Below are 62,048 nucleotides of genomic sequence, written 5' to 3'. Positions count from 1 at the left end.
CCGGCAGCGGCGGCCATCCCTGCAGCTTTCTCTGCACGTAAAGTCCACCTTGCTCCTGGCTGATGAGTTGTTGGGAGCTAACTTGCTTTATTGTCTCTTCCTGTCTCGTTTTTAAATAATCCCAGCAACGTTTTCACCTGTACTTAAAAGCACAGCAGTCAGCCAGGTCTTCCTATTTCATGTGCAGTTACAATATATCTTTCTGCTGCTAATGAGCTTCCAGTGTCAGCTAGGTGGGTTCCTATCTGCTGGCGTGTGTTGACTTCTCGCAATGACTAATAACTCAGTAATTAAGAGAACACAATGCATTAAAATCACTTAAAGAATGCAGATCTTGTGCAAGCAGTGCCTCTTGTCATGCTGGAAGGTTGCTGGCCACATTGCACGCTCCTGGCATCACTTTACTCCCTTTTCTAAACTGATTTGCATCACACCTTTTTCTTCCAGGCATTCCAAAACAGAGTGCTGGAAGCACAGGGGAGAAGGACAGTGAATAGCCTAATTCAGACAGGGGTAGGATGGGGGCAGGTAGTGTCCCGGAATTTGGGTCATAAACTCCCAGTGCCAAAAAAAAATCATGGGAGTGCTGAAGGGTTCCAGCACCGAGTGAAGGGTTTGAATCACTAAGATCTGGGCCCAGATTTTATTTTTGATGAGTAACCTCTGGCCAAAGCTAAAGTTAAGGATAACTAATTGAGGGAGATGGCTTTTATTGTCTCATGACCAGGACTTTGTGATTGTAGAGGTGGAAGTTTTTTTAAAGGAGACACTTAGAATCATAGAATCATTAAGGCTGGAAAAAAACAAGACCCATTCCCACCATGCTCACTGAACCATGTCCCTAATTGCCACATCTACCCTTTTTCTGAGCGCCTTCAGGGATGATGACTCCACCATCTCCCTGGGCAGCTTGTTCCAGTACCTTGCCACTCTTCCTGAGAAGATTTTTTTTATCTCAAACCTGAACCTCCCCTGGTGCAACCTGAGGCCATTACCTCTCATTCTATCACTATTATCTGGGAGAAAGGCTGACTCCCACCTCACCACGGCCTTCTTTCAAGTACTGGTGGAGAGCCGTATAGTCTCCCCTCATCCTCCTCTTCTCCAGACTAAACTATCCCAGGTCTCTCTGCCATTCCTCATAAGGCATGTGCTCCAGACTCTTCATAACTTCACTGCCCTTCTCTGGACGTGCTCCGTGGCCTTGAAGTCTTGTTGCAACTGACCCAAATTTGAACACAGTACTCAATTACCACCTGCGAAGTGAAGAAGGCAGTGTAGTCAACTGCTCCCAGATTCATCCTTTTGACCTTCCAAAGAAATGTGTTTGGTCCTCAGATGTTAAAAGTTGCACAGTTTTGTATGATTCAAAATCCTTTGGAAGACTTTTTAAGTTTGGGTCACACAGGGTGAAATCCTGACCCTTCCAAAGTCAGAGGCAATTCTCCAGTGTTACCCTTCACCCCAAGCTAGAGTGTTAAACTGTTTTCCCTGTCTGGCTTTGTGTGGTTTCTAAAAGCTGATGCTATTTACAGCTCTGGGCATATCCAAAGGAATCTTAACTCCTACAGAAGCTTACAGCTTGCTCAGTGAGATACACTGGGGTGCAGCTCTTCAGCACAGGCAGTCGCGCCATCAGGCTGTTATAGCTAAGGACACTTCTGTTAAGGCCTCTTGATTTAGAGTGTCTGCTACAAGGGCAGATACATCAATCAAAATCTGTGAAGTTGGAGAAACCTGAGCCAAGTTTCTATTTAAAAATGTTTAATTGAAGGATCAATTAAAATTATTATTATTATTTATTTATTTAGCTGTACTGAGATCCTGTCTCTGGCAAGTTTCACCTTTTTTTTTTTTTTTTTTTTTTTTTTTTTTTTTTTGTTCAGTTAAAAACATGGAAATTAAATGCTCAATTATTGTTAGATGTCAAAACAAGAATTAGAAAAATGCAGCTTTGAATTTTATTCTGCATTTATGAATTATTGGTCACTCACATTTAAGCAGAAAATCACTTTACGACTGCTATTTAGGCTGAGAAATATACAGCATGTTTAGGTAGTAACTGATAAAACTTCATGCGTACAGGATGCACAAATTGAAGAGACTGAGTTTTCTGAGGCAGAGAAAAGACCAGGAAGCATGTCCACTGTGATACAGCTGAAAATATAACAGCAGCTCTCAGCATCTCACTTTCAAAACTTCAATATTTTGAAGTAAAGAGAGAGATGGAAAATATTCAATTGTCCATGGAACTCTTTGTTGTTCCATCAGTCTCTTTCAATCAAACCCTAATGAACCAGGTCATTTCATCCACTTGAACCACTATCAGCAGAAGATTGGAGCAATGGGGACACTAGAAAACTCCGTGGGATCTTCCCCCCTCTGTGTCCCTCTCCACATTCCTTTCCTTCTGCTCAATGTATCTGGTGAGGGCAGCTCTCATCAGTGGGTCCTCTCTCCCAGTATTCCCCCCCATCTTGATTTGATGTAGGCATGCAGAATGGCAAGAGTCTCTGCAGTGCCTTTATCCTCTCCCATAGCTGGCTTTCTTCCTACTACTATACTACTGTGATGGCACAAAGCCATAAGGATAGTCCAGAGGATCTGGCTTGCTCTTTATTCTTTTTTCCCTCCCTGATAATTATTTCTCCCATTTGCTTATTCTCGCATTGCATCTGATTACTTTTTTTTTTATGATTCCACTTTGCTTTTGTCTTCAATTTGCTAAATCCTACTCTGCATGTTGACAAATGTAAACTGAAACTCACAGCTATCTCAGTCTCTGAAGTCTCAGCTGTGCCTGAAGACATAGTGATTCAGACATCAGGATTCTTCCTGTTCATTTTGTTTTCCAGCTATTGGCATGTAGAATGAAGTGGAGGAGCAAGGATGGGTTTCTGGAAGGTATCTGCAAGCTGAAGTTTTATTAGATTTTTTTTTTTTTTTTTTTCAGTTAATTGTGTATGTCTTCATCCCTGAAAAAAAGACACCCTGTGTCAAGGAAAACATGATTGAATCCTGAACACCAGGTAAGCTTATTATTTAAATATTGCCTTGACAGAAATCTGTTTAAAGTATTTTCATGGCATTCTAAAGTGAAGTGATTGTGTGGGCACAGAGACAAGTTATTACTAGCTTTATTTGCTCTACAATAACGTAAACCCTCAAATCATTAGAATTTATTCACCTTAATCTTTTCAAGCCATTAGATATAAAAAAAATTTAAGTTGTGAAGCAAACAATTTGATATCTCTTTCACTCTATGCTTATCTAAAAAAGAAAAAAAATCAAAACAAAGCAAAACAAAACAAAAAAAAAACCAAACCAAGAAGAATTTTCAGCTCCTCCTCCTCCCCTTTGCTCAGCAGCAGAACAGATCCTGCTATCATTCAGCTGGAACCAGAAGAAACAAATCAGACAATGACTGTGGCATCAGAGATCCTCTCAGCTCTCAGGCACGGCACTATCCAGGATTGTAAAGAATAAAGATGAAACAGATTAAAGATGGGTGGAGGGAGGTACTAACTTCCTTCCATGTCCTTCATGAAAGCCTGGCTTTTTCTGCAAGATGGGGAATAAATCACTGCTTAGTGCACAGAGGAGAGGTTTATGTGGTTGTGTAGAGCCCAGCTTGATGTAATTGCACAGGTTACATTCTCTGATACTTTCTAGATAGAATCTGTTAACAAGTGAATCCTAGACTAAGTTACTGCTTTAAAAATCTCATCTTGTATGTACTGAAGGGAAAAATCTTTATTTCTGAAGCTATTTTACTGGAGTGAACTGTAACTGAGAGGATTCCCTGGATTGCCTGTAAAAAATCATCACCATATGTAGGAGAAATGTTGATAGATTAGAAAAGTGATGATAGATTAGAAAGTCAGTGTTTTTAGGTGTTTGTTTTAGTTTTTCCCCACAGCCTGTACAATGCCTCCATGTTCCTATTAATTTCTTTTGGTTTAGTAACATCTTAATTCAGAGTATTAGAAGTTGATTTTTCTGATTAAAAAAGGGTAAAAATTCTGAGGATCTCTTGTGGTTCCATAGGGAAAGTTACATCTTTACACAGATAGAACAAACCTTTGGCACTCCTGTTCCATTTCAGTAAAGTTAAGGTTCCAGAAGAATGTGGGCTAATGTCCTACATGATTAATGCATGCTTAAGGAGTAGCCTAGTGCAGCCACCACAGCAAACCAAACCCCATACAGCAGCCTTGTTCAGTCCTTTCAATATGAATGGCCAAATGTATTTCAGAAACCCAAAGGATCACAATCAGTCTGAAGCAGATTGTCTGCTTTGTAGAGAGCAGAGATTGCCCACATGTTCCCCACAGGGGATTCCCCTGGTGAAGTGGAAGTCCCCTGCAGCATTAAGTCTGAGTAGACATATCCTGCACTTTTTTTCCTGAAGATGCTGGCCAGACTGCCTGCTTTAGTCTATACTTGAAAGGAATAAGGGGGAATGTCTGCAGTTTGATAAGCTTAAGTCATCCCTTCTGGTTTATGGCACCTTCTAATGCCAATAAGGCAGCTATTGGTGGCTAAGTTCCAAGGAAAAACAGTAAACTTTTGTCTTGTCCTGAATGGTAACTGCTGTGGGGAATAAAAGGCGGTTATTGTCTTTAGGCCAAGGCAGACTCTGATCAAATCCTGTCTGCTCTTCCCTAAGCAACTCTTGCAGTGAAAAGAAAAAAGAACAGTGAGTGCCCATCTTTTGCTTCAACCTGCAGTAAAGCAGGCAATCAACAAAAGCAGCAGCTTCAGGCAGGGACAGGCACTCGATGATACCATGATGGTTTTGAGGCAGCAGATGAACTCATAGGGAGGCAGGGGGTAGGACCCTATTGAAGCATACACTTGATTTTAAAAAGCTTCAGCACAAGTCTCAGTTCAAAAGAGACAGGGATCTTCTAAGAAAGAGTGCAGCGGAGGGCCACAAAGATGACAGTGGGCCTGGAGCATCTCCCATATAAGAAAAGGCTGAGAGACCTGGGACAGTTCAGCCTGGAGAAGTCTGACAGGAGATCTCATAACTGTTTATTGATACCTGGGGTGTGGGAGTCATGTTGATGAGGGTGGACACACTTCAGTGGCTAGGAGTAGAAGAAGGAGCAATGGACAGAACCTGGAACACAGAAAGCTCCATACTAACGCAAGGAAGAACTTATTTACTGTCAGTGTGATGGAGCACTGGAACAGGCTATGTGGAGAGGCTGTAGTCTCCTTTTCTGGAGACATTCAAGAACCATCTGGACAACTACCTGTGTGACCTGAGTGACTTGCTGTAGAGAACTTGCTTTAGCAAGGGGGTTTAACTTTTCTTCCCGAATATCCTTTCCACAGTTCAGGGCCCTAATCAGTACTAGAGGACTTTTGGTCATTCTTGGGCTCAAATAATCTCTGCCATGCAAAAATAACTCAGACTTTTTCTGTCAGTTGAGACCTGAGCAGATATGAGGTGAGAATGCATCTAAATCTTAGCTTGGCTAATGAAATTCTCAGACGGGATCATATGTTTCAAGTGAAATTGATCTGTACAGCTAGGTATTATTTATACAGTGGAGGTACACAAATATTTGGCTGAGAAGTGTCTATCTTAACCTAGTAATTAGGAAGTTTCAAGGAACCAGCAAGAACAAGATCTTCCACAAATATAGGTACCTATCTCCACTTGGGACTTTTAGGTAGTGGTTTCCTAGATTCGTCTCTTGTAAATAAATGAGCAGAAGACCCTTACACATTTAATCTTCTAGTGGTGAAGGCATCACTGAGAATGTAAGGAATTGAGATTTAATTCTCTCTGCTGACTGAAAGGACAAAACCACTTGTTTATACTCCCTGCAGTGTGTCTTAACCACTATGGCATTTTGTTGCCTTGTTTATTTGTTCTCTCTCATTGCATCTCTTCTTCTACCTAAAAAGTATCTGTGTCTACACTGGATTGGAGCTGCAAATGTGAGAGGCCTAACAAACAGCCTAAAAGTCATTCTGCATCTTTTGATCTTTCACTCTTTTAATATTTAATGATCCCATTCAAATTGAACAGCATTAGCAAAAGAAATTAAGAAGTCTCACATCCCCTTCCCATGTCATGGTCTGCTTTCAAGGCAGCAACCTGAAATTATGTATCCCTTCAGGAAAACAAGTGCTTTGTGCCCATGTCTCTGCCATTCCTGGTGAGAAATTTAACTGCTTCCCAGTGTTGTTTTATTTGTTCTACCAGACCAGTATCTGCAAGTGCTATAGAAAAATCATAATCAGACTTAGAAATAGGAGTCAAATTGCTCTATGTGATAGAGAGTTTGGGCTTCTACTCTCAAAATCAAAGATATCACTTACCTAGAAATAGAAAATACAACAAGGCATCATTATCTGGAAAAACATACTGTAATAACAAAATTCATGTTACTGACTCATACAACTTTAGTTGTCATGTAGTTATGTATAAAGAAATCCTGTTTTTCAGATAAGAACAATTATCTTGAAAAAAAATGCTGTTTGGGAAAAGCAGAAATCAGTCACTCCCAAGAATGCCCACTAATTCAGCTAGCTGATTATATTCCACAATCAGACTGCCAGTGTTTATTACTCCTTTGAAACAATGAAAGATATAATTTGATTTTGGAAGAATTTCAATAATAGCTTTTCATTGCAGCTTGGATCATGCAGTTGTACTGGACCAGAGATCCCTGTTGTGGGGAATACCAGCTAAATGGCTTGTATTGCTACATCTCCCACAAGGTGAAATGCCAGAGAAGATCTGAGCATCATGGCTGCCTCAACATCTGCTCACAATACCCACAAATCTGGATCAGAAATTGGTTGACAATTTAGATTTAATAGTCTAGCCATTACAGGCTTTTAAAATGCATTGATAAGAGCACAAAAGTTAAAGAAGGCAAGTGAAAAGCACACAGGCTTCCCCTCACTATGGTAGGCTAGGATAGGCCTAGAAGCAGATGTACATTTTCTTCATGAAAGTTTACTTCAAACTCCTCTGAAATCAGTGCAAACATTTCTGTTGACATTAATGTAGTTTGGATCAAATCCTAATTGCCACTACAGAAACTTTTTGTCAATGCTATACATTATTTGCCATGTATGTATTTTAATAAAGCATCTCTGAATGTACCATAGGGAGTGTGCTCCTTAAAATGAATGTCTTTTGAAACTGTAAAGGAGTAAGTCCTCTGATAGAAGAATTTAGCTTAGCTTTAGTTCTGAAGAAAGGTTTATTCATGATTTGATTTTGTAGGGAAAATAGAGAACTGTGCAGAAGTCTGTGGTTTTTTGGGGGGACAACTTCACATGAGCATTTTCTTCATTCTGATTCATTAACAGTTAATTCCCTCAAGCACGAGTTTGGTCTGAAAGTCTAAAATGCAAACCAAAATTGACTAAGAAGCATCAAAACCTGAGTGATTTGGTTACATGTACTTTATGTATTTTGGTTGTCAAAGGAGATATACAGGCACATTTGCTCAAAATTGTATCTAGATTTATTCAAAATCTTGTACATGTAATAGTATGCCTTTCTATAAAAATGGACTAAGTTTTAAATTGATACTGAAACCCTAAACCAGTTTTGTTTCATGTGGTTTCAGATTTTGTTGTTTGAGTGTCTTGGAGGAAGAATGTTTGTTTCTGGTAAATCTTGGGAAGTAAAGTCAGGAAATCTAAGATGGCCTGTGCAACTGAGCACATCCTCGGTTTACCATTCACAAAATATTTATAGTAGTCTCCTGGATTTAAAAAAACATTAGCCTTCCTGATATTTGTACAGAATTACAAGTGTTTCAAATCAAGATGCAAATTATTAATGTAGTTCTTGAAAGTATCAGTGAATACTTTCATTTTTCATTGCATAGCTGAAAAGGTGGACTGTGATGTCTTTTTTCTCTCCTAGAATAGAAGGAAACATACATTCGAGATTGCAGATGGCAACTGTATTCTTGGTAACAACAGTAACATGTGGTTTTAAAATTATATGGGAAGACAGAGACACTAAGTAAGCTACATATGATTATTATCACAGTTTCAGACTGAGCTGTAACTTTCTGCTTGGTTGTTATTTTTTGTGGTCTTCTCCACAGGGAGCTCCTTGTAAGCAGATTGACACACATGTAATGGTAGTTCAAAATTCAGTGACTGAAACAATTAATGCCCTCAGCCCTGCTGTCTTCCAGCATCTGCCCTGTGGCAGGGATGGCTGAACAGCTCGTGAATCAGCTCCTGAGCCTTACAGTCTAGCATAAACCAAAATCAATGTTGGTTTACCTTAATAGGCCAATCTGTAAGCCCTGGTGGTTCAGAACTGATTCATGGACTGCTCAGCCCTAATGTTAGGAGGTGGCAACCTCTGGGAGCAGTCTGGTAACCTCTCTGAGGAGTCCTCAGAGAAGAGCAGTCACCACTTCAACCCTTTGGATTTAATTTGCCTCTATTTGCCACAGGCTGTAGATCTTGAATTATCATTTTCCTTCAGTCACCTAAGATCAAGATTAGGACTTGTGTTTCCCACTGCTCATAGCAGTGATAGATTTATAGTTGTGTACCCCAATGTGTTATCCCAAAGGTTACAGCATCTGGTCTTGAATATTGTGGGCAAAGGCAAAATTAATCTACTGACCAAATTTACTATTAACTGATGACAGAAATATTATGGAGGAGATGTATTCCAAAACAACAACCAATATGAAAATATGTTTTTCTTGCCGGACACTTCTCTTCTGCGTAAATGCCTGGCAAGCACCATGTGCATACCTGTCAGCTTTGCCCATAGTACCAAGTACCTCAGTGTTTCTAATGAAGCCTTTTGTGATTTTCTTGTAAATGTTTTGTACCAATCCAATATTTTTTGAGAGATCCTTTTATGTCCAAACCTTGCCTCTGTCACAGCTTGTGTTCTAAATCCTACTGCTCTAGGATCTCATGGTAAGTAGAGCACTCTGTGAGGGCACATGCCTCAATAGGAACTTTCTCTTCTTTTGCTCACAGTCTCTCTGAGATTTTACAGGTACATAAAACACCAGATTGCCTGTTGTCTTCTTCACATGGCTGCCCCAGTAACAAAGCCACAGCCTTGTATCATTCCCCTGTGCTTCCCTGCAAGGCTTTTCACATCATCTTTTGAAGGCAGGGATTGCTTTCATAGCTTTTGCAGTCAATATGGCTGTTACAGGAACTCTACAAAAATCTTGTTTTGCTCATAAAGGGTTGATAGCCCAGGCAAAAAGTGCCTCTCCACAAATAAAATTCTTTATCCCTTCAATGAGCAGATGCTGCAATGTTATACGAGCACTTTTGCTTTCAAACAGTGTTTCTGTTCCCTTTGTATGTGATGCGGTTTCCACAGAAATAAACAGGAGGCATTACTTTCAGAGCAAAAAAAGGTTACTGCATTATTTATTTATTTAGCTAGTAGTAAATAGAATTCAGTGCCTGGAATGAAGTTGTCTTTCACTAATTATCTTGAGAAAATTGATGCAGCTGAGAATTTATATGATTCTATGATTTCAAGATTTAAAATCCTATAAAACAAACAAAACAAAAGAACAACAACAAAAAATCCTCAAGGCCTTTACAGCAATTTTTTTTTCCCATGTGCTAGGGAGAAATCAAGCTATGGTGAGAAATAAGAGCATCTCAAACTCTCATTCTGTTTGACTAACCTTTCCACTTGCCTTTTACACATCCCTCTACATTTGCCATTACTTGTATTTCACCTTTTTTGTCTTGTTTCTACCTTTTACTTTTTCCCTTTTTCTTTGAATATGGCCTTTTTACCTGAACTGCTTGCTATTTTTCCTCCTCCTGGCATCCCTTCCTGTCTCCAGTCCCTCTGTGTTTTTCCCTGTTTTCTCTCTGCACATGTTCTTTTCCTTGACTCTCCCTGGATGATCTTCCCTCCTCCAGTCCAATCTGTTGTATATTTTTTTCCTTCCAGATGTGGTACTGTAAGTGTCTTAGTTCCTCCCTTTACAAACTGTACGTTACAGACCACTTATTGATGATGAACAGGGAGACTGCTAATCAGAGAGAACAGTTCTCATCCAGATACTGTGTTTCTAAAGTACCTTCAAAGACAAGCACATCAAATACCAATCTAGCATTATTTCCCATATAACTGTAGGTGTTGTTATAAGATCACAAGGTGACAGGTATATGCAGTTGTGAGTAAAAGCAGATATTTATTTCTCTTCTGTGAGCTCTGCTCAAATGCCATCACTTTGTTAGAGTTCCTGGAAATCCAAGGCAGTAGTTGAAATTGCAGCCTTCTCTCTTTTCTAATACAATGATGTAAGGCCTCCAAACTCTCAACACATGGCATTTATAACTAGATAGTATTTCTTTTTAGACTGAATGCTTTTAACATATCTGGAAATTTATAGATGAGATTCTAATGTACAGCAGTAGGTATAAGCAGTTTCATCAATGACGAAGTTTAGAAGAGTAAATATTTCTATCTTAACAGCAACATCCAAATATATTAGAAGTACTGTAAGGTGGAGAGTCAGGTTAAAATAAGAATAGTACTGTTAAAAGAGGATCTTTCTTACCTATTGGTGTACCCATGACATTATATCATCGGGTTATTTGGGTAGTGGGCTTGATGTTCACTGATTGGAGCTGTATTGTTCTGAAGGACCAAACTGTCTTACTGTTTCATTACCTTATTGGGCATTGCTCAAGGTAAGAAGAGTCTCTTTTCTTAGGACTGTATCTATTCCCTTCAATACTGGTCAGCAAACTGAACAGGACAGCAATATTAGAGCAATGAAAATAAGGAGAATACTTGTCTCTCGGAGTCTTTTCCACTACCACTCTTTGAGCAATATTTCCGTGTTCTGCCATAACCTGAGCTGTAATTTCACAGCTGTGCACAAATGCTTTGGCAAGTCAGTCAGTCTGAAGAGGACAATGGAAAATACTGAGAAGTTTCATTTGAGTCATTTAAGTGATTTCTCAAAGTCATCTCACATGCAGAACAAAACCTGTTTGCTTAAAGACAGAACATTCACCCTGTTTTCAGAATCAGTGTTTTAAAATGTTTTTAATTAAATTTCAGCAAGACTCAAAGTAAGTTTGGGCCAAGAAGAGAATTGTTTGAATAAGTTAGCCCTAGGTATCTTACTGCTAGATGATTTATTACATTTCCTTCAGCGCACTTTCATGGGGGGGGGAAGACTTTTTTCTGTTCTGTGAAAGGAACATTCCAAGGTTTAGAAATAAGATATACAAACAGAGGGTACATAATTAATTTCAGGCTGAAATAGACCAGTTTTGGAAATGTGATGTTATGGCAAGCCTTCACCATACTTGATTCAGCTGAGTGGTGTGCCATTCCTCAGGGAATACTTCGAAGAATGATGCTGAGCTGCAGCAACTGGGAGGATACAGACAATTCACACAGGCTGCATGCTTTCACACCCTTGTCTCAGATCAGCAATCCCAGATGGTGATCACCCAGAAGAATCTCAGTCTTTTTATAGTCAATATTCTGCAGTCACAAAGTGATTTAACACATCAACTCAGTAAACTCAGATGGTACTGACATTGCCGTCAGTGGGCTGAGTACTCTCCTACATCCATTTTCTGAAGGAAATTAATGTGATCGCTCAGGGACAGTTCATACCTCTGTAATTAGCAGTAGTACAGAGTAGGTGCAAGGAAATCACTCTTAAACACCGTTGTTGGAGAGATCCGAGCCTAGAAAAGTAGTGTAGAACTCATCATTAGTAAGATTAGCAGAATATAACAATGGATAACACCAGTGTAAATCCAGATTAATTTATCTGGCTCAGTGACATGCATGCCATCATAGTTAATACCAGGATAGTATCCTTAGTAAAATAATACCAGAGCAAATTTGGCATCTCCTCAGCCAGAAAAAAACATTTGTCTTCACTCTAAAGGGTGTTGGTTACCAATATTTATTTTTTCATGCAGGCTAAGTCTTAGCTTTTTTGTCCCTTTCTCATCTCAAGTCTCCTGAGAACACAGAGATAGCTGAAATTACTGCAAACTGGTGTCTAGTGTGATCTTTTGTGAGATCCGTTGTGGAAGTGATAAGAAGAGAAACGGTATTAATACATAAAGGTATTTCTTCTTATTTTCCACTGCTTCTCTACAAAGAAACGGTTCAACAGTTTTTTCACTCTTAGCCACTAACCTGCTTGACCTGACCACTGTGGATTTGACCATCTGTATTACTGTGCGTCCTGATTCCAAATTACATCCTATTTTAGTAGAAACCAATGCCTTATTGTTGGTAATGCTTATGTGGCCTGAGGGAACCCTGTTGTGTAGACACTGTAGCTCGAACGCTTCTAGGCAGAAGCCACCGTGCCCAGCACCATACTGAAATGAATCTGCTCCTTCTGGATGTGGAACAAGTGTGGCTACATTACCTCAGTCTACAGCATCTTTGCACTGTTCTCTGCTTTGTCTTTTCTTTTACTGAGAGGTCTCTGAAGCACCATCGTTTCAGATAATTCAGTACACATGTTAAACAGAATATTAATTGGAAACAAACATTGATATCAAAGAGATCTGTTTCTAAAACACTGTTTGTTTGTTTCATCTGAAAGCAAGAGAATTTTTCAACAGGACTTTAGTCCTTCTAGGATATCTCTCCTGTGTTCTGTCATTCAAAAAAATTCTACATTAAACATACATTTTCTGTAATAACTCATAACCTTTTTATAAACCAATTCAATTTAAAATTCTATTTTAAACACTTTTTCACAACAAAGAGAAGATATTAAACCATGTAATCCGTATTCATAGCAGCAGCCATCATTGCATCCAGGCAATGCTGGGAAAATATTGTGAGGTAGTGATAGACAAATCAATTATAATGAAACTTTGGTTTACTGAATTCTTCTGGATTTTAAATGTTGGGATGTATATTTAAACTATTTTGGTATGATGTAAAATTAATTGTGAAACTCATCAAAAAATAGCTTAATCTGAAATTGGAATTTTTGGGACCTTCCAGTACTTGAAGGGAGCATATAAAGGAGGATGAACAACTGTATACATGGCTTGATAGTGACAGGACAAGGGGGAATGCTTTTAAACTAAGACAGGGGAGGCTTAGGTTAGTGATTAGGAGGATGTTTTTCACACAGAGGGTGGCGACACACTGGAACCGGTTGCCCAGGGAGGTTGTGGATGCCCCATCCCTGGAGGCATTCAAGGCCAGGCTGGATGTGGCTCTGGGCAGCCTGGTCTAGTGGTTGGCAATCCTGCCCACAGCAGGAGGGCTGAAACTAGATGATCGCTGTGGTCCTTTTCAGCCCAGGCCATTCTAAGATTCTATGATGGAGCTGCCTACTCTGTCTCTTTGTGAAGTGATAAAAGGGAGATACTAGGTGGAAGTGAAAGAAATTTCAACAAATGTCACAAGTATTTCTTTGTTCCAGTGCCAAGATTCTTTGGAGCTGGAAAACTGTAGACATTAAAAAAATAGCAGTAATGTAAGTAAAATAGAAGTCCTTTCCATTTCTCCACAAGGTAATTATTATTGTGGCTACTAGATACTACATTAGTTAGACCTCTGTTTTCCTCTTGGATGCTGACATTGGGTTTACTTTGTCCCACCCACACACGTAATGCTGTGACTATCAGTGCTCCTATGTGTATATTGTAGCAGATAGTTGCACTGTTAAAACAAGCATGTCTAATCAGCCAGGCCATGTATAGCTACAGTAAGGAATCCTGAACCAATAACTTGAACTCATCTTTTCTTTTTATGTTATAGGGACCTGTATCCACTTGCATGTTCTGTGAGGGAAGGAAGTTAAAGACACAGATGTAGAAGATACTGGGCCAAATCAGATATCCTTACTAACTCAATAGTTGGACAAACATGCTTTGCCAGTAGTTGAGATTTGAAGATCTGGCCCATAACAACACTCACAAAAATAGACAGTATTTTGGGTTTGGCGGAGCACCAAATCTAATTTACTCTGAATTTACAGGAAAAACAAAAACAAGAAAAACACACAGAGAAGTGTTCCACCACCCATTTGTTACAGCAGGGTATTGAGCAGGGAACTGCCAGTCTCAATGGCAGCAAAAACAGCTGAAGAGGAACGCAGTGCTCTGCCAGCGCTGGGGCTGGGGAGGGCAGTGGGTCAGCCTCCCAAGGACAGGCAGCCAGCACAGCAACCAGCCTTTGTGTCACTTTTCCCCCTCCTCTGGCATATTGGCTTTAGTGGACAGATTTAAATGTTAACAAAGCACTTGTGTTTACCTGTGTTTTCCACGTCTCCCTCAGAGCTAAACAACAATAACCAGGACTCCCTTGCTGCCTTGGTTTGCATGTTGAGAGCTGAGAGCCTATAGTAAAGCTGATTTGTACAGAGTGCCTGCAGAAGCCATGCAGTGGGAGAAAGTACTACGATGTGACACTGTGGGACCCCAGTAGTTCCTTGTACCTGGGGCTCATGGACAGGCACAAAGTACTCTGTACTCAGTGCAAAAACCCAAGAAACTGAAGTTGGTATAATGCCCCTGAAAAGCTGCCCAGCTCTCCTCAGGGAGGCCCAGGAAGCGGCTGTTCATTGAAGCAGCAATAGCATGCACATTTCAGCCTGTGCACCCACATCTATCAATGCCAGGGGAACAGAAGCTGAATGCTGGCATAGAATTCATGAGCTCCATCTATACACACATGCCTGGTGCTTGAAGAGAGTGATGTGCAAGGCCTTCATTCCTTTGTTTTAAATGACACCAAAGTGCCACTTCTTAAGGCAGATGTCTGGCTTCTGAAAGCACCTGCAGGAGCTCAGCCTGAAGGCAGGATACAGTGATTTCACTGCTCCCAACCGGGTAGTGGTTCAGCTTTTGTTACACTCCTGCAGGAAGCACAGGGCAGACTGGATTGGCAGTCGCCAAGGAAGTGCAGAGCTACATTTGTCCTATTGGTCCTATTGAAGTACAGTTCTTTCACTTTGCTTTCTCTAAGAATAAAGATTAAAAAAAATTTAAAAAATCAACATGGAATTCAGCCATGTTTCTCTATTTTTATGTCAGCATAATAGATTCAAAAATCTGGCACACCACTTCTTTGCTGTCGCCCTTTTTATGATGATTGGACACATGTATTTTTAAGGCAAGGCATTCTAAACAAATTGCTGTCATTTCCCCACTGATTTCCAATATTGGAAAGGACAAGTCTTGTCTTATATCCAGCCACTCACGTCAGTGAATATATTACAGAGGAAACAATAAATACATCCCAAACTGATTTCAGGAAGCAGGGTTTAAAAGGAAAATAATAGAGAAGCTGTTGCCTCACTGACAAAAGGAGTGAAGTGGTGAAGTCTCTCATCATCTGGGGCTGCACCTGCAGGAGCTTCCTTCAGCTCCCTCACAGACACGTTACTACTTTAAAAAAAAAGAAGCACTGCTATCTTGACCCTCAGCATTCAAGTCGGGTTACCTCAGTCATAGATTGGGGTCTTGTGAAGCCCTTTGTCATGGTTAGGGTATATAGGAAGTTTTAGTCGAGGATAAAGATGTGTAATTCAGAAGAGATGAAGATTTATTTGAGCACCCGCTAAACCATAACAGATTTGCAACTCCCTGCAGTGGAGCTCTGTTTCCCTTTTCAACCCTGCACTCAATAATTTTGGCTGGGCAGAGCTTTAAGTCTGTATATCCTATCAAAACGACAGGAACTCCCACTGAAACAAGTCTGACCGTGTGCTTAGAATCTTTATGGCTGATGGAAACCACCAGTGGCCCTTGAAGCACCATTATCAGCTGCAGCAGCTCAAACTGGATGTGTGTTCTTGGGCCTAAAATCCCCACTTCATTGCCCTTCTTTTTTTTTTTTTCTTTTCTTTTTGTTAAAGATTGTGGGAAATAAAGCTCTTTCTTTTCTTAGCTCTCAGAGAGTACAAAACTTCAGTCTTATAAACCTCCTTGAAAAAGGAACACCTAGATCATCAAATTTTGTTCCTTACTACTTCACACTACTGAGTGTGGATTGAATAGCTCCCACAGTTACATTTTGGTGACATAAGTTTCTCATTTGGCACCATTTATATACTCATATTTATGTGATTGTGCTATGTGACTGTGTATCTTTGTATTTTGAAGCCTCCAGATGAAACTGAAAAAAATGTTATTCACTCATTTTATTAGCACTGTAATCAGATTTTCATGGAGTTCCACAATAACAGGGGAAGCTTGAAAAGTAATTAAGAGATTCTCCAACACAGCAGGAGTTTTTGTTAAAGGAGAAAACTAATTCAGACTGGAGTTTGCAGATACAAGAGGAGTTAGGGCTTGAGTCCAAGAGACTTCTAATCTTCAAGAATAGTAGCTGCACTGAAAGCCATGGTGAAGGAAGGTCATTCATATACTTTCATTATCCTTTAAAAAAAAAGAAAAAGAAAGAAACAGAACAAAATAAAAAACCCCAAAACCTGAATTATTAGGAGCTTATCTAACATCTGCTTCACAAAACATCAGCTTGCATTACCTTGATGTAAAGAACACCTTTTATTATATAACTTAATTTGGAAATATTAAGTTGTGGAATTTATTTGTGACTGTAGGAAACACAGTTGATTCCAAAGATTGATAAAACACTATACATATGTGTTTGTTAGAGCACCAAGTGACATGAATGAAGATTTCCAAATGCATGCTTACTAAGATGTAACCATATCTCAGATACCCTACTGGATGTGTTGTCATTCTTTGATGATTTTGGTGTTCAATTTTGAGTTTATCATAATCAGTGACATTTTAAAAACTTTGAATCTTCTAAACTACATTTTTCCCGGTAACAGATACAGATGGTATTGGATGGCAACAAGTAACCCACTTGGAAGTCCCTGCCATCTCCTGGTATCTTGTCCTTCCACCTTCATGCTTTCCCTGTCTCATCTGCCCTTCTCTGTGGCCAGCTGCCATCTCTCCTAGTGCCTCAACTCTGCTTAGCAGACACAGGTTTCATTAGTGCTTTTCAGCAGCTGTGCTTGGCTTCAAGCTTTTATTTTCTAACAAAAAGGAATTGTGAAAAAGTGCTTTAATAGAAAAAAATGAATTGGTGCAGTCTCTTGAGCTAAATAAGGTACTGAGATCATTCAGAATACAGTTTCATTCTTTTAAATGTAATAATTACCTTTAAAAGGTGCACATGGCTTAACCTCTTTACGGTGTATGATAATGGAGGGGTTTTATATGATTCATTTACAAGTGATGATAAGGATGTACATTGTAGATTACTACTCTATCACCATATACCTGAAGAGCGCTTCCTTATAGCAGTCAAATAATAATGGCACTGATTGCCTTGTCCTAAAACCCACAGGAATGGACTGCTCTTCATTATTTTAAGGCGTAACAGAGAGATTTTTTCTCATCTATATTTCTTTATTGCTCTAAGTAGGTGAGAAGCTTTTTCTGCTCTCTGGAAGGCATTGTGTGTCCAGTAGTGTGACAGTAGTGTGTCCAGGTATCCCAGTTCATACCAAAAGTCCTCTACTCAAAATCTGTGCAATGTCTCTTACTTTCTCAGCCCTTTCTAGGACTGCTTTCATAACTGGAAGCTAATCAATAGTGTCCTTCTAATCTGGGACCCAGCTGCAGGAAAAGGGAAGGATAAACTTATGGAAAGATGGAGAAAATTAAAAAGTGATGTAGGAGGCCAGTGGAAGATCAGTGTGCACCCACTTGCTGCTTTGGTTTCCTCTCATCTCTCTGTCATGCCAAAGGGGGCTGTTTTTCAGGCACCTGACATTTCCTACAGGAATGAGTGGGGCTGCACCAACACAACTGAAGTAATGTGGATAGAAATATATGGAGATTTAAAACAGCTTTTCACCCTTGCCCAAAGCAGTGTCATTTGTAACCTACAATGCCCAAGATATCTGCAGTTTCACATTAGAAAGCACTAATCAACTCTGAATAGACAATAAATTTACCAGAAAGGTTGCTTTAAAAACAGTACAAAATAGAGATGCATGGGGCATTGCCAAACACCTTTCAGTAGACACTGCAGACATAAGACTAGAGCAGGAATCAATCATAAGAAGGGAGCACATGGCCAGATATCATGACAGCCCATCAGTGCTGTTTGCACAGTAACCCTCTCAAAGTCTGTTTCATTTAACTTTACTAAGCTGCATACCTACCACTCTTCTCACCTGCTTCAGCCTCCTTGGCCAGCAATACCTACTCAGGCTGTAAATTAGATCAGAAACATTGCTGCCAGCTATATTTTACTGGGTACTCAGTTTAGCCAGATTTGTAACATGGAAGGTTTTCAAGTCAGATCCAAACATTGATGCAAAAAGCTGGAAAGAAGGGCATGGAATAACATAACCACTGCTTGCTGCACAGGAAATGGCAGGTGTGCTGTGCAGGAGGTGTTAAGGGAGCAGCACCTCCAGGCACCAATGTTAGTGGTGTTTGGTGCTATCCCAAAATCATCAGCTCCAAGTGGACTGACACCAGAGGGAGAATCTCTGATATATATAAAGTATGAGAGAAGTTTGAAAAATGCACCCTGTGATTTCAAAATCCTCAGTAAAAGCCTCTCTCCCAGTGTCAGGCTTGTCTAGACAAAGTACTGATTTTTTGCCTCACTGTTTTTCAATGCTTGAGGATAACAATTTTTGTTACTATGGCTGCTGTCTGATTCCTGGCTTGTAGGATTTGGGTCACAGGTTACACCAAAGTTTGCAGGGAAAAGTCTGTTTCTTCTCTTTCAGTGTCTTTTGTTTAGCTCTGCTTTGTATCTGTTCAGCTGATCCCAACTGCAGAGGTGAAGTAGGGTTACTCCTCACTGGAGGCTGTTTTACAGTGACACAAAGAAGTGCTGGAAAGGCGCCAGGAATTCATTGATATAATCATATTCCATGGTTTGCAAAAGATTTATGCTTGCTTCAGTTAAGAAACAGTATCCATGACTGTGATTTAGGGTGGCTGCTATGCCAGCACAACAACCCACAAAAAAATGTCTGCAACAGCATGAATTTGCCAGTTCAGAGAGGCTTCTGAGCCAATGGGGTGCTCTGTATGTTTCGTCTATCTCAACCTCAATGATTCAGTGGTTTTCACCTTCTCTACCTTCAAGCATGTACTATTTTTTCCAGGAAAACCCAGAAGCTCCATATTCTTAAAAGCTACATGCCAAGCTGAGGGATTTTGTGACACGGTTTATCTCAATTGCTTTAAAAATATTCACATCATACATGAAAAATGTAGAGACTTGCAAAGAACTGATTTTTATGGGTCGTTTTTTCTTTCCTGCCTATAAATGTGTGACGTAGGTCAGATTTGGCATAAGTCAATAGCTGGTAATGTTGTTATTGAGTACAGAGAAGCACCAAGCAGGGCCTATGTCTTTGTTACTTCTGGAACAATATGGCATGCAGAATTGACTACCACATGGGAATGAATTGAGAGCTGGTGGAATGCTGTCTGTATTTCTGTATCCTGCAGAGAAATAGCACAGTGGTCTTGAAAATATCCTTAGTTTGTCATGTTTCTTGACACTGGCAGAACACTTTCTGTGTAGTGAGGTAATATTGGAAGCGAAACAGGTAAATCTTATTCTCTGCTGCTGCTTCTTCATCCTGGAAGTGGGTTACACAGCGTCACTGTCATGTCTTGGCCCATCCTTCAGTCTGCTGGGCCACATTTGTGATCTGTGTATGAGCAGCCAAGGATGAGGAATTGCTCCATTTTGTTCTTTCCACTGGTGATAAGGGCAGTAAGACCTCACACAAGCTTCTGTAGTGGACAGCTGAATAGTAGCACACTTAGAGATAATATATGTATCTGAAACTTTTTTTTTTTTTTTTTTTTAATATAAAAATACGGCAGCGTTATTCAAGCTAGACCTGCAGTATTTTTATGGATGCAACTTCATATAGAGCCACAGCCAAGGAATCATGTTTTAAACTCCATCTATTCAGCTTTGCACAGAAACTTAGTTATATTTGGTCAGTGTGGTAGTACTCAGAATCATTAAGAAATCAGGTCAGTGAAGGGTATTGTTCAGTATCTCTAAGCTGTCTCCTATTACTTCAGTACTTTAATATTGAATCCTATAACACACATAACAGTTTAGTACATATTAAATAAGTTCATCATGAGTTAAGAAATGTACATAATTATTAGTAGATTTATTTCCTAATTGTACAGCCATTTTTTAAAACAAAACAAAACCAACAGCACCCAAAGAGTGTAATCTCTCTTTTTCAATGTACAGGGGCACTTTATATATTTCTGAGGGGCCTGGGAAGTCTCACTGCCTCTTCATGAGATATATCTAGGGATAATCTAAACCTGGAGTTAATTAGTGGAGTGTTTATCGCTCTGATGAAAATATTATTTTTCCACTAGTAGTCCTTGGTCTGGAAAATCTATTGAAATGTAATGTGCTATTATATTCCGTGTGAACCAATTTGCCATATTCTTCTGTATATTTTTATTTTCTACGTGTGATTGTCTTCCTTCACTTAAGCAGGAGTAGGTTTAATTAAGTGTGTAAAAGTTTACAGAGCTAACTTCAGATGCCAGAAAAGGAAATATTGGTAGCTTAAAGCTATTTTGCCCTAATTCCCACTGATTTTGATTAAAAATAGCCTTTACTGATCAGGTTACAGCACCTCTTGTCCAGAACTTGATATGGTTCACCGTACACCCAGACAAACTTTGGCACTGACACAATGGAGGAATTGCTACAAGAGCAAGAAGTATGGCCTACATTGACATGGTTGCCTAGAGAAATGGGCCTCAGTTACAATATGGAACACCCAAAATCTGCACCAAGGACTTGGTCCCTGCTGGAGTGCCAGAGGAAAGGATGTCCTCCCTGCAGGGTACCAAGGGGACCTTTGCTGCATTAGCAGCCTGTTCCCTGCAGAAGAGCACCTGTAAGGAGGGAAGACTGCAGGCGAGCCTCTTGACAGTCAACTTTTCTGAGGTGACTGACTCAGACCTGCCACAGTGCACGTCACACACATGCTTGTCTCCTGAGGGGCTGTTGACAGGATCCCAAGAACACTTTGTTAACACACTACTGAGATTCATGGCACACTTCACATTTTGCAGAGTTAATGATCCAGACTGTCTGCAGATGCAGGCAGACATCACTGCTCAGACCTACGGTGCTTATGAGCTATTTACAGAAAAAAATCATCTTTGTTCTAAAATGACTAAACATCTACAAGTTTTATGAAAATTTACCTTTTTGTTGGACAAGATTCAGGAAACAATTTTTCACTTAATGACTGCTTTGAATCCAGGCCAAATTGGTAAGTCTGTAAGTCCAGACTGAGCAAATAATTCTGAACAAATTATTTATTCAGTGAAGATAGCTGCTTTTCCTCACTAGTACATACTTCATGGACAGACTGTGAAACTCTTTGACCTATTTGTAATTCAAAGTTATTCATACATTTCCTCACATAATAATTCTTGGTCTAAAACTATTTATGAAGAGATTATCAGTGCCTGCCATGAAGAAACACGAAGGAATGAAAATTATGTCTGGATCAGAATCAGCTTGGAAATTTAGACGGATAGTCTCTAATGTGAAGAAACTCTTCACTGTTCAGTGAATGTGGCTGTTTTTCCTCAAATCATTTATTTGACACACCAATTTTTCTGAAGTTTGACCAACTCCATAATTCATAGAGAATTTCTCTCCCCTTTGCCTATCATTTTCTCAGCTCCTCTGAAATTCTTCCAGCCAGACAGCTATTCTGAATGAAATGTATTTATGGTTTCATGTCAGTTCCCAGTAAATAGATACATCAGTGATGAAACCATAAGTACTACCTCAGGGCCATCTTTGCAAAGAGGAGAAAAGGACATGGACGCTTGCCTACTCACTTTGTATGAGAATTGGCCCCTCTGGTATAAGTTGCAGTTAGCAGACATTAGTAAAGCAGCATGAACTTTCTGCTGTGAAGGGCAACACCTGTACCTGCTGTGCTGTCAGAACAAAGGCATCCCTCAATATGTTTTAGCATCCCTTAGCTGTGCATAAAGAGAAAGCTGGGGAGGAAGACCTGCTGTTTCCATCCCTAATTTCCTCTTGCATCTGGGCAGAGCTCCTTTGGGCATTGCTCACTGATCCTTTGACTCTAGCAGAGGGGCTGGCACTGCCTTGGGTTTCCACCTGGCGATCCACCCAGAGTGTTTATTTAAACCCTTGACTCCCTGTCCTCTGGTGCTAGCATAATCCTTCTAGTTAACCCTTTAGTTAACCCCAAACAACAGCAACAACAACAAAAAATAAAACCCCTGCTCCTTTCAACTCTATTGTCTTTTCTGCCTTCCCTCTCCACTATTCCCCTGCTACAGCCCTTATCTTGTTCTTTTACCTGCTCCACTTTCTTCTTTTCTTTTCCTCATGATTGATTTCTTTTCTCTTCAGCCTTTCCTATTTCAGGGAGGAGGTTGCCTCTCCTGGCCCCAAGCAGTGCTCTTTCAAAGCCTGTCTTATTCTACCCTCCCTTTCTTATTCTTTATTTTACATTACAGCAGAGCCTCCAGCTGGTATTGATAATCACTGAAAAGAGAGTTCCTACCCCAAAAGCTTAGAATGTAGGCACTTTAATTCTAAAGGTTAAACAGAGGGATCCCTTTCATGTATACACATTGTTCAGAAACAGTAATTAAAAAGGTTAAAAATCTAATTTGGTTGTATAAAGGTTATAAGTACTAATAGAAATACTTGTTTATATGGCCATTTTAAAGATTTTTGCCTATATGTTGTTTTAATTCCAGCTTTGCAAGTTTTATTTAAGCTATCTTCACTGTTATGAATTGATAATAAAGTCAGTTATCTTGTATCTGATCCTTTAAAAAAATGTTTTATTCTTTCACACTCAGATCTGCTTTCTTGGTTCTGATGGCCCTCTATAAATCAGAATAAATATTTACATTTGTTTTTGCAGCTGGTGAAAGACATAAAGCATAAGAACAGACCTTTAAAACTGCTGTAAACTAAAATGATGCTTGTAAACTGAAATACTGCAGTTTTGTTCACCCTGAATTTTAAAACAGTTTCATGAGGTAATTGAGCCTTAAAAAATCTGGATTTTTTAAGTATATTATGTTATTATGAATTTGCCACAAGGGGAGCGTATGTTAGCTGCCAAAAATCTAAAACTGGATTCCTGGATGTTAAACAGATAAGATTAAGTCAATAGACTTCAGCTCCACCAGAAGCAAGCACAACATTCATCTTAAGCATGTGACAGGTACGTCTAGGAAAACTGTTTCTAGACAGAAATTCTTGGCTGCTTACATAGACTAAAATAGGTAGTTCACATTTGTTCACATTTGTTCTATCTACTGAGTTTTAAGTAATTGTAGAACTATTCAGTTGAGTGGGTTTTCCTTTTTTTTTCTTTTTTTTTCTTTTTTCATCAGAATGATATTAACGAACAGCAGGAGAAGACAGTGTGAGGAACCACCTCATGCACTGCAGCAGTAAGATCAAGCTGTTTAACTGCTGAGGCTTGTAAACATCTCAATTGCTTAACTGAATGGTTTATTTAAAATAATTATGATTAGTGAGCCAGCAACTGTAGATACTGCTGGAATGAACTTAAAGGAGAGATTTGAATGAAAAGTTCAAATTCAGTGAACCAGAATTGTCTCTGCATCTCACGAATAGGGCAGAATGGCACGGAGAAACTTGCAGTAGACAGACAAGTGGGACATCAAAGCTGATGTCAATGGTAAGTGCAGAGGGCAAACTTGTATGCATAGAAAGTGTACAGTTATGCAGGGCACCAGAGGTGAGAATGGAAAATATAAGTCTAATGTGATGGACAAAGGGAACTTAGTGGATTGAGTTAGGATGGTCTTAAATGACTAAAGTGTTTCAGCTGACTTAGTGAGGTTGGCATCAGTGCTCCTGAGAGAGTGTGGTACCGTCGCCAGGCAGATCAGACTGACAGGAGGTGCCTAGCTGCTCAGTCAGGGATGAGAGTTTGACCATTGGAGCAGAATGAAAGCTTGGAAGAAGATTACTCCTTAAGCACTACAGGTTTCTTACATTCCCAAGTCACCTGTCCATCATCACTACCACAGACCATCTCTCTTCCCATTGATTGCAGTCTGAAGTTGCAACAGGAGAGGAATTTCCTCATGGAAGGGGTGGTAAGGCATTGGAACAGGCTGCCCAGGGAAGTGCTGGAATTCCCATCCCTGAAGGTATTTAGAAGATGTATGAATGTGTGGCTTCGGGGCATTAAGAGGCAGCTGGACTTGATCATCTTAAGGTTCTTTCTCAACCTAAATTTTTTTTTTTGTGATTCTATGGCTTCACAATGGAAATACCCAGAGTTTCCTTTCTACAGTGTCTATCCTGAAGTGTCAGTCGGAGAGGTGTCCAAGTGCTGCCTTGTAGGGTGTACATGGTTTGGTGGCTTTGTTTGCTTAGCAGTCAGGTCAAAGACTGGCTCAAAAGAACTTTCTTATATGTTCTGACTTCCAAAATGATTGCTTCATGTAAAGATAAGGCTCAGAACTGCACCTGGAAATCTTTGCTGTTGTCGTCCAGTCTGTTATGGAAAATTGAACAGCACTAAAATGAAAACTTGTAGTTGGCCTATCTAAACCAGTTAAAATCTATAACTAATGTTAAAGAAAAGAACTGTGCGTCCCAGATGATCCAGTTTTTGTGTGATTCCAAATTCCCAAGACTCTACACCTTCTTCTTTGAAGGATTCAGATGGTTAGCACCTAAATTTTATATTGCTCAGTCTTGTATTATAAATATAAATCACACTCAGGAGAAAGTTAACCACAAAGCCGTAAGTATTCTTGACAGGTCATTCTTGCTTGAACCTTGTTTCTTTTGTATAAAGATTAAAAAGCTTGTCACAGATGTTGAAGAATGAAGTACATGCAAAACAATAGAGCATCAACAACTTATAAATGACACTTAACAAAGTGGTAGAACTTGAATGAGCTGGGGTATACACTAAGCAAAATAAGACTAGTAAAAATGTTGAAGAGAGATTACTGTAAAATAATTTCCTTATGTATTGAATGCAGCTAGTAACTGACAGTGATAGTTCATCTTGGTGATAAATGAGTATGAGAATTTTATTTTTATTTAGCACTGTATAGAACCCAGGCAGAAGAGAATAATTCCTTTACATTTGGCTTAATATGCTTTCCTAAAATTTTCTGCAGTGGTGATATTTGAAAATAACTGGTTCTCCTCTGCTCTGCTGGGTTTGGTTTTGCTCTGCCCCCTTAGTAGAATCAGCTGATCTGCAAAGTTACGGCTTGTTCCAAGGCCCAGCCTGGTAGCCAGGTATTCCCAGCTAAAGAAGAGAAACAGACGAATGCTTTTCACTTACCTGCCTCCCCTACAGTTTTCCATCAGATGAAGGGAAACCTTGAAGATGGTAACCATGTGAGCTCTGTATTTGTTCTTCTATTGCTTTTGATTCTGAACTCTTCAAAGCAAGGCAGCCCTGCTGATTGAAATGCAGCTCATGCTGGTGTTCTTTGCTTGTTAATAGATGGCAGTAGTTTAATCAGACTTAACAAAGTTATCCTGTTCCATGACTCACATGCAAAGGGCAAAGAGCACAGCATTTTATTGACAGTTCTTGGAAGTTTGAGCTTTCAAAATGTAGTTTTCAAAACTTGGATTTGGCTCAGAAGCCCAAGACCAAAAAGAGCACTAATGACCACAAGAGGCTTGAAATTGCGATTTATTTATTTATTTATTTATTGTTACTTTCAGTCCATAAACACCTTTGTTTTTATGGAATACTTCTAAGAGGCCTATAAAAACTGACTAAGCAAGCCATGTGTCTGTAGACTTTTGCTTATTACTCAGAGCTGTGCACCTCCACAGAGAAGAAGTTGTGGAGCCACAAAATTGCAAATAGCTGGCCTACAGCCGCTTGGCTAATCTGTATTTGAGAGACAGGACTGTCTCCCTGGACGTATGGAAGAATTCTTATAAATACAAAGAGTAAAGTGTTCTATCTATAACTGAATAATATAAACCACTTCTTTGGCTTCCCTGTGGGCTTCCTATCCAAATATCATCTCAGCCTGTTAGTGATTACCTCTGACGGACAAGGAGTTCACAATCTGCGGTGGCAAGACTGCAGAACACGATGAAAATGAGCTTATAAAAACAGGGATCAGTCTATGACATAATTATTATTCATTTATACATTATTAAATCACTAAAGTCTGAGAGGAGATGCACAGGAGGCTAGCTTTTTCTTGTTCTTGTTAACTTGTCAAAGCATTTGAGACACTTTAAAGAAAAAAAACAATAAAACCAAACCCTGGGTGGAACAAAGTATGTTGCTGAAGGTTTACCTGTAAACTCAGACTTGCTGTACTTAGGACATGCCATCCCCCAGGCAGATTTCTGTAATCTACACAACACATTTCCATAGGTGTGAACACCTTGTAGGACAGGATTCAGATGAAGATCTGCACCGCTGGAGAGCAGTCAGGCTGCCTCTTCTAGGGACAGGTTCTGGAGCTGTTCTTCATACTTCATGTTTCTGGAGGGCAGAACTATTCATTGCTCTGTTTAGCCTGAAGTTTAAAGTAACAGAGGGCGCTGACTAGTCCCAGATGGTCTCAGATTTTTGTAGCTATATGTGTAGTGGTGCTTTTAGGGAGTAACGTGAGCTAATGTAGAAATACAGGATGTGAAAGTGCCTGAGCTCCTCTGAATTCGCAAGCCAAAGAAGGAAGTGAATAGGATACAAGCTCTTCAAGCAGATTTACAAGCCCTCAGAAGATGCTTGTGTTTTGTCTTACCCTGTGCTGCTGTGTGCTGCAGAGGTGCTATTTCACTTCTGCTAACTCCCCCCTGCTCTGCACCTGTGGCTTTTACAGCTGTTGTGGTGAACCAAGGAGCATGATCACTGGGAGCTAAAGAGCAGCTGCTGGTGCTTCAGATAAGGCTGGAGCAGGTAATCACCAAGGAGCTGCTGCTGCTTGCTTTTCCCAAGGATGTAGCAGGTCCCCTGTGTCTGCTGTCAGATCGATGCTGCCTGCCCTCGCCATGCATTGGGGACAACCTGACTGTTAGGCATGATCCATCTGGACCAGTGCTAGCTTGCTCAGTCTATGTGGTGTTGATTTGAAGCTGTAATTAATAGCAGATGAGGATAATATACTTCTGAAGCCATGTGGTAGAATCAAAGATTTGCATGAGCCATTTGAATAAGTGGTAGAATTTGACTTTTGCATTTCACCGTGATTTTAGAAGTTGTTAGCTCAAGCTAGCTAAAGTGATCTAGTATTATCCTTTAAATCTCAATCCAAGAATGTTCTTAGTGAAGTTTAGGGTTGGGAAATATATTTTCAACTGTAAAGGAATACAGCTGTTCCAGTTTAGCGGTTCCACTGGGCTAAAGTAGAAAAAGCAGTGAATTTTGTGTCCCCTAAGGAAAAAAAAACCAACAATATTTAAGACTTTATCTGGAGTGGCTGTTTAGGACAGGTACATCTGTCCTAAATGTGGGTGGGAAGAGAGGACCTGCAAATGTAATGGAGTCACGTGCGTTGTTTCCACTGTATTAACAGAGAAACCAAATCTAAAACGCCTTTGGCTATTTCTGCTCCCCTCCAACTAATACACTCATGCACTTCGTGCTTTAGGAAGTGCCAGGACTCAGAAGGATTGGCCACGTAGATCTGAGCAGGTGCTAGGATGAGGGGCAACAATGTATTTTGTCTGCATTGGTATTCAGATAGACCACAGCTAGTAATGAAATGTGTGTTGTCGTGTACTGAGCCAGGTAAATCCAATTTGGAAGAAAAATTTTGGTGGCATATTAGATTGCTTGTAGGAGTGAAGTAGCTGCTATGTACTCATCTTCAGATTCGTAATTAGCATATAACTATGGCTCTTTTCTGTTTTGCAAAATGGTTGAATTTTTCTGATTTTTATTTTTATTAAAAACAGAGTATATGTTTTTATGCTTTCAAGTGCTGATTTCTTTATTCTAGCATAGAATAGATTTCCCAGGCTTTTTGGTTTTTTTTTGTCCATGATGATTTTGACTCAGATTTAAATTCATGTTGCATATTTTCTTATCTTGTAACTACAATTGATTGTAGTGAGCCTTGCTGTTACTTGGCCAGTTGTATTGCAGGGTAAAATAGCAGTTTATGGGATTTTTATCTATGTCTACAGTTTTTATGTTGCAATTGTATGAAACTTTAATTGTACCACTGATATTTAAATGCTTGTTCCTTTAAGTGGGTCTTGAAAAGGTCCTCTGAAGTTCTATTCCCCAGTAAATTACCTGGAACAGGTAATTAAGTAGAGCACACTTGTGGGCCCCTTTTGTTTTCCTGCTTATATCCACTTCTTTTTCTCTTGGTCATCTGTCTGAGACGTAATTATCTAGAATTGTAACTATCAGTATCCTTAGACTTCGGTGAAGCTTTTAAGTAGAGATCAAATGCCTTATCTTTCACAGAAAAGCTTACTCTATAACACATAAGAGCTCACTGAGAAGCTTTGAGTTACTGTCTCTGCTCCCTGGCAGGCAGGGTGATGCTCTCCCAGCTGCAGAGGACCCTCCTGGGGCTGTACCTTTTCACTATTTTTCAAACAGTTTTCTTGTTGTCATGGTTACTAGTCACCAGCCACTCACTCTAACCCTGGTCTCAATCACACCTTTGAACAACCTTATCTCTGTCCCTGTGTCTGCTTCCAGAGCTGTTTTGCTTCCTCTTTGATGCTTTAGTACACTCCTTCTCCTCAACTTCCCAGTCTCTTCTGTCTCTGATAGGACAAGTTCGAATCCTGCATGCACCACAATTTTTCCTCCTCCTGTCCTCCATAGACACCTGTCCGAAATACTGCCATCATTCCTAACCCAATACCCACCAACCTATTCTCCTCTTCCTCTTGATGTATTGCTAACACCTAAATAATAGTTTCTTAAATATTTACTGCCCTTCATCCTCTCTTCACATTTCCCTTGCTCAAGTTCTATGTTCCCTTTCTTATAAGACATACATGTGTCTATATCTATCATAAACACACACAGTCACACACACGCACACACACACATTTATATACATGGTTACAATGTGGTAGCTGGTCTCTTGAGAGATCCCATGTTCCTTTTGGCTGACTTAGTTTACTTCCCAGGCAGGATAAAATGAACCAAGACACATTATGGTGTGGGACACGTGGCTGAATTAAGGCTGGGGCTTCAGACTCAAACAAGAGATCCTCCATGCTGTGTTTCTTCCCCATTCTCTCCCCTTCCCCCTCCACTGTAAGTTGCTTTGCCCCTCAAATTTAGCAGAATGCTTCTTTGTGAAGTAGTAAATACTTACCTTCACAAAAACGTATCTATTTCTAAAAGAACTGCATTATTTAACTAGTAATTATTTTATGAGTAACTGAACTGAGTCATACACACACTTCTAAGACTAAGGTGCTATTTGACTTGATACCAATTAATATGACTATTAAAATAGATAAGAAAATATCGAAAATAAAGTCAATTTCTATGGCATTTACGTGACCATGATTGCCTGGAGAAGAGAAACAAAAAGATCATTTTCTCAGTCAAATGAATTTCTCTGTTTTCCCCAGATCATATTTTAGGCTTTCTAGGACATGCTGGTCCATAGTTGCATTGTGCTTCTGAGAGCAATTAGTTTCACTTGGCTTTCCCTTTATTTGAAAGAAACTGGAATATAATTCTGTGGTTTGTTAATGAACTTCTAAGCATTGTTTCTATTAAGCTTATATAAGCAATGGTTTTATTTATTTCTGTGAGGTTTTTGTATTTGTTTTTTAAGTGAGAAAGAACTGCTACATTCCAAAAGTTGGTTGTTGGTTTTTTTGTGGTGTTTTTTTTTTTTTGTTTCACACCAAGTTTGAAAATTCTGCTTGTTTGAAAGGAACTGCCAAGTGTTTGAAAGCTTGCTCATCACTGCCTTCTAGTTATCTTGGCATAATACCAGGTATAATGCTCAAATGCTGATTAAATCTCAAAGAGAACGGAGATCCAGAATTAGCTGCTTGCAGGATGTCATACCTTATAAACACCAGGGGAGAAATAAATTAATGCATCTCAAGATGGATTACAGTAAAGGTCTAGAATACATAAATAATTGTTTAATGATGTGACATCTACATTTCCTGCATTAAACTATATTAGCAGAATCATTAACAGAATAATTAGGAGAACCAGTACAGATAGTAAGCCGCTGTTGCCCTTGTGGGATAGGAACAACATACAGAGCAGTAGGTCACATAAGAAGAAAAATGTAAAGATCATCTTGCTTTCTAGCAGCAGACCTTGAAGGCCCTGGGAAAAAGCCACTGAACCTGCTCAAAGGACAGCCTCTGCAGGAGCATGCCACGCTTAGGAGAAAGCTTTTTCTACAGCTGATCTTGACAATTATTACTACTCACTAGACTCTGACTACCATCAGAGACCATCTCTACTCATAACTGGAAACTTACAGCTGGGGATAGACATTACTGTCTGACAGAATGAGCAATTTGACATGTTGCCGTGCCTGGATGCCAGGGTGAATGTGCAGTGCTGTGTCATGGACTCTTTGCTTTGTAACATAGGGAAGAAGTACACCTTAGTTGGAGCATGAAGCATTATCAGAGTTGGTAAGTCTGAAATTCTGATGATTAAAAAAACCAAAAGTCACTCACTGAAGCAAACCACTCCCGGCCACCAAACCATGTCTCATTGATAGAGGACATAGTGACGTGGGAAGGCATTATCACAATCTGATACTCCTTCTGAAGTATCTGAAGCCACTGAAACCTCCTAGATCAAACTGGATCTTAATTTTTAACAGCTGTGAATCCTCTCAAAGAAGGCAACTGTTCATTGTGCCTTTGTACATTAGCTTCCAGATTAAAGGATTGAATGCTGAGGCATTTTACCTGGAAAGAACATCAGCTCAGTCTAATGAGACATCACCTCTTCAGGTGAGACTGGAAAGGAAAGCTAGACACCAAACACTTATTAATGCAGCTAAATTGTTTATAGCCTTTATCCTTGCTCAGCAGGTTTCCAGTTTTCCAGGTCTGGTATGAGTTCACAATTGGTTTGGAAATGGCCTCAGTCAGGTCTGGGAAAACCTTCTCCAGACATATTTCTGGATTTAATATGGCAGGTATCTGTATCAGTCATCAGTCCAGCCACTGAACTCCTCTGATTCTAGGCTAAAGAACTGCAGCACCCAGATTCTGTGGGTACTCCCTAGAGATCCTACTCATCCTCACTGTTTTCCATTCATCCAGGCTTATGAAGCCCTTTTCTTCACAGTCTGGTGAGTCTGAGGAAATTTTAGAGTTCTAGGTTGGCGTGGTGGACTCTAGCTGTAGCAGATAAATAGCTTAGTTACACTACAAGAAGCAGGGGAGGGAGGGACTGTGAGTGAAAATCAGTAGGCAGAGCATATTGGCCACATGAAGAGCCCACAGTCATATTGGGAGCCCTCTTCTCTCTTTTCTCCATAGTGTCAATCAGTTGCAACTGGAAGAAAAAGGGGAGAGAGAAGCTGTGTAGCACCCGCTCTTAGAGCAGTGCGTGCTCCCTGGCATCAGGCCTGGCTCTCAGTTAGCTTGTAGCTGGGCAAAATTAGGTCAGCTGCCAACATGTTATTAAGTCAACATGTTCTTGGCTTTTAACATAAAATTTGAGGTTAGGTAAATAGATTAGTGAGAGAAATCTGTCTCTGAAAACTGAGTGCTTGATTGGGAAAGGTGTGAGTGCCCTAACATAGTTTTCTGCAGATCCTGGGGAAGTATAGGTCCTGGGGAAGTCCTGGCTATGACCGTGTTTGCACATATTACTTAAAGTGAATACTAGTCAGGTAGACATTAGCTACGGGGGGAGGAACATGTGTCATTAAGCAAGGCAAACAGATGTGTGATTTTAAGTAAGAAATGGGATTTTAATTTAGAAGAAATGCAGAAGACCACAGTATGTGTGATATGTTCAGTACTGCTTTGAGCCTGGAAATATACAAACATTAGACTTTTAAAAGTAATAAAGCCATCTGTTTCAAGTGCTAATTTATTGCAATATTGTAAGTATTCATCAGAAATGCGCCCAGTATCTTATGGCCCAGGGCAAGAGGGATGTAAATAGGACCACAGAAATTATGAACAGGATTCTTAGCTCAAAATCAGGTATACAGCACTAGCATGATCAATGTAGGCTGCCACAAGTTTTACAGAATGCTTTTGGACCATAATTACATAGAAAACTTATTTATGTGTTACTTCCTTTGAATAAAAGTGAACACAGACAGGTTTGATATGACTACATCATATATAAATCAACTAAGAAACTAATAGCCACTTTAATGTGAGAAATATATTTGGAGATAGAACAAAATATTAATGATATTTAGTGAGGAAAATTTTGTCTGCAAATTGACTTGTTTTTGGAAATCAAACCAAACCACCCTTATTTAAATTCACCATTAGTCTGAATGAATTCCCAGAGGTTCTGGTGTCCTAACCTTCAACTGTGTGTGCAGGTGATCAGGGCCTGCTCTGTGGTGCTGTCGAATGAAGATAGCCTCGAGTAACTTGTCTGGAAATAGCATGGCAATTAATCCTAAAAAGAACTATACTATGACAGAGTTTAGTAAAAAATAGCAGAGGAGAAAGGACTGGAAGAAAGGTCAGGAAATGTTAGTTTCCTTTAGTTAGGATACTAAGTGATTACAGAAGGAAATGTTCAAAAGGAGGTGGAAATGTCCAGATCAAAAAATGTACTGGTAGGAGGGAGGACATCCAGTGAAGTGGAAGAAGAGACAGGGAGAGAAGGGAGAATGCTATTAGCATGTACAACCAGTGTCAGCAAAAAACACTTGTTCTTGTCTCAATGCTCTGAGTTCTTTTCAGTGGCTGCATGTAAAACCCATGTTCTGTTGAGATATGCACTGTCCAGGATAGATACTGCAATTACAGCTAAGGCTAAATCCTATTTGCCATATTCTCATGGATACTGCTATTGTTTAAGTAGAATTTGACTGAAATATATCATTTATTTTTATGGGTTGCTGATTTCCCTTGAGCAAGGAGATGAACACTGAGGAAAAAAGATTGGGAATCAGCAAAGAATCAACAGACTGAGCTCCTGCAGAATAAGGTTCAGTTTTCAGATGCACCTTAAAAATAACTCCGTGTTACTGTTAACACTAATTCTGTTCTTATTTTCCATTTTATTTGAAACACAGAGATACCTATTTGTACCTGTAAACATTTATACCTAGGATTACCTAACCTGCAGTACAGACTTTCATTTGCATTTTTCTTCCATAGAAAAAGCCTATGAAGATTGGCCTGAATTTTAAAATTCGGCTTGAAATAGTATACAAGTTATTTTGTTTTTTAGCAACAGTAAACATTACAATGCCATCATAGTCACTTTGGCTTTGTGTATTGATTGGGTGCTTACACAAGACTATAAAATCAGTTTTAGGCCCTTGCAATATGTCTTGGAAGAATAGAAGACTGTATGTCTTCCAGTTGGCTCAGCATGAAATCAAAGAAGAATAGAGAAACTGAGTATGAATCACAGTTTATGCCATAAATATATGACTGTTATGGACTCAACTGACAAACTTTAGAGCTTATTTTATGCTGAATGAAGAATGAATGTTGCTGAGTAGACCACTTTTATGTCTGCTTAGTCCATGTACAGATGAATTCTGGTGCATGCATAGTCAGGCTTGATGGGAGGTGGGTGGCAGGTGGGTTTTCCAGTACTGGGAAAACTGATCCATTTTTCCCTATGGGAGGAGTCTCATTCTCTGTCAACATCTTTTGAATCTTGATCCAGACAATTCTGCAAAAAATAGACATTTATTTCCTCCTCAGGGTTTAAAGAAATAGGACTGATTCTTTGGCATGTGATGAAGAAAATCCTTCACTTCTAGAGGTTCTTATAGCTGAAAAGCTAGATGAGGTGGTCAAAACCAATTTTTTTTGGTTCTAATTTGGGTTAAGAAAACCTCTGCAATTCAATTAAAGTATTAGGAGTAGCAGGTAAGAATGTGTATGCAAGTTAAAAGAAACTGATGAAAAAAAACACCTTTAAGTCAAGTGCAATTATTATTGCTAAAATATCAGACTTTTATATTATGCAGTATGTCTACAGTATTTTTGTAAATAGCATTTCATATGAAGACAGGGAATGCCCTCCACATGATGCATTTTCTGCTGTAACTGAATGATTAATGAAATCAGTGTCTGAGTATTTAACGATGTATAAAAATGATAATGTGCCAGCCTGTGTCTTGGGATAATGAAGGCAGACTAGTCTTGACAGTCATCCAAAGGGGTTTAATTTCCATGATATTTAATCCAGGGTGTTTTGAACCATTGTCTGCACACCATTACATTCCAACACAACATAATTTACCAAAGACATTACCTTCTTCGAAGATACATTATAGGCGATATGCTTTTCATTCACAGGAGCCACAGGACAGAGCCAAAATGCCACATTGCAGAGTTTGGCTGTCATGATCAATTTGTAGAATGAAATAAGTTATCTACTTTATTTCTTGTAAATCAAAATCAGCAGTGAAACCTATTTATTGCCATAGGGACTACATTTAAAATTCCAGGAACTGCACAGTTGATTAATTTGATCTGGGAAGTTTACAGACCTCCTGAATAGTAAACATGATCTTAGTAAGAAACATAAACAACTTTGATAGGGAAATAGGACAGAAAAACCTCCAACAAATCAGGTTTTTGAGGGATTATCAAAATTGTCTTTGATAGAAATTGAATGTGGAAAGAATCTTACATTGAAAATAACATTACTATCTGTAGATTGTCAATGTGCCTCTAGCCAAGGACTCTAAATAGCACATAATTATAATGAATAAGTATTTCTCTAAACTATTATTTTGTGTAACATTTCAATGAAAATGAATTTATCCATGTCTATAACCCATTTCTGGTTTCATTGTAGGCCTCAGAAACATGGGAAGACACACTGTGTCTCCATACAGATTGGCTAGAGCATTAAGAATATCTCATTTCACATGTTTCTAACTTAATATAAAAAAAGCTGTTCTTTGGTTTTAAATATGTTTTCTGATAAAGGAGCTCAATAATGTGTAATTTCCTTCTAGTAAATTTTTATGAGAACAGACATTTTCTGTTTTAAATTATGTCATACAAGATAGCGGGCTGAAGCCACTAGTGGGAGTTGAGGGAGAGAGAGCAACGTGCTGCTGACTGTTATCAGCTCAGCACAGCTATAGGTTAACAGCAGTATATCTAGGAAACATTACCCCCTCCAAAAGAGAAATGAGTTTATCAAGACAACAATTCATGCCTCTACAATTTGCCTGCCTCTCTTATTTCCTGTTGAGAAAAGCACATCTTCTAAATTCTTTAATTGGCAGGATTTTTAATTAATTATTATTATTATTTTTAAAATACTCTTTAACAAATTATGGAAAAGATAGAAAAATACACCCTAACTTCTCCACCTTAGAAAAAAAATATATACCTCCTCCTTTGCTGAGTATCTATTGCAGTTTATTCCTTCCTCCTTCCTGATCCCAGTATTTCACACCAAGTTAAGAATCTTGAGTCTAGGATACCTCTCATTTCTGCACAAGCTTCATAGGGCAAACAAAAGCAGAAGAAGAAAATAATCAAGGGGTTTCAAAGCCAATTTTCATTCTCTCTTTAGTGATTAACTGAGTTTGATTTTATCCTCCCTCTTCTACCTGGGGGTGGGCAGAAGGCTGGCAGGCTAGGATCAGCGGATCAGCTTCCTCCACACCACACGAGCAAGACCTCTCTGCGGTGAGAGCATCACAGTCTGCTCCTTGTGAAGTCAAAGTAATCCACATGTGATGAGGGTAAAGCATGGTAAGGAAATTACTTTTAGTTGTAGGTGAACTTATTCTTAGGTGTGTTAAAAGAGTATCCTGTCTTACAAGTACTATGGTTTTTTTTGTTTTGTTTTGTTTTTGTTTTTTTGAGAACTTGGCCTTTTCTGTAAACTGAAATTGCTTTATTATTTTTTCATTGAAGTTCAGTGAAGGTCAGAATAAATGATAATTCTGGCCTTTTTCAACTTTATTTGTATGTGACTGTGTTTCTATGCATGCAGGTACATGTTTTTTAAGCTGAGAAGACCTCAAGCTATCAGTAATGTTTATGTACAAATCCTACTCAGCCTCACTTTTTCTCTTGCTCCAGCTGCACAGTGTTAGGAAACATGGAAGTATTTTCAGCTGTCATTCATTAAATAATCAGGGTCTGCAGCCAGCTATGAATTTTGCAGTTGCAAGTAGCCAGCCACTATGTTGCACCGGGACGTTTTGGGTGCAATGTGCTGGTGAATGATCTTGCCATATTCAAAAGATGCAGTAACATGCTCAAATACTGTTTGTTATCATGATGTGTAAATGCTGAGGTTTTGAGTTCTATATCCCACCTTCACATTCCACACTGTAGGCAACTGTGCCATTTTGTGTAAAAAGGTCTGTTGCTCTACATTACAAAAGCAGTGCAGAACGGTTTACTATTTCCCTTTAATCCAGAATAAATCATTTGAGATGTGAATGTCAATGTGCTGTTTTCACACAGAAGCATACACACTCACTGTCATGTTATGATTTCACCGTAGGACAACCTATGCCAGGAAATGTCTTAATTGCCAGGTGTGGCATGTTAACCTCCTCTGGAGGAAGTGTGTGAGAAGCCGTTCAGCTGCTGGCTGAAGTGAAATCACGACTCTACTAGTCATAGGTGTTGTATTACCATTCACAGAAGAAATAAATCTGTTGCAATCTTCAAGGTGCAGGATGGAAAAGTTTTGTGAGATGTTTCCTTCTGTGCTTCACTTAAAAAGGTGGAAAACAGGTTCTTGTTGAAGAAACATTGGTGATACTTCTTACTGGAATTGGTGGGTGGAGCTAAGGTGTGAAAATCACCCTCCTTTGCTTTCTTTTTTAAACGAAGTACATACTTTGCTTTTTCTGTGAGTTTCCAAAGACTTGTAGTATTTTGTAAAGTGAAAGTGTGCTTATTTTAATGCTGATGTTGCATAAATATTAAATCATCAATGAAAGCAAGAAAACAACTTTTGTACACTAATAAGTATTCTAATTAGTAAGTACATGCAGAACAGTTTATAAGGTATCTGGATTGCTATCTGGAACTTTGTGTATATTTTCAGGACTTCGTGCACATCATGCAGTGATGTTGGAAGGGATGTGGGTGAAGTGATACATCTGGCAGTTCTCCATGTGGCTATGTGTCCCACAGTGTGCTGTGTGCAAAACTGTTGGCTTAATTGATCTGTCATCCAAATGATCAACTATCTTAGCATTGCAATAGATTTAACTATGAGATTTTTGCTCTAAAATGCAGAAACATCTAGAAAGCTTCAAGTTAGAAGAGAGTATGTTTTAATTAATCAGATAATGTTAGAGAAATTAGTGACTTAGATGTTTTAGCACTGATATGTCTTCTAAATTGGAATGAGGAAATAATTTTGAGATTTTGATATGTCTGAATTCTGGCAGAGCCGAGATTGGAATTAATACCATTATTTTTGCAGGCTCTACCTTACCCCCTCCATCACCTTTTCTAATTGCTGCTTCATGCACTTTTTACTTCTTTGTTTTTTAATAGATGATGGTAGGGTATCAAATGACTTTGAAAAAATGGTGTGCTGGGAGGATCTCTTCTGTCGCTTAGAAGGGACAGTTTACAAACAGTGTAAGTCCCTTTGGCCACATTGTGTAGAACAATTAATGACAACTTTATCCTGTGGATATCTTGTAAGTAACCTTTTTCTTCATTAAATCTCATTTTCTTCTTTTAACCAAAGCACAGATCTGATTTGCTTTTGGTCAGGAGTTAATTATGTTCCAAAATACTTATGAAAAAAAAAATCATCAAGTATGGCAAAAATATTTTAAGAGGGCAAAATGTTGTCCCAAACTGATTTTAAATTACTTCTCCTTATTCTCCTGCTGCAGTTCTTTTTCCAGACATTTATACTGCATTGCTGACTACCTAGAATAGCTATTAAATCCTGTGCTCACAATAAGCAATGGGCTGAAAAGATGCACAGCCAACCTGTGATTGAGAGACCTTAATGGCAGTCAAGATAGACTAGCATGCTGTCCACTAAAAGATAAGAAAATAATCCACGTAGATAGTGTAATGTATAATTAAACCATTTTGCAATAAGTCCAATCAGCTCCTCATTTTACTCAGTTCAGTTCCTGACTTTGGACTTACATTTATGAAGACAAGTGAACAAGTTAGTGTACTTTTATTTTCTTCATTATGAGGTGAGGACGAATCTGTTTCAGATAAATAAAACTGCAGACTTGAAACTTCATCTCCGTTGCAAAGTCTGTGAATCTTAATCATGTCCTTTTTTAAACATTGCTACGTTCCCTAGTGCAGAATGCCTGTTGGCAATTAGAGAAACTTCATTTTTACATATGTGAAATTGGCAGCAGTCTAAACTGAGTTAGGCTGCTTCTGTTTATTCTACAAACCAAAGTACTCTGCAGAATGAGCAGTTTTTGAAGGCTGAGCTCCTGCTTTAGGACTGGCCATCCCCTTAAATGCTTGCAGTCCATTTACCAAGTGAAATAGCAGAGTAAAAATAAACTTGTGACCCTGAAAGCGTTGGTGGCTGCAGATAGATTTTTAGCCCTTTAAATTACAGGATGCAGAAACATTACACTGAATCATTTGATCCTTAAATTGTTTTCTAAATTCTGGATGCCTTGCATGAAACTCTAACTCACAGCTACAAAAGAGATCTTGATGTAGAGAATAGTGGGTGGCTACTTGTAACTGAGCATGGAAAGGCATAACAGAAAAGCTTGCCTTTGAGAGGGCAGAAAGGAAACCTAACTGCAAGAAAGTATTTTTAGAGTATTTATTCTCCTGTAATCAGTAGTTCAGCTTTTTCTACTTTGTATGTTGTCTTGCTGAATCTCTGTCTTCATACAGGCAGTGTCAGATTGGGTATATGCATCTGTCTACTGGTGCACTTCATAAATATAATACTTGTTTCCTCAAAAGAGAATTTCTTGGATCTTCACTTATCCCATAACAGATACTACACTTTGTAGTGAGTAAAATCTGGAGGTTGTGGTAGTCAGCTGTGCCCTGAGAGGACCAGATCAGTGTTTTGGGTGGGGAAACCTCTTTTGCCAATTCAGTCCTAAGCATTAGAATAGCTTAAGAGCCAGGGATATGTCATGTAAATGAACTCAAGCAGCTCTACTACCTATTATGCTCACAGTTTTCTTCTATACTGAGGGGCCTCATTGGTTATAGGAATTAGAGAAGCCCTAGGGCTGTACTATTTGATTAAACAGAGCCTGGATTTGTTAAACTTCCAGACATGCTGCAAAGTCCTTTTTCCTTCCTGGAAGCTTTTGAGTAAGGATTCAAAGGTGAAAGGGTTGGAGGTTAAAGTTCTGACCCTCCTCTCCTCCAAAACCCTTCCCTTCAAGAAGGGGACAAAACAAATCACTTAAGCATGTGCCTATCTAACTCAATGTTGCCAACGCTCATATGTTTTGTGTTGATCTTAAGGCTTTAGCTGTGGGAGCTGAGAGCCAAATGCTCAGCTTTAAATTAAAATCCTATTCTGTAATCCTTGTGTTTCAGACTACAGCTTGAAAATATGAGTTCAGTGAAAAATAATATCTTAAATAAAATACTGGCCTATTATTTTGGAGTGTAGTGCTTGACTCAAGGTTTTTTGAATACCTGCAATTGGCAATATTATTAATGGAAAGCATGAGATTCTTTTCAGTAAAATAAATGGGACTTAACATGTGTTTTGCAAAACACGATCTGAGGATCTGTTATGGATAATTTAAAAAAGAAAATATAAAGTCTTGATTGTAGGAAAATAGAAGCAAAAACTAGAAGAACTACATGTATTTTTTCTATTTTGAGTATATTTCTTTAACTTCCAGGCTAATTTTGCTACATGATGATTTAGAGATATTTCTACAGAGTGATCAAATTTATGATTGCCTTTATGGCATTGCTGTGTGAGTGTCCAGTGTTGGTCACAGGGAATGTGTTGCATGGTTGTTGGTCAGGAACAATATCATGTGCAAAACCACTATACAACTACATATTTTGGCTAAGAAATATTCCTTCTAGGATGTTTTTCTCTGCTCTGCCTGTGAGGAGGAGTTAAGGAATTGAACAAGGTGGGGTAATGGATGAGTGGAGTACTTTGTGCTTGGCAGGGTTTACAGTCTGAGGTTGTATTTTTCCTTTCTGCAGCATACCCCCTAGGGAAGATGCCTGTATGCAGAGTGTTCAATTATCTAAGCTGTCAAGGACATGCGTGTTGTCAAAATGCAGGTTTGCAGCAGATTTGTGGTGATCTTTACAGATGGCCCAGATCTCCTCCTCACACCGTCTGTTTATGTACTCGATTAATCGATTAATTTAGGATGAACTTTTTGTGTATGTAAGAGAGAGGTAAGTTACATATGAAAGAGCAGAGCTATATTGAAGGTAGGTTCTGTTGTTTATTTTCTTTTTTGTCTGCCAGCTAATTAGGCACACTGCAGGAAGAAAACACTTAAGATTTTTTATCTAATTCCAGAAGATTCTAAGGACATCAAGGACCTAAATGTCATTATTTGGGGTCTGGAGAGTACTTGGTGTTTTCTGTATGAAAGAACAAGTGGCGTAAATATATGAGCTGAAGGAAATCCTTGACCGGGAAGAATGACCACATTCTCAGCTTTAATTATCACTGTTGATTTGAGACAAAAATGGAAACGATGAATTCTACACCTTCAGTGGAAAGTCACAGGCTAGCTCTGAGATGATGTGTTTTGAATTAGATAGCTGTGACTTTGCTTGGCAGGAGTGTCTGGTTCACTGAAACTGGGTTATTTTGTGGTCTACTTTATTTTAGCATGAATAAAAATAAGCACTACAAGTCATAGGACCACCTTTGGGGAGAGTGGATATTTTCTGTAGTCTTTACTTGTTTCCTTCCAAGAAAGGAAGCCTTCACTACTCCTTGGAGGAAAAAGCCAAAAGAAATGGGCAGTACAAAGAGCAATTTGCTGTAAGCTTTCAGGAAAATTGGTAATACTCAAACCACATCAGCAGTCAAAGCTGTGAAGCTGAGGATGGACGACCTCTATCTGAGAACAGAGTTTGTATCCTGGAGACAGATTCTAAATCTGGCTGCTTTCAGGTAGCTAATACAGTGAACAGCAAACTTTATGAAAGAATTGTGTATCCCAGTGTGCCAGCCTTTGTTGTCCCCAACCAGATATTAAATGAGACAACAGATTCTAACTTTAGGCCCTGACTTGGCAAAACAGGTTATGCTGCAATGTTTTCAATTGCTCACATGCTAGAAGCTAATCTCTTGCTGAAGTGCTTTGCAAACTTCAGCCTGTGGTTCTTTCTGAGATCTGGTTGTAATTTGCTTGTAATATTTTTCAAGCTATCAAATATGCAGTTTATATATATATATATATGTGTATATATATATATATATTTATATACAAATATATATTTTGTGCGTGTGTATATATATATATATATATATATATACACACACACAGAGTATATGTATATATATATATATATATACACACACACAAAAAAATCCTTAGCCATACAGCCCATGTATAACCAAGAGAATCTCACAAAGCTTTTGTAGAAGTGAGTGTGATTGCCCTGACAGGACTATCTCCTGACCTTCTCCTCCTTTCTACAGGTAATGTCAGGTCAAGCCCAGGACAGAAGGTCTTGGTGAGATATCCCAAGTACTTTGACCTGTAAATGCCTCCTTTTTATTCCAAGAGTGAAATGGTACAGTAGCTCTAGATATGCTCATCTTTCTCCATCGTCTACAGTGATTATGGAGATTGAAAACGTTCAGTGATGTTTGGAAAACATTTGGCATTCTTTGCATAAAGACCCCATAGAGAAGCAAAGCATCCATATTATTGCTTTATGGAGGATCTCTTTAAGCTAATGATGCATTAATGGGTTGACTAGTATGTTGAATCTTTCTCATGTAGGATGGGTACAAAGTCATTTCCCATAAATTGCAGCCCATTATTATGAATAGTTTGGCATGGCTTTCCCTTGAGGTGGAACTCTAAGCCAAACACAGTGCAGCAGCTGTTGTTAACACATTATGCAGATGCTGTTCTAGGCACTGTGGTGGAGGAGTCGGTGTTACAGGCTAGCGGCACAATGACTTGTATTTGGAACCATCCTACAGCAGCAATTTGAACTTTTACTGAAGGTCTAATAAATAGCTGTGTGTGACTGAGCTGAGTAATGTGAGTTTTCCTCCCTCTCAGCATTTTCCAATGACTTTGTTCCTGACTTAACCAATTACATTCACTGTATAGCAGATTTTAATGATTGAGAATCCTCTCTGAGTTGCACTGTGTGGTAATTTCTTTTTTTTTAAGAAAGAGTTGAGTGAATTTTTGCTATAATGCTCCCAAGAGGATGAATTTTCACTCCTATGCCTGACTTTCAAGGTCTTCACTAAACTGGAAGTGATATCATATATCACCCAATAATAACTGGTATCCAAATTAATCCCCAAGACATACAATTATATTTAGGTCTCTAGAAGCTTTCAGGGAGAATTTTCTCTTACTTTCAGGTATGTTTTAGGAAGGTTACAAAAATTCTTGAAAACCTGGAGAAAAAGAGGCAGTCGCATTATTTGGAGAAACAGTTCCTGCTTACACTCTTAAAGATATTTGCTTCACTCTTCCAGTGGGCCAAGAAATATCTAGCAGCATGACAAAACCCCTCATAGTTTGTTGCTGTTTACCTAGTTTCTACAAAATAGTTTCTCATTCTTTTTAAGTTCCAACTGGCTTTATCCCTGTGATGCTCTGGATGGGCCTTGGTATTGCTTCTCACTGGGTATCCACAATGGAATTGTGTGCGTCTTCAAACACTTGGGACTGAGAATGATTCCAACCAGACCTGATATTCCTTGCCTGCTGCTGACAAGCCTGCAGCTACATCTTCCTCAGAGCATCATTTTCTTTCTTGCATTTTGTGTGTCTCAAGTGTGAAGATATATGTTTTCTTTTGTTAGGTTTTTCTTCTTTGCATAAAGGATCGCAGATAGACATAGGATAGGATTCACTTTCTGCTGTGTGGGAAAGAAGCTCTGTTTCTCCTTTTCTCCAACAGCTTCGTAAGACGTGTCTACGAATGGGTTATTTTACAAATTAGATTTAGACAGACAGCAAGGGTAACAATCAGGTTTTTCTTATTCTCTAATTTCTGAGAATGTGTTTGTTGGCATCTCATTGAAAGCAAATGATCAATATTATCTTTTTTTTTTTTTTTTTTTTTTTTCCTTCCTGAAGCCTGATGCTTAATGTTACCCTTGTTCACTGCAAAACTGGCTCTGGCTCTATGGCTCTCATCCAGAAATTGCTTTCTGCATTTCTGTTTGTATCTAAACACAGACTTTTTTTCTTTTCCTCAAATTTCTGTGTGTATGTGTTTGGTCTTTTTTTGTGGTGAACTTTGGGGTCCTTATTTGCCTCTAATTATTGATGTAAGCTTTGTAGGTTATCTTAGAAATTTATTGTCCCCTTCACCTGTACATTTGTTTTCATATAGCTGCAGCAGTAGTAACCTAATTGTCAACTAAATGTATTGCACCACTGTGTCTTCATTTGAATGTCTGTGAATCAGGCTTCGATATCCTCCTGATTTAGCACTGCTTGTTTTTCTGGTAGGTTAGTTGTCCTTGTTCTCCTTTTGGCCGAATGGCTCATAGGCTTCTCTGCTGGGAATTATTCAGCTGTAGAATGCTACTGTAATTATACGGAGTCCCTTCCGCCAGCTTGTTTTCCTTGTCACAGGGAACTTGTCTTCCATTTTCCTTTCACCAGATTTTTCTTTCTAGAGGTGTTGAGTGTTTTTTAAAGTAACAAGTCGATGTCTTCATCTGGAAATTTGACTGTGTGTGGCATCTTTCATTATTTTTGAAGATTGATCACGATTTTGGGAAAAACTGGGGAGTGCTTATGGCATTTGACTTCTTGGAATTGACAAAATGCGTGGTTGATAGAGATCCTATCCTCATAGCCATTGAATAAATTGCTATTTTATTATTATTCTCACTTGTGTATATTTTACAGATGGTAATTGGTTCAGAGGTTGGGAATGATTTTACCTGGTGTTTCTGTCTAGCTGCTCTTTTTGGTTTTCTGTTGTTTTTTTTCTTTCACTATTTGTACTGTTTTGAACGTAACTGACAAAACGTGTACCATAAATTGAGAAGGGATTCCCAAGCTGCCTGAGCTGAAAACACTTAGCAGGAATTCCTCCTTTTTTTATTTCTTTTCTTTTAAATGGAAAATCCTACTGTTCACCTGTGCAACTATGAAGGAATTTTTCAGAAAGATTGTGATGGTAGCTATTTTAACTTCTGTGCATGCTTTTGATTTGAGACAAGAAGCAGGAATTACACACCTTATTCGGTTGAGCTGTTAACACTGCAACACTCATCTGTGACCTGAGTGCACAAGCAGAGCACTGGAGAGAAGCTGGATTATTTATTTGTTAGTTTGTTTATTAGTGTCTCTCTGTACCAATCTTGAACATTTTAACAGCTTTGGATATGCTTGAAGAGAAGTTAGCTCTGCTGACCATCATTTTCGTGGGGTTTCTCTGTTAGCTTTGTGTTAACTTAGCGCAAATGTGTTAGCAGACACATGGCCTCTACATGGTTAGAATGGCCTCCACGTGGCAGCAAGTTTGCCCTGGCAGTGTGGCCACCCATGCCAGTGTGTATGGGGCAGAGCTCAGGCTGGGTAATGCAGGTAGGAGAGAGCTGAAAATGAATTCTATAGTAAGTGCATAGCCCTGATGGGATTGAGTTGAGGCCGTTGTTGTTCAAGGCTCTGTTAGGGAGAGATGTGAGCAAGCAGCTGCTCAATGGCTCCTTCTGGTGAGCTTTATGCTCCTACCCATGCAACATGCCTTTCAGCGCTTGTACTTAATACTGTCATATGCTTCAAACTTCGACCCAAAGCAAAAGATGCCCTTGGAAACCGTGTGCTGAGGAAGGCTCGTCTCTCACCTGCCTCTCTGGTAGTGTTTCTGCACTGTGAATGGGCTGTAATAGGGAGAAAAATCACTTGAAAAAACATAATAAGATGCTTAATTGTTGTTTTTCTAGTGGGACCTGAAGGGGATGTTTTGGAAAGTCCTGCTTCTGCTGGTGCTGTGCCCTTTGGAAAGTGGATTTAGAGCTCTAGTCATAAGGGAAGTGGGCAGGATCTGCCTTCCGTGGTTGTGCAGGGTGGGAGACAGTCAGGAGGCATCCTTTGAGGCATCAGCTCAGCTGGAGGGCTGGGGAGTGGGGCTGGGAACAAAGGAACATCAGCCTCTGCAGGCAGGGAAAAAGCCAGCCCATCAGTGAGGGGATTGATTTATTTTTTTTTTTAATTATTTTTTTTTTTCCCCACCAAAAGGTCCTCTGTTCTTTGTCTTTGCTGAGAGGGGGTGGGGGGATAGAAGGAAAAAACCCTCTGCTATTTAAATACATTCTGTTTATTTGTTTTTCTGCTGAAATGTTTTCTTTGTATTTTGAGGAAAAGTATAGATAATTTAAGCCAAAGTATCTTCTTTACATGCTTTCAATTTGCAAAGACTGTGTTCCATAAGAGAATATCTCTATGTATGGTGTGTAAAGATTTATGCATATGAGAGATTCATCAGCTTCATCTGTGCATGAATATAAGGGTCTGAGAGGTTCTTTCCCACCTCTGCAAAGTAAGCAGAGATCTTCAGGAAAAGGCAGCCTGACCACCGTGGCCCTGGGATTATACATGCATGCAGTATTTATCGGAGTTGCATGGCTCTTGCCCTGAGACAGATTTGCTCCTACCCATTAGTTTTGTAGGGTGTAATTCATGCCCCTGAATTTTGATGTCTGTTGGGGAATTATTTTTTAGCAGGAACTACCTTGAGCAGCCCATATTTCTACCACATTGTAATTGAAAGCTGACTACCTTTACTTCCTTGAAATCGAGTACAAAGGTGTTGAGGATCTGCTGGAAATCATTGTCTTTCACAAAGGGAATTTCTTTTGCCTCCAGTGTAGCTATGGCTGATAACAATGAAGGGTAATAAAGATACAACTGCAGCTTTCAAGAAGTAGACTAGTAAACACAGTTGCCTTAAAGAAACTGTGTAACCTGATGAATTGTACTGAAAGGCTGTAAAATCCATGCCATCATAGTTCCTCAACAACAGCAACAAGAAAAAGTTATCTAAGGCTTTCTTAACATCTGAAGGAAAGGCTATATACGTAGATTTTACTTTATATTTTGAGAACATTTGCCATTAAAACAACCAGCCAAACAAAATATCTACTGAAAATATCAGTCTGTCATCTCTTCCACTTTATGTGCCTCAGAAGTCCCCAAAGGACTTGCTGATGTGTAAATACTTTTTAGCCAAGGCATGGATAAAAATAGAAAAGAGGGAAGAAATTAACTTCTGTTACTGAGAAGCTACTGGACTAATTGGCTGTAAATAAAATGAGGAGGGAACTATCTCAGTGCATGCAGTGAGATGCAGCCATGTAGGTGGGACATGCAGTAGGGCACCTGCACATGGCTCAGCCATTGCCTAGGACAGCTGAGATGGCAGTAGTGAGCTCTGTGCCCCAGCAGAGCAAGGGCCTGAAACAAAGGGCAGGATCAGGAGCTGCCTAAAGCAATAGCAACCACTGGATAAGAGACTTGGATAGAATTAAAGCCATCTGGATTTAGCAGTTCGCCTTTCTCTGGTTCAGTTCCCATCTGTAAAAAAAGTGATAATCAGGCATTTTTCTGTCCATCTTGCTGTGATTTCAGCTCTTCGTAACTAGGACTCCCCTCTCTGTTCTGTCTATCTGGATGGCGCCTTGCACAGAAAGGCCCTGATCTTGTTTTGTGCCTCTAATTATTATCGTAACACAAAGAAAAATAGTGAAAGTAAGATTGCAACCTCAAGGTCAGCTTCTGCTGTATTACACTCACTTTTTCCCACAGAAGCCTGCCAGGGTGTTTCTGAACACAGAATCCAGCCTTTAAGGTTTCAATGTACAATATGCACATCTTGTGCTGAGATTAAATATGAATATGTTTAATGGTCTGCTTTCAATCCAAATTTTGAGGGCTTGCCAATGCAGCAGAGATTGAGATAGGATCTTTTGTACTATTAATTGAAGGCTATGCCTTTATTTCCTTTAAATTTTTTTTAAAGCCTCCCTTCTGCGGTGGAAGATATCTTGCTGCTGCTTGGATTGATTCCAAATACTGTTTTCTCTTTTAGCTAGAGCTGCAAAATGTAGTGGGTTTGATTCTTTGCTAAGTATCTTTTGTTAAATATTCACAATTCAGAGTTGCAGATACCTTAAGGTGAAAGGGAAACCAGATCAAGATGCTATTAACTGCCACTAGAAAGAAAACATGCCATAATGTCATGGGAGTTAATAACTTTAAGTAGCCTGTAAGATGCTGCTGTGGAATTAAATGCTTAACAATAATTCAAAAACGGCTTACAGAAATTTAAGAATGTGGATCATTTAGTATAGCTGAAATTATGCTCCTGGCATATATGTATGACACATGAGAGCACTTACCTGGAAATTTATTACCCAGCTCTGAGCAAACAAAGCATGACCTACATTTGACTAAAGTCAGCTGTCTCTGGCTAATCCTATGGGCTTCTTTTTATTAATGTCACAATTGCTAATGTGGTATAACATTGTCATTACTGAATAGCACAGCGGGATAAGCTGCAGCTGTTATTTCTATTTCTATACCTACTAACTCATTAAATTTGAGTTTTGGGGAATACAAATTGTAAAGATTATTCAAATTCTGATTGAGAAATGGGACTACTGGGAAATTGAAGGTATATAAAGTAAAATTTTGAGGGATTTTTATATTATTATCAAGAAGTATGGAATGTTCACGGTAGATTTTTTTTATTCTTTCTTTTTCTTTTTAATTCCTTTGCATTATTCTCCAAATAACACCTGAGGTGGGATATCCAGAAAAGTCATATAAAGAGAGAAATTATATTATTATGGATGCTGTCTTTTCTAATGGAAAGGTAGAATACTAAAATTGCCTAAAGATAACACAACAAACTAGTTTTGTACTGAAGATCAGTAGTATGCTAAGTATCCAACTGTTTTAAATTGAATAATTTTCTCATTTAAAACGTCTGAAAGACACTGAAGTTTAATTTTTAGTATTTTAAAACAAAAATTTACAGAGTTCTACAACATTGAGAAGAGTTCTTGGCCTTCGGCAGTGAGAACTGACTTCTTATTGGAAACAGAGAGTTTCCAGTTTGTCCATTTCAGGCCTGACACTTTGGTCTTTCTTATTCCTTAAATTATACTGAGCCTTCACTAATATTTACCTTCTTCCTTAGGCTAATGACTGTCTGAAAACTTTAGGTTAGTTTGGATATTTAAAAAAATGAATATTATTTTAGTATGGGACACAAATGATGCTCATCCTTCCTTAACCTTCCTTGCCCTGAACCTTAGCTTCCATCTAAAATTGTCTGCTTATACAGCTGTGGGCATGTATGATGCTTTTCCAAATGAAGTCCTCCAAGCTAAATGGGAGATGGTGACGGACCTGAAACCCTGGGAAGGCAGGCAGTTGGGCAGCCCACACAGCAGCTCAGCAGCAGCCTGGTTGGGGTAGAAGGAGGCATGGCTGTGGCTTTCCCACAGCTCGGCTATTTCCTGCTTGCTGCCAATCCAACAGAAACTGTGTCAGCCAGCACAGAGCTCAGTTAGCGCTGAGGGGTCAGGCCACAGGGTGGTTTTTAATGGAGCTAAGCTGTTGGCTGCAGCTGAGGATCTGGCCATTAATTTATATTCTGTTGTTACTGTGAATAAGTTTAACAAACATGGGGATAAACAGCGATTTATTTATTTATTTATTCCTTATTTATTTATTCATTTTCACTGCGGGAGGGAGGGAGAGGATGTTGAGAGGCCTGAAAACTGGGGTACGAACTTGTAGTAATGGCAAGAAGCCTATGACTGTAGGGTAATTCAGAAGCTTGGTTGAAACTGAATTCCTTAAGTCAAGATTTAATCTTCATATATTCTTTAGATAAATTTGAGTAAAAATGATCTCTTAGTTATTCATGCACTTAATTACATTTTCTCTTCTCCCTTCCCTGGCTAATAGAAAAAAAAAACAAACAACTTGTATACTAACATTTGAGGGTGATGTTAGCCTTTAGGCTGCTGCTGACTGCTGGGAGACGGGTGGCTAAACCCACAGAGGCTGCCTTCTCAGTACAATGAGGGAGGCAGGTACTCTGTAACATCAATGAATCTGAAAAAAAAACCCAAAAACAACCCACAACAATATGGAGAAGAGAGGCATAGGAACTCAGATATCAGAACAACAGAGGTAGCATGATTCACTGAGCAGTGTTTACAGGTAGTGCATAGACTTTGTTTATGAAGTTTCTCCAGAATATAACATCCTTGATAATTTTTAATATCATTTTCTGATCTCCTAAAATGTCCCTTTCCAAAACAGCATTTTTGTTTTTATTCCTAATCACCTTCAGATTTAGCACAAAATTTTTTCCTACCTTCTCTCCTTGATCCTATGTAACTTCATGTTCTTTTTTTCAAAAACCTCAAATCCCAGTTGCTGTCTTAATCTGTCTGCTGGCTGTATTCACAGGCTGTTGTTTCTACAATAATAATATATGATGGAGACAGCTTGATGGGAAGCCTGGGGACCACAGAGGATCATAACGTGAGGGAGAAGATGTTGAGGCTTCTTGTAGAGAAAGGCTGGCCCATAGAGTAAGGGACTGTATGTGTTCATGATGAAAGCTGCACAAGGTGATTCATATGGGATATCTGTCATGGCCACAACAAAAACAAAACTATATCAGCTGAAATTCTGTTGGAATTTCTAGCAAGAAGAAATGCTTTTTATTAGGGAGCTTGTGGTCTACAAGAGTGAGCTTGAGGCCTCATTTTAAAAGCTGGTGAGCTGGTGCCCACAGGCACTGGCATTCCTGTAGGAGAACTTGGTGAACTGAGAGTCCCTCCAGGGTCTGATATGAGAATGGGATGATGTATTGAAATTAGAATTGCTTTGCTTTTTGCATAGAAAATAAGGACTTGGGGATCATCAGCATAGGATTTTTAATGTGTATTACTACTTAATATATTAAAAATAAGTTATTTATTTGAGCTTTTTATTTATTTATTTAAGCAGATGCCACAGAATTTACTTTAGCTGCATGGCTTTAACATGGCAATTAGCTTAAGTGACACTTTGTAAAACGTAAGTTCCTCAGGATATGTGAATGTTTTCCCCCTCTATTTTTCCATTTCTTTCTTCCTCCCTCCCGTTCCCACCTCCTGTTTCCTCCTCCCGTTTTCCCGTTTCTGTCATTTCCTGCTCAGTGTTGTTACTGAAAGTGAAAAAAGAGCATTGACATCAGATGAAAGAAGCACCCTGTTGTCTAAGCACCAAGGAAATACTCCCTGCCTCTCCAGTATCATCTGGATTTTAGGCTGAAGAAAACAAACTGTACAGATCAGTCATTAAATTAATAGGACCCGAGCCATCCTTTTCCCATGCATTAGGTAGGTAGGACTTTTTCTCCTAGAGCAGTTTCTTCTCCAGATGAGCCCTTTCTCTTTCCTCTGATTAGCAGTTTGCTCCCTCTATCTGCAACAGCTGATAAAGCAAAGGCAACAGCAGAGACAGATTTGAAAGCGTTACGTAGGATCTTCAGATATGGGAACACAATTGTTCTAGAGTTTATAATGGTTAGAATTAAATCACTAAGAACTGAAATCCCTGTGAACATTACATCATTTTCCAAAGCATAGCATGATCAACTTATTTACAACTTCTATGATTTCAGTCTTTGGATATCTTGTGGAAAAATGTTGATTGCCTAAAAAAATTTCAAGTTTGAAATGCTAAAAAAAATGGTGGGATATTTCCCTCCTGCTGAAGAATAACAATAACACAGTGTGAACGCTTCCTTTTCCTTTATGATGAGCTTCTTTAAGTTCTTACTTTCCTGGGGGAGGAAGTGAGGGAGGTTCACTTTCTCTTTCATGTCTTCAACTAGCCATTTTGTTTGGCTTATACAAAGTCTATGTGGGCCAAATAGGGAAACCCACTGGCCTATCCATTATTGCCAGACATGAATACACCTGCCCTTCTGCTTCTTGAAATAGTTCTTCTGCTTGTAGATTCCATACAGATATTTCCTGGAAGGTCATAGTTTTCCTGCCTTCTTTTAGCCACTACTAAAGCAGCTCAGATTTGTGTCATCTAGCCCAACTCCCCGCAAAAACATGTTCCCTAGAAGCAGGTTACACAGTAAAGTTTGCAGGTAGATTTTGGGTATTGCCATTGGAGGAAATTCTACAACTTTTCTGTGCAGCCTGCTCCTGTGCTCTGTCACTAATGGAAAACTTAAGAAAGACTGGACCCAGTACCAATCTTTTGGGAATACTGATAGTTATAGGCCTTCAACTAGACCCTGCACTGCTGATCACAGCTCTCTGAGGTCTCCTAGTCATCCAGTTCCACCTCACTGTCCAGTCATCTATCCCATGCTTCCTATGTTTTTTCCCATTCTTATGTGGTAAAAGAAACAAATATGAAGCAGGAGTTAAATTTTGCATTAAGAAAAAGGAAGTTTTTTTAAAACAAGTTCTGAGATTCGCCCATATTCAACCAAAATACTTTTGAAGTGCATGCATAAAAATAATTTATGAAATGTTCATCAAAAGCAAATGACCTTAAAACTAAGCAGTTTCCTAATTGTTTCTTACAGTGTCAGTGGAAAAGCAAGTGTGTGAACTTGTTAAGTCATGTGTAAGATGGCTTTATGCTTGTGAGCATAAGCAGACAGGTGTTGCTGTCCTGCAGCACAGAATTAGACCTGACTAAACAATATGCTACAGTACAATGAACAAATTGAAAATTTGAAATGGCTGAGAGAAACAAATGTCTTTACTAACATTCTTGTAGTGATGTACTTGGAATCATAAGGCTTTTTCTGTAAAATAAATGCCATTTTTAATTTCCAGAAACTTCTTCAAAGGGGCATATGGATTTTTCATTGGCTACAGTTTAATATGAAGACATCCTTTTCAGTTTTTCAAGGAATGATCCTGTGTTGTGTCTTACAGTTTCCAGTTTGGCAGAACAGAAGTTGTAAATCTTCAGTGCAAGAGAATATGTTTTGCCAGATATTTTACTACAGGAAGGGCACTGCTTCCATCAAGAGGCTATTTGACTTTAATCTATGTCTTTGTCCAAAGCTGACTGTTTAAAGCAACTGGTCTGTATCTGAACACATCAGATTTTTATGAACAGACAGATTAGCTATATCATGTTATGAAAGTACCCATTTGTGACTAATAGCAGTTATCAGAGCAACACTGCCTTTGTTCTACTTTCCTTATCCACAGAACTAATCGTTCTTGCTCCACACTTCCTATATTGTATCTTTGGTAATATTTTCTGTGAGAGAATAATGACAAGAAAAATGCTGTGAGGAGTAAGGGAGCTCTTTGTTACAGAGAAACGATGACGGCTCCCGATTGCCACATGGAGGAGCTCGAGTATCAGGCTAGGAAATGTCAGCGCTGCCTGGAAGGCCAAAGGGGACTGGAAAAGATAGTGCTTGTTTTGTTCTTGGATCTGTGTAAGAGGTAGCGCTCCTTACAGTTTGACTGCCGTACAGATCTCAAAGATCTGCAAGCTACTTGAGATGGCACAAGCTGTGTTTTCTCTGAACTGCTGCTGCTTTGCAAATCTCTGTATTTGTCTCCACAGCTTCTCCACCTTTTACAACATGGAAGACATTAGGGGGAAAGAAAATGTTTCAAGTTGCTGATAAAGTGATTTTTTTTTTTTTTCCTTCCTGCATAATTGTGTTCCTTATATTTAAGTCATGGTGGTTCAGCTCCCAGATCCAGCTGTGTCTGAGTAAAAGGTCATTGACCTTGCAGCTGTTTTTAGTCCCTTTCTACTGGGAGGTTTTGACTTCCAGGGTTCTGTTAGCAGAGCAGTGAGAACTCCCAAATTAGCCTCAAGGAAATTTACTGCTGTTAGGTGAAATAACCAGCAGTGGTCCTCTAGTGACAAGGCAACCCTTTGCCTTGGGGAGACCCCTGGGTAACGGGGTTTGCCTCTGACCTGGTCAGACCAGCTGGCTCATTGTGGTGTATAATGGTTGGGTAAAGGGCTTCTGCCTTCTGCTCATTTCCCTCCTCCTCCCTTTCTGTAGACCAGTCAGTGTTTCTGAGTTTGGAAGCATCACTACTTATTCTCTTCCTCTGAAATCTGACATGGTGTGAATATTGCAGGAGGGAAGAGAGCAGGGTTAGAACCCCTGTGCAGCTTGTTTTGTATAGCTTGCAGGCTCTGTGAATACATGGGAAATGTACATGTTCTTTTGATTAAAATATCTAGCATTTGTATGAAGATATGGCAATAAGACAGAGCAATGTTTACTTTCCAAGAAAATCCTAGTTCCATAGATCTGGAATGTTAGAAACCTTAATTTATGGTTGTGAATGCTTTTACCTAAATCTGAAGTGATTCAAGTGTGAAGCTGAGCAAACTGAGGGCACCATTTCACTTAATTTTGCACTGGTGAAATTGCATGCAGAATAGGAGAGAGGAGACTTTTGGTCTGCCTTTTGCCTCTGCTTCCTGGCAACTTTATTTAACTATAAAAAAGGAAGCCTTCTCAATATAGCTATCCTGTATTAAATATAAGAACTTTGTCAAACCCTTCTCTCTTTACTTATTTAAACAGCCCATAAAGACTCTCAGGTCAAAGAATTAATCTTCAGTTCCATAGAGAAAGTCTTCAAATATGGTAATGCATGAGGGATCTTGTGAAAGAGTAGAGTTCTACCAACCTTCTGAGCAAGTCATTACTGAAACAGCTTTGTGATAAATAGTATTGTGCTAATGACCCATGGATGGACTTTGTAGAGAAAAGCAAGGATCTCTTGGGATAAATAAAATGGTACTACAGATAAGAGTGTTAATATTTGTTCTATACCAGATGCTATCCATCTCAAGCAGTTGAACTCTACTGAAATCACTACCAAAGAGTCATGTAATACCTTTCAGTTCTTTACACTTGACTTATGCCTTGCTTCTGTATAGAACTGTTGTATGTAACAGCCACTGAACTTGTGGCTGTTAAAAGCTGTCTTTTTGTTTCTAGAAAGATTTGCAAGACTACACACACACACACACAATATATATATATGTTGAATTAGCTTTTGTAAAGCTTTTTGTGATCCTCAGAGGAGAGCATGAATGTGTTTCCATCTTACTATTCCATATCTGAAATTCTCTTCCCCCTGCCATCGTTCCTTGGGGGCCAAATGGTGCTGAACAAAGGCTGAGAAATCCAACAAAGCTGGCTGCCCTACTTTGCTTGCTACATGTTTTGGACATGAGCTGTTTCAGCATCTCAGAGACAATTGCAGCAAGACTATCTACCTGTAAACACCATGTTGCCAATCTGCTGTTGTCTTGGGGTGTGTTTGTGGTGTCATCTTGGGTGGCAAAGGGCTGTGCTTGAATTTGGAAATAAGCAGGAAAAAAAAAAGGCTCTACCTCTTTGTTCCCTTGAATAGATAAATATATTTTGGATTTATTTTTTTACCCTCTTTTATCCTCTTTTATGCCAAATGTTCACATTCTACAATTTAGTTATTACCTTCTTCCAAGTAATGAAGATCGGAATAGCTGTAAGCCTAAGCAATCACTTCTTAAGAGAAAATGTTATTTTTTTCCCTTCTATTTTCTCTTCAGTATTTCATTATTCTTAGGACTGTTGGATGGCAGAAATTAGAGTAATAGGTAAGTGTCATTATGACTTGCTCTCTTTTTCATTTTGCCTAGCAGCACTCCTTTACCCTGCTACTACAGTTTGAGACATCCTCCAGCAAAGCAAGAAATGGGCAATATTTGCTGTTTTAAAGGTAAAGATAATTAGAAGCACCCCACGCTGCTCAAGGAACAGAAATGCTGGTGGTGAATGTTTGTGTGGTAGTAGTTCTTTAAGCCTCTATGGTAAGGTGATGTTCTAGGCAGAAATAGATGCAAAGCCAGAATGGCCATGAACCTGATGGTATCTTTTGGTGAAATGGGCTATGTGCTAGAATTCTGCAGGCCCCATATCTCCCACATTGATCCCTGCCTAAATTTGGGAAAAAGGAGGTGAAAGACTATATTTGAAAATTGGAGAGTACTGTTTCATCTTTCCATTAAATATATTGTTTAAACATAGATTAAATTCCTAATAACTGACTTGACTTTTCAGAGCTGATTGGGGTAAATTAAAAACTTCCAAACAAAGCTATTTTCTCTATGCCTCGAATCCATGGACCAAAACTAATAATAACAATAATCCAGAAATTAATTTTATTTTGATTGCATTTTCCTGTTGTATTCCTATACCTAACAGACCTCTTAGTATCAGCAGAATGAAAAGAAAAAAATCTCTCCAAATTTGTAAAGCAGATGATGTGAGGTTTTGAGTTGCTACTCTGATATCTCCTGGGTAAAATAAGGTATACATGATTAGGATATTTATAATCACTGATGAGAAGTAGGAACAATAATATTCAGTGCTGCAGTGTTTGTTAACTACTCTACAGTTTGAAATGCTTATTACAGCAGTTGTAGCATGTGGAGAACTAATAGAATGCATAAGGCTCATTGTGGGAAGAAATAGTTTTAAGAGAACTGTCTGCAATTTTTCTCTTTGTCTGGAAATGAAATCTGTTTGTTCTCAGATTTAAATCCTACTCTGATGAAATGCCTTAGGGAAGCGACCTTTCAAGGTATGGTCCTCTGTCTTCTTCTAGAAAACATAATGTAAACTAATGTAGAGGATTTTCATTAATACAATTTTCTTCTCTAATTGTCAAATACATGACTTTGCATTAAACCTATACATTTTCACTTCAAATACAGGTGTCTTTTCTTTAAGTTTATAAAAGTGAAAGTATTTATATTTTCTAGCACATGCTTAATTTTCAGCTGTCCCTTTGAAGTGCTGTTTCAGGCTATAACACGAGCCAAGCACAGAGCCCATCTCCATCTGCAAGGGACAATGGACAGGGTGGGAGCCACTGAAGGTTCGTTCTAGTAGGGAAAGAAGAAAACCTTCACAGAGCCAGCAGGGACGTCAGGAAGTGGGAAGATTTTCAAAGTTTCCTTGTCTTCTTTCAGCCATCCTCAGGCACCTGCTTTTTGAGGAATTGTCTTTCTCTGAGATTTTTTTTCAAAGCTGTCTGCATGGCTCTTTTCAGAATAAGAGTTTTCAAGAAAAACATTATTGTAGTCTGTGAGATATGCCAAATTTAGGAGTTAACAATGCTGTATTGTGGAATTAGGACTGTGCTCTTCAAATGTTTCCAGTAAGCCCTTGTTCAGTTGGCTTTAGTTTCCATGTAATTCCATTCTGCAGAAATCCAGCTTCATATTCCTTTGATTCTCTGTCAAAATCTTCCCCTCTCCTGTCTCTTCTGTACATTGTCTCTGAGGATTTAGTCCTGCAAGATGTTGAATGTGCTGGATATGATTAGAAGCATAAAAAATTCTATGCGTCATCTGTTGCTCACATTGACTGATTTTTCAAACACCAAGTACTTCACAGGCACGTAAAGACACTATTCCTTTAATATAGAGAATATCTTTATCATATGTTCCTTCAGATTTCCAATAGAAATGTTTTTGTTGTTTTGTTGTTTTCAGTCTCAACTGAAAGTGCGAATAGGAACTTGCTCCCTGTTGGGAAGTTTTAGAAATAATTGTAAGTATTTCTATGCCTACATCTTCTATAACATGTGGATCATAAATTCCTTCTCTAATATTGTGTGCTCTGTAATACTTGTGATGTATCACAGGAGTAATTTTATAACTGGACTCACGTGAGGGCTCAGGTTGTAAAACATATCTATGCTCTTAATCTTTAGCAATTTTCCTAATTCACCTCATAGCAGTGTTTCTGGTTTCTTCCTGAATATGTTTTAAGAGTAAATTGTGTGATGCTTACCTTTACTCATGTCACCTTGAACAAATAAGATTATTTTAAGCTTTTAGAATTTTTCTTTTGCTGAGAATCTCATTCTTAAGTCTTGTCTGCTCATCAACACAAGAAATTTTCACTAAAACTAATACACTCTTAAAGAAATAGGTACATATATGTACACACCCATTCTGCAAACCCAAATATTCTGTACTTTAATTAAGTACGTACTGTGAGCTGAATTAAGAAGACATGGTTAGCACAGAAAGAAAACTTGTCATAATGCAAATTAGATATAGATATAGAACACATCTTGGGGAATGTTTGTTTATGTTTAATCCTGTGGATATAGAGCTTCTTGGTGGTCTTTCTTCATGTCTTCAAGGCAAAATGCATCTCACTGTTTTCATCATCTTAAATACATATAACATGTAAATCTATATGTAGTGATTTGTATACTTTTTGATAACTGAAAGAGAAGGTAACATTCATTTTCAAGAGCTTTGTATGTATTTATCGGGCAATAGTAAAGCTTCTCAAGAAGTATCTCTTTTGTAATTGCGATGCACCACTTGCACTTCTCAGGCTCCTTACACATAATCTTTTAGATTGCAGAAAGTATTCTACTCTGTAATACTAAGACTTCAACAAAGATGAGTCATGTTTATGACACTGGGCATAGTTAGACTACTTATGCTTTACATCTGTTTAAACTGATGTAGGTAAAATAGGCAGTTACTGAAGACAGCTCGTAAATCTGGCAATCGTTCAAAGCCTAAAGCAGTCAGTGCTGGTGCAGAGTCATGGGCCGAATTCTAAAGTAATCTCTTTATGCCAAGACTTTCTTAATGTTCTTTCAGGGCTTAGTGGTAATAGGAAAGAAAAAGATAGTAATATCTCATCTGGGAACAATTCTATTATGTAAAATGATCAGAAGTTATACAGAAAAACATACTATGTGAGCAGGAGTGGCCCCTAGAGATTTTTTCTCTTACATCTTGAAAAACATAGCTTTCTTGCCTCTGAAAAGACTTTACAATATATGACTGGTTCTAAAAAGGATGGTGTTTATCTATGTTCTTTTTTATTTCATTGATACAATTTTGCCATTGAATCATAGAATCATGGAATGTCCCAGGTGGAAAAGGACCACAACGATCATTTAGTTTCAACCCCACTGCTATGTGCAGGGTTGCAAGCCACCAGACCAGGCTGTCCAGAGCCACATCCAGCCTGGCCTTGATGGGGCATCCACAACCTCTCTGGGCAAACTATTCCAGTGCATCACCACCTTCTGTGTGGAAAAGCTTCCTCCTAATATCTAAACTAAACTTCCCCTGTCTCAGTTTAAGCCCATTCCCCCTTGTCCTATCACTGTCCACCCTCATAAGCAGCCATTACCCCTCTTGTATATGTGCTCCCTTCAAGTACTGGAAGGCTGCAATGAGGTCTCCCTGGACCATTCTCCTCTCTAAGCCCGGTTCCCTTAACCTTTCCTCCTAGGAGAGGTACTCTAGCCCTCTGATCATCTTAGTGGCCCTTCTCTGGATCCACTCTAAGAGCTTCTTGTCTGTCCTATACTGGGGGCCCCAGGCCTAGATACAGATGCAGATGAAGTTTCACAAGAGCTGAGTAGAGGGCGACGATCTCCCTGCTTGCCACTCCTCTTGTAATGCAGCCTGGAACACAGTTGACCTTCTGGGTGGCAAGTGCACACTGCTGGCTCATGTCCAGCTTCTTGTCCACTGGGACCTCCAAGTCTTTCCCCACAGGGCTGCCCTCAGGGAGATCTTCCCCCAGTCTGTGTAAATAGCTGGAATTGACCTGTCCCAAGTGCAGCACCTTATTGAACCTCATTAGGTTTTCATGGTCCCACTTCTCCAACCTGTTCAGGTCCCTCTGGATGGCTTCCCTTCCTTCCAGTGTTTCAGCTGCACCAGTCAGCCTGGTGTCACCCACAACCTTGCTGAGGCTGCACTCGATGTCACTGTCTGTCACTGATGAAGATGTTGAAGAGCACCTGTCTCAAGACCAACCCCTAAGGGACACCACTTGTGATCAGCCTCCACTCTGACACAGAACCATCAATCATTAATTGAGTGGGAGTTAAGCGAGCATAGAGCTGAACATTTCTTACAATTTTAGGTATTTTTCAGCTAGTATTTTCTTGAATTTGCAAATAATTCTGTTTGCTTGACACACTGAGATAGCCATTTCAGACTCTTGCTCTTTTACATGTTATTGAGCCATGCAAAATTTCAAAACTCTGGAGAAGTCTCTATAGTTTCTTTTTTTAATTATTATTTTCTTTTTCCACAGCAAAGTTTCCTACATCTTTGCTCATGATTTAAATAGAAGAGAGGCAGTCCTGAAAGATCTACAGTTATCAAATTTATGGTAAAGAGAATCTGGTAAATTTATTGACACAGCGCAAGATAGCTGAGGTTGACAGTATGTCAGGGAATGCCTATTTTATGGTTAGTTCTGTGGAGGTGTAGTCTTCCAGCTGTCTCACTTAGCATTTTAAATCTAGATAATAGTGATGGAATGGATTTCTTTAAGTCACTGAATTGAGCAAATGGCTACAATCTCAAGCTTTGGGTGGGTTTCTCCAAGTATCTGGGTATTCATTTGAGCTTGGAGTTTCTGTATTTGACCTATTAAAGCTATGTGTTAGTGTTAACCTGTGGTAAGCCTGTTAGATTGCTGGGCACTAGTCATGCTTCTAAGCTGTAACTCTACATTATAGTTACTCTAACTTTCAAAAAAATTTTGGGACAGGTCTCCAAGCTTTTACATATTTTATGAGGAAGCTGAGACCAGTAACAGGACATGAGACATGAAGGTGTAATGATATCTCTTTTAAAGCTATAAAATCTTTTTTTTTTTTTGCAACCACGTGCTTTCTGCGAACAGCATATAATTGTTCTGGGCTCTTTGGATTTTGTCTGTTGTTCTGCTGGTGAGGATCTGCTTGGGGATATGTTAGAAGATGTTGTCTGAAAGGAACAAGTATTCAGCAGGAAGGACTGTAATTCCCTGGAGATAATACTCAGTGGGATGGTGATGTTATTTAACTTGCTTTGACTGAATCAACATTTTAAAGGCCATGTCAAACAGGGAGATTGGCACAAAATAAACTGGAGTGTGAATTGACAGTGTGCTAATTACTCGGCTTTAATTGTTCTTTTGCATATTCATAGCGCATATTAATTTTGCCCAGTATCTGAATTTTCTTTGGAAGCAGGATAATCCACCTTATTAGAAGACATCCTTAATTTCCATGCAAATGGCATCTGTTTCAGGTTTATGTCTTGCCCTGGATCCATGTTTTTTAAGATTATCCTAAGGACGATAAGGCAACTTAGCCAAGGCCTGGTTTAGGGAAAGAGGCAGTGAGAACTAAGACACACACAGCTAGGAGAAAGAGGCTGACAGCGTTTGGGATCAATGATCAGGAGCAGGGAAAGGATTTGGCTACTGATAGCTGACCAGGAACATAAGTATGCTAAATACAAACATACTGTGTGTAAACTGTGCCACGTGAGAAAGTCTTGAATGACCAAAGAATAGAGCTGTACACAGACAAACTGTTTAGAGCATCATTCATACAAACTGTAAATTAAGAGATCTGTTTTTACATCTTGATCTTTAAAAGACAAAAAAACAAAACCACCTTGATCTCTGTCACATCTCCAAGTGACACAAGTACACAATCAACTAAATCTTTGTAAATGAATACTGACTCCATTGCTTCCTCAAATAGCTGTGAAAGAGTTGAATGGTTTTTCAGAAGGGTTTTATTCCAATTTAACAGCTGGAAAGAGGAGGAGAAGTTGTGGATTCAAATATGTAGTTGTTCCATACATGATCAGTGACTTCTAGGGTTGGGCCTCTGTCCTGTACATGGCTCCTGCATGTAGAGGTCTGCCTATGCTTTCATTATTGGTTTTGCGTCCTTTTGTGAGTTCAGAAGACAAATGAACGGACATTCACTGAGTATTGAACTCGTTGGGTCCTCAGGTGGAACTGCTGCCATTTGATAGAAAGTCATATTTGTTTTTTTGGAGATGTGTAATCTAGGAGCACCAGTGTCTGTTTATATATCAGGTTAAAAAAATAATAATTAAAAAAATACATATATATATATAAAGAGTCTGTAAAATTTGATATTGTTCTCTTTTCCCAGCATTTTGCAATAAATGCTATACAAAATCCATCAAGTGAAACACAAGTGTAGCTCTGCTGTGCTATTACAGAGCAAGTACTTTCAAAAGCATCCATTGGAGGACACTAGTACACAACAAATTACAGGTAATTCAGTGATTCTAAAAATATATTTGAAAAATAAAATTAATTCCACATTTCTCTTTCACAGAAGAAAAACGAAAGTAGAACACTGTTTTGTTTACATATCAGAGTCTGAAAACTGCTTATTACTTGACTGTTTTTCTCTATATCACATCTTCTAAAGCTTCGTTTCTGCTTTGTTTTTGTTTTTGGTACTTGTGGGAGCTACTTGTTCTCCACGTGTTTGTATTATCATGTGTTCTATTTTTAAGCATCATCCAGATGGGCTTGAGCTTCCAGCTTCCTTGCTCTATTTTTTTAATGTATATTTTCATTTTATTTTTAATTTTAATCACTTGGAAGCATTATTTTAGGTTTTGTATCAAATATTTCTAACAGTTATTATCCTTGTATCTCCTTGTTTACATCTCACAGCAAAAGTTTAATGTGTGGCCAGCCACTAGTAATACACCTGAGTTCTAACTGAAATAGATGAGAGTGCTGGATTTTATGTCTTTGACTCAATATTCTTTTCTGTGAATGAAAACAAAATTTCAGGGCTTGATTGAATGTAAGACAAATAAAATGTCATCTGCTCTTGTAGTGA

The 62,048-nt window shown here is 39.0% G+C and overlaps 1 long non-coding RNA gene across 1 annotated transcript; it reads left to right on the top strand.

The window, feature by feature from the left end:
- The first annotated feature begins 1,883 nt into the window (after nt 1-1,883).
- On the top strand, nt 1,884-7,132 carry LOC116652874. The gene is made up of 2 exons (XR_004306052.1): nt 1,884-3,029; nt 3,366-7,132. It is a non-coding gene; the product is annotated as an uncharacterized LOC116652874 (long non-coding RNA).
- The last annotated feature ends 54,916 nt before the right edge of the window (nt 7,133-62,048 follow it).

Source organism: Coturnix japonica, chromosome 2 (assembly GCF_001577835.2).
Source record: "Coturnix japonica isolate 7356 chromosome 2, Coturnix japonica 2.1, whole genome shotgun sequence".
Taxonomy (NCBI): domain Eukaryota; kingdom Metazoa; phylum Chordata; class Aves; order Galliformes; family Phasianidae; genus Coturnix; species Coturnix japonica.
The sequence above is the reverse complement of the archived record's forward strand: the minus strand, read 5'-3'. Positions and strand labels throughout refer to the sequence as shown.